This window comes from Rhinichthys klamathensis, unplaced genomic scaffold (assembly GCF_029890125.1).
Source record: "Rhinichthys klamathensis goyatoka isolate OS25496 unplaced genomic scaffold, OSU_Roscu_1.1 h1tg000197l_1, whole genome shotgun sequence".
NCBI classification, from domain to species: Eukaryota; Metazoa; Chordata; class Actinopteri; order Cypriniformes; family Leuciscidae; genus Rhinichthys; species Rhinichthys klamathensis.
The window spans coordinates 251,159-317,521 of record NW_026606723.1 but is presented as its reverse complement, the minus strand read 5'-3'; the positions used below and the strand labels follow the sequence as shown (position 1 = coordinate 317,521).

Below are 66,363 nucleotides of genomic sequence, written 5' to 3'. Positions count from 1 at the left end.
AGCTTTGGCATTTTTCAGACCTGCAGGGGACAGTCTTGCAAACTTCATGCTGGGTGCATGCTTAACTGACCGAGATTACTAACGTCCTGTTGACAACGTCTAATTAAAGATACAGATTCGTAACATAACACAATGGTTATATATGGTAATATATACTGTAGTAAAAACATAAAAACAATATTCACAAAAATATTACTGGTTATTGTTTAACACAATGTAAGGTCAAGACAAATGGATATGTACAGTATATGGTACAAATACAGCCAGGATCACTAGAGTGGCAGCATAAAAAAGTATTATACAAATAGAAAAGCACAATATAACATGTGAAGAAAAACCTAAAGCAAAATCTTTCTAGAATCACTGCAGTATGCTATGACTTTGCTGTATATGAATCAATACAAAATGTTGCGCTTTACTGTAATACCACTGTGCTATGTCTTGCTTTCCCACACACCCTTGTGACTTCCCTGCACTACCCTTATTGGATTGAAACTGTGAGACTGTTTCACCCAACTTCTCTTCCTTTCTAATCATTATTTATGAGTTTTTTTCTTGGTTCCGTTCTGGCCGCTGGAAGAGAGAGGCTTTCTTTATTCTTTTCTTTTTTTTTTATAGGAGCCCAAAAATAGCCTACATTTTTCTTTGTTAGTGGATGTCTAGGCAATTCAGGCTCGGACACAGAGGTTGTGGAGAATACATCTGGTGTTATAAGGGAGAATATGTGTATGCAAGTGTTTTGTTAACACCAAGGGGATCAAGGTGCCCTACAGAGGGGGATGGTCACGTGAACAATTGATTCTGCTCAATGTCTCAATACGTCATCACCCGCTCACCCCCCCCCCCCCCCCCCCCCCCTCTCTCTCTCTCTCTCTCTCTCTCTCTCGCTTAATTTTCCTGCTATTTCTCCATTTGTCCATCCATTCCCAGAAGGTTGCCACTGCACAGGCCTCTATAGCTGTTTTACTCTAAAACTATTTTCACAGCTTCCTCAGTGATCTGGATTGCATATCTGTGATAGTGCTTCATTTGACCTTCAGTGCAAAGAAAAGGATATCAAACCCAAAGAAAATGATATATAGATATAGACACTCTGAATGATACAGCCGCAGTGTGATTAAAACATTAGTGAACCTAACCTATCCATGTTGGTTGTATCACTGTGTTTCCCTTCTCCCGACCTCTTCCTCTTGTCCAGATACCCAACCCATCCAGACTCACTCGCAGAAGTTTCCTTGAATAATTTCCCTCTCTCAGGAACAAAGGGATTCTCTCTTAGTCTGTCCCTGTGATTATCTGGGGCCATTGTGGCATTTCGCCTCATTGAATGAGATCATTCAAGTGGCTTTCACAAAGGCAAAAAAAGACTGAGAGAAAGAGTTTAACTCTTAATTGAAATGGCTCGCTATAAAATTACAAGTCAAAAGGGTCAGTAGTTTGCGAACTTTATGAAAACCTCTATTTGTGTTTCACGTGTGTGTCAGTGAGGCGGGTAAATGTACAAGAGCTCTCAGCAGATAGTGCACATCAATACAGAGAGAAAAAAAACATGGAGTGTATGATCAATGAACAGACATTTGTAGCGAGGATCCATTTAGACAATCAATAATATTAAACCAGCAATGAATGATTGTTCTTTTTATGAAATCAATTAGTAAAGCTATGTCATTCACTTCATTCCAGCCACTGTGGTAAAAATGTGTCCAATTCTAACTTTTCTGACCTATAAAGAGATTTCTGTGACTCACCTTGCAATGATCTCTCCATGACGCAGTTCTTGCTGTGAAAGCACTTTCTCTAAAACTCAATTACCGCGTCTTTGCCAGACAGCCTCATGTACGACTAGTGAGAATGACCTGCACTCAACTGTAGTGCACTACTTCTGCTTCTTTCCCATAATGCCACTGGGCAAATCCTGCTGTGGGATCATGTTCTATCACTTGAGAATACGAATACACAACTTAGTATTCTTTAATTGGCTCAAGGTGCATTATCCGTGTCTGATGCAGCTGGAATCTTGTGTTGTTTGTGTCTGACTGCTGCTGATGAATTGCATGGTCAATTTGATTCTTCATTTGATGTCACTTTAAGGCATTTTGGGATATTTTCTCTTTAGTTATTTATTTCATTTCATTGCAGATGTTTCTGCTCAAAAGCGAGAAGTCGAGCTCATTCGTGTTGACGTACTCGAGATAGTATTTCCCTTTGCCGCTTTTATACAACCACAATCTCAAAACGTGTTGGCAGAATCATCTGTGAGGATGTCATTACGGACAAAATTACAGCTTATTATCTTTCTTATTTCTTTGCTTTATGATCGGGGGGGGGGGGGGGGGGCATTTTAATCTCAACACACACAAGATTGTATATGAACATTGCTTGCCAAATGCTGTGTTAAATTACAAACTTCAGATTGTGTGTTTTCCCTATTGTTCCATTTATTATACATCACTTATCTGAGCCAAAAGTTTAGTTAGAAGAAGAGAAAAAAAAATAAAAAGACTGACACATGGCTCAACAATAAGAATGGCTTGATGATGTGAAAAAGTTTCGTGGGTCCTCTGCGTTGTCACTACATCGTATGTTTGTTGATCATATGCATGTGCTTTTATAGAACAATGAACATTACTGTTATGAAAACTGCTTATTTACATATGTCACCATCTAGCTGCAGATGAAAGGTTATTGTAATTATAGTCATTTCATCATATTTCATTTTTTTTCCAGTAAAAGGATGTTTGTGAATCTGTCATGGAGCAATAATTCCCAGCTATTTATTGAAAATTAAGAGCCAAAACAATTATTTATTGTAACTTTTTTTGTGCGTAAAAACATTTAAAGAGAAATGTGTGTGTGTAAATATAATTATTTCCATCTAAAATAATCTAAAATAAACTAAATCTAAAATGTTTTTTTTTTAAACGCAAAAAGTTGTTGCTAAAAATAGAATATTTCTCTATTGTGATGGCACCAGTAAATATCAAGAGGTCAAGTACTAATCAAAGTACAAGTACAAAACTTCAAAGCCTGTCGAAAAAAACTTAGCCTATGGTCCTTATAAATTGAGTCAGTAGATTCAGACAATTCAGCCATCATTTAGTCAGACAGGGCATTTAATTACATAGCCTATCAATATTTAGAAAAGCTTAATAAAGTGAATAACGTCTAAATGTCAATTTTCTTCATATCCTCATATAGAGATTTCCCACTACTACCATTTAACAAAAAATGACACACAGGGGCAATTTAAAGTAAAGTCAGTCTGAAGTAGGTTATATAAAACGGCAATGAATACAAAATGTTCCTTTGAGTGCAATTGTTCTTGACAGAATGACCTTCCTTACATTGAGTGTCATCTTCTCGTAGTGTGCGAAATGTTCTTCTCGTGCTTTCTAAACAGTCCCCTCCATAAATGTTGTCATTTTACGGATGGTACAGATATTTCTTAAAAGTCTGTGAAGACAATAACCATATTTTGTTTATGGAAATCCTAGCATGGAAGTATTTGATCATCAAAAGACATCCTATATTTGTTTCTGTTCAGCATCAGAATGTCATCTGCAACCAGTATATAATTGAATGTTTTGAAATCGCTGTTCCTTTGGACTCTCCGTAGTCATCTCAAATCAGCTGCATCCTCAGCAGCTGCTTATTCCCGTGCAAGGTCCAAAATATATGATGAGATGTTTTGTATGTTGTCAGATGCAAAAACGGGCAAATAACATTGAAAACACATGTTTACTGGGGGTCGTGTTGCACAAAAGACGTACAAAGACATGGAAGCAAAACAACTTGTTTCATAATGACTTATAAATTAGTTTTGAATTGCCATGTAACATTCGGTTTTAAATATTAAAAACCAAATGAGAACAATCCCAGTGTGAATTGTAAACTCCAAAAATGTTAAACAAATTTACATGACAGAATTTCTGTAACATGCTGTTCCGACTGAGAACTGCTGTGATTCTGTGGTCACATTGTACCCTCTAGTGGAGAAAAACATACTTCAACTGTCACTAGGTTCAGCTGTTTCTATGAAAATCAGTAGAAAAGCCTTGTCAGGCAAAATGAACCAAGAATTATAAATATTACACAGCTTTATACAGTTACTAGTTATAAAAGACAGTTTGAATGAAATAAATGAATACAATAGGTGTACATCTAGACTTCTCTTGACTGACGTGTGCTTCTTGAAGAAGCTTTTTGCTTTATTCTTTTGAGAAGACCTGGTGAAGAGTCTCCTAGCACCATAAGAAAAGTACTGTAAAACATAGCGCTCGTTCATAACCCCCAAACCCCAACCCTGCCTAACACGCAGGGCTGCAGTTGCAACGTAAGACTTTCTTTGTTCAGTGTACTCCACATTTCTCTCTCCCTCCTCTTCATTTAGTCTTCTGCTTATTTTTTGGTGTGGGGGTAGGGGAAGGTGCTTGGGCTGGTGAAGGTTTGGCCAGGGAAACCACAAGATCAACTCTAGAAAAGAAACGTGTAAAAGAAGTGGCACAGAGAACGTCTCGGTTACGTCGGATGACGACAAATGGGGTTTCGCTTAGAAAGCCTATCAACTTCGAGTATTACAAAACGAGCCAATGTCAAAGGAATGCCATGGGTCTGCGGAATTTGCATGGCGCAACTCCGCCCCACCTTAGAGAATACACATATGACCCAGAGGGATGCATATGGAGAACACTGGGGTGTCCAGCCACAGGTGCAATATTTCAACCCCAGGGGTGGCAAGGTGGCTTGCCAAGGGAGGCTTACAGTGGAAATACACATGTGGGGGTCGCCCAGAGGGGGGACCATGCACACGGATGCACCTAGCCAACGCGCAGGCAATAGACACTGACGTCGACGTCAGGAGTGCTGGAGGAACTCAGGGCTTGAGGAGGAAGCTCACCTGAGGAAAATATTGCACGTATCCAGTCCGTGGAGTGGAATGGCGAGCAAGCGAAGACATCCGAGCGGGTCCGGTACTAGCTGGTTGAAGCGAGTACATGAGAGGACACAGGCTCCACTCGGAGATTGTAGAATCTGGCAAATGTGTTGGGTGTCACCCAGCCTGCAGCTCTGCAGATGTCTGTTAGCGAGGCGCCATGCGCTAGAGCCCAAGAGGACGCCACACTCCGGGTGGAGTGGGCAGTCACACCAAGGGGGCACGATCAACCTTGCTGCTGGTAAGCCAAAGCAATGGCGTCCACTATCCAGTGAGACAGCCTTTGCTTGGAGAGAGCCTTTCCCTTCAGCTTCCCACCATAACAGACAAAGAGCTGGTCTGTGGTCCTTAAACACTGCGTTCTGTCTACATAGGTGCGGAGAGCACGTACTGGACAGAGCAGTGCCAAGGCTGGGTCTGCCTCCTCAAGGGGCAGCGCTTGCAGGTTTACCACCTGGTCCCGGAAGGGAGTGGTGGGAACCTTGGGCACATATCCAAGCCGGGGTCTCAGGATCACGTGAGAGTTAGCCGGCCCGAACTCCAGGCACGCTTCGTCAACGGAGAATGCGTGCAGGTCCCCTACCCTCTTGATGGAGGCCAGTGCAACCAGCAGAACTGTCTTTATAGACAGGAAATTAATCTCCACTGATTGCAAAGGCTGAAAGGGAGCACTCTGCAGGGCAGTTAGAACCACTGAGAGGTCCCAAGAAGGAACGAGAGGAGGGCGAGGAGGATTCAGTCTCATCGCTCCTCTCAGGAACCTGACGAACCCCGTGTTCCCGAAGGGGGACAAGGGCTGCCTTGACGACCTTCGTAAAGACGCGATAAGACAGGGCTAGCCCGAAAGGGAGAACCGCGTACTGGTATGCCTTTCCCTCAAAAGTAAACTGTATGAACGTGTCGAGGGAGAATGGAGACATGGAACTAGGCATCCTTCAGGTCGATTGCTGCAAACCAATCCTGGGGCCGCACACATTCGAAAATGCATTTGGCTGTGAGCATCTTGAACGGCAGGTCCAGGATTGGCCGTAACCCACCGGATTTCTTTGGGACAATGAAGTAGGGGCTGTAGGGGCTGTAGAAGCCGGACCTCATTTCGGCTGGAGAGACAGTCTCAATCGCACCCTTCACCAGTAGGGTAGCAACCTCCACTCTCATGACAGGGGCATTGCCTCCGACCATAGTGAAGCGGACTTCCCTGAAGCGGGGAGGAGACCGCGCGAACTGAATCGCGTAGCCGAGCCTGATAGTTCGTGCGACCCAGCGGGACAGATGGGGAGGCTCTAGCCAGGCTCCCGAGTACTGCACCAGCGGGGTCATGTGAACCACAGACGTCGCCTCGGTGGAGCAGCGAAGCGGAGTGACCGGCCCGGACGTGGATGGCATAGCGGCCCGGTGTGGGGGCACAGTCCCACCCGGACCAGAGCAGGCAAACGGCATTTCCTGGTTACACCTAGGACACGGCTTAAGAATATGGGCGACAGGGCTTTTAAAGCATCCGCCCCTCGTCTATGGAATGCCCTTCCAGAACATCTCAGAGCTCCCATGACTACGGATGTTTTTAAAAAAGAGCTTAAAACTTATCTTTTTAGAAGAGCGTATTTTTAAGTATTTTAATGTATTTTTAAGTGTCTGGGTATTGTTTTGTCTATTTTTTTTTTTTTTTTTGTAAGCACTATGAGATTTGATGTCAAATGTATAGTGCATTATAAATAAAATTCATCATCATCATCATCACAGTCATCAACCGCACCCTGACAGAGGAGGCCAGGGAAGGACCCGCGTTCCGCTGAGGCCTGCTCTGCCAGGGGTCTGGCGACAGAGGCGGATGAGAGCGGTACGGTTCGGGTGACGGCACGCACTGTCATCCGACTCTGAGACAGTGGAGGACGAGGGGTGCACGACCCGAGGGCGGCGCACTGTGTCGTCCGAGAACTCTGTGTGCTCAGGGGTGAGGGTGTCACTTCTTTCTTTAACCACATTAGGGTGCTGCCCACCCGAGGGTGAGCAGCGGGGAGTGGAGAACAAAAGATTCTACCCCAGCCCTGCACTGGGGGAAGGAGTGGTCCTGCTACCATCTCCTGAGAAGTGACAGTCATCTCTGAGCAGCCCGTCTCAGGAGCGCCACTTGGCCCGGGGTTTAGCGGGGGCGGGGCTGGAGAGGGCTGGGGCGCCTTCCTGCGGCTTCCTCCACGACCTGGCCCGGGTGAAGGCTGCTGCTTGGGCCGGGCGGTAGGGGCGGGAGCCGCAAGAGGGCGCCCTTGGCGGCGAACAGACTGAGGAGTCTGCCCGGTCGGCTGGGTGGAGGCAGCAGCGGGCCGACGGGGCAGAATGTGTTTAATGGCCTCAGTCTGTTTCTGAGCCGTCGAGAACCGCCGAAAAGGCCGGCCTGGGACATGGGGGTGTCGAGCAGACGGGACGGCCCGGCATCCTGCATGTCAGCCAGGTTCAGCCAGAGATGTCTCTCCTGGACCACGGCTGTGGACATCACCAAACCCAGGGAGCGCGTGGTCACCTTCGTCGCCCCCGGAGAGCGAGGTCGGTGGTGGCGCGCAGCTCATCAAAGAGCCCTGGGTCTGTCCTACCCTCGTGCATGTCTCTGAGCATCTGGGCCTGGTAGACCTGCAGAGTGGCCATAGCATGCAGAGAAGCAGCCGCCTGTCCCGCCGCTCTTTAAAACTTTGCCACTAACGTAGACGAAAATCTACAGGCTTTGGATGGGTGCTTAGGCTCGCCACGAGAAGAAGCACTCTGAGGACACATTTGCATCGCAACAGAGCGTTCAACCAGGGGGAGCCCAGTGTACCCACGGGCAGCTACCCCATCTAGGGGAGGAAAGGCGGATGAGATCAGCGAGCGGTCCCGGGAAGACATGGGGGTCTTCCAGGACTTTGAGATCTCATCATGCACGTCCGGGAAGAAAGGTATTGGGGTTGGCCACGGACGAGAGTCGGCGGCCGCACCCAAAAACCAATCGTCCAGCCGGGAGCGTTCGGAACAGGGTGGAGGGGTCCACTCTAACCCGATGCTCGCGGCCCGGGAAAGCATGGCCGTGATCTCAGGATCAGGCATGGCGAACGACTGCACGCCCGAAGGCGGCAGCGCTGCTGAGTCTTCACTCGATGAATCTTGCCCACCTTGTGATGCAGCGATAGACATTGCATCCTCCTCTGTAGCGCCAAAGGAAACTCGCGGGGCATCCGAAGATGGTCCCGCGGGAATCCCCTGAACACTAACGGGCACCGTCACTGGAGGGGGAGGTGCGGGGCACGGACAAATAGTCTGCGCCTTGTTCCACACCGTCACCCTCAGGTCACCCTGGCCACCAGCCGAAGTACTAGCTCTAGGTTTAGAGGAAGTAGATCGGGGTGTGGATGAGGGGACTCTCACTCTTGCGAGATCATTGAGGCTCGATCGTAGTGACGCGATGGTCATGTTCCCACAGAGAGAGCATGAGTCATCCACGAGCGCTGCTCTTGCGTGATCAATGCCCAAACACACTAGACAGCGCTCGTGCCCATCAGAGTCAGACACGAGTCTACCGCAACCAGAAGTGCACGGACGAGGCATCTTTAAAAAGACGTGCCGCGCGCAAGCTCTTTTGTGAGAGGAAACTCAAGCGTTGAAGCGTCCAGGGAGAAACACACTCACTGGCAAACCACTGCACAGATAAGCAGGAAGTGTGCACTTGCTGGGAATAGCCGTCACACCAACACCAGAGAATCTCGTCTTGTAAAGCTGACAGTTCAGAGATGGCTGTGGAGCGAAGGATTACCTTGGCTCCGAAGCGAAAAACATATCTGCATCATGTTGCTGGCATCCTCCTTTATACTCACGAGGTGGGGCGGAGTTGCGCCATGCAAATTCCGCAGACCCATGGCATTTCTTTGCCATTGGCTCGTTTTGTAATACTCGTAGTTGATAGGCTTTCTAAGCGAAACCCCATTCGTCGTCATCCGACATAACTCGGAGTGACAACGAAAGGGAACATGATAAATTCAAGAAAATAAACCACGGTTGTTTTTAGTTCATTAAAGTCATATATTGAATATATAGTGTTTTGAGCATCATTTGTTTCTTTGCAAGGAGAAATTAAATATTTGGAATGATGTAAATTTAAATTGCTTGATTTTTTTTCCTTCTTACTTACATTTCTGTGATTTTATCCACAAGTTTTTTGATTGCTTTAACAATCTTGTCAATCCTCCCCTGTTAAAAAGGAAAATAAAATTTAAGAGTCAAGTTTGAAATAGCCTATGGTGTGTGAGACAATGTGCATAAATTAGTGAGATCTAATAAAAAGTGAATTTCTGGTTAGGAAAATGAGGGAAATGGTAAATTCCTGCTGTTACCTAACACATTCAGTTTCTAAACTCTTTTTTTTACCTACACTCTTAAAAATAAGGGTTCCAAAAGGGTGTTTTTGCATAATGCCATAGAAGAACCCTTTGGATTCTCCGAAAAACCTTTCGGTGAACAGCTCTTATGGATAGAAGAACTTTTTTTTTCTTAAGGCCCGTGCGTGCACACCAAGAACAAACTATAAAGCACTGTAAAAAAAAAAGTTGCTGCCTTACAGTTTTAAGTACAGTTAACTTAGATGTTTAAGTCATTTCAATTGCATTAAACTGACTTAAAAAATTAGTTAAATCTTCTAACTTGTAAAAAAAGTTGAAAATTGCTTAACTTATTTTGATGATTTATGCAATGTAAAAACATATGTTGTTGTAACTTATTAATCATATTTTTTTTACAGTGTATAATATGGCTGCACATTTAATCGCAATGAAACCGCACGAGATTTGGCAAAGGCTGCGATTATTTTATGCGCAGCTTGTCAGTGCACCACGGCTGATCGGTAGTAAATGCTGCTCCATCTGAACACCAGGGGGCGTCTCACGCAGACACTCCAAATATGCCCCATCGCAGAAGTAAATAACGCGCATCATTCCAGGAAATCCCTATGGGCATCATCGCTGCAGCTGAATAAACAGAAGATTAAAACGCTTTGATTGATTAAACATGACTAATAAACACGGCCTTATTCTGTGTAAGAAGCCACATAATCTTACAGAAGGATGCTCAACGGCCATTATGAAGTGATTTTGGAGTAAAAGCATGTTATTAAATGTTGTCTTTTGTTGGACAAGAGGTTCATAAATGCTTCTCATATTTGGAAAGATGTTTGACGCGTGTTGCTTTTGCAAATGCATGTTATAAGTGACTCAAGCTCACAGTGCTTTCAGATTAAGCAGCATTTACAGAGCCGTACATCAATGACAAGCTGCGCATAAACAATAATCGCAGCCTTTGTGATTTCAAAATCGCGATAAGCCAAATCGGTTTAAGTGCGATTATATGTAAATTGCGATTATTCGTGCAGCCCTAGCGTCCACACTAGTGGACAATATCTTTCTGTTTATTCGCACGTGCTTGTCTGTCACTTTAAATGCTCAAGCTCGTTATAGTAGGATGGATTCTGATTGGCTGTCAATGTTTTTATTGTTCATCAGTTGAATAAAATCGTTCTGAAAGTGATTCCAATGATATTGTTTCTCTGTGCCGTTATCATTATAGCTGTGGCGTGAACTCTGCTATTCTTTAATATTGAGAATGATTTTTAGAACTATATCTTTATAGTTATCGTCCTTGGTGTGAACGGGCCATTGGTGTGAAGAACATTTTTAAAATCTAAAGAACTTTTTGTGGAATGGAAAGTTTCTATGGATGTTAAAGGTTCTTCGTGGAACCATTGATGCCACAAAGAGCCTTTATTTTGAGTGTATGCATATTAAGGCTTTTTTTCAAGACTTTGAATATAGGTCTCTAAAATCCAACTGATGCACTTACCTTTTGAAGTCTGTATAACAGTGGCAGAGAGAAGGCACATATCACACCTGTTCAGAAGTGAAAGGATTACATTAACGCCATGTAACATCTACACAGTTGTTTAGAACTCAGCGGTTTTGAATAATATTAGTTAAATTGTTTCAGTCATGATTTGCTTTACATTACAAATTTCAGCAGGATATCCTTACCGGTCATCACCAGCGTGAGACCATTAGCTTGGACCCCCACATATGTCAACAAATACAGGAACACAACAAACTACACAAACAAATAAAATACAGTCATTCAGATAAAAGCAATATATTTCATTTTGAATGGTTATACTTAAGATTTACATTTTATTCATTTGCAAGATGCTTTTATCTGAAGAGATTAAAAGTGCAATGAAGGTAGCCTACGGTATATATTTTATATTTTGCTGAACCAGGGGAGCTACAGGAACCTTTTGTTCTTATAATAATAAAGTTCAGCTTTTTTCCAAATATGAATTTCTTCACTTTCACATGCTTATTCTCCCAGCACCTTTGCCTTTGGGAATGAAAGTGCATGGTAATATTTAATATCAGGACTAATTACGTAAGTCAGCAGTATCCCCTGATGTAGTGAAAGTAGGTCATAAATTGCAGTAAAAGCGTAAAAACTGCTCAGCTGAGGTGAGATATTTAAGATGTGTGCGAGACCTTCACTGAGTCCATGATGCTATCGATGAAGAACAGCCTCTTTATCTCGGTGACAGCCGTAGCAATCAGCAGAACGGTTTGTTCCGCCATGCGGACTGTGTCCTCATCTGTCAGCGTGCGGTCCTCATCCAAATATGACCTTTTTAATAAAGAAAAGTGGACCAGCTGAGAAAGATTACATGCATTAATCCCAACTTATTTGTGTTGCTTTTCCCTCCGTCAAGCTCCTGCCAATTCACTCAATTTTTGTTTTAAATCTGCTCAACTGTTATTATGCATCTCAAGAATGAACATTTTAACCCATGAACAACTTGATATGGACTGTATCAGAGTGAACTCGTCCATTCAAAACAGCTTGCAAATAGGGCAGACTGGGGTTGTTGTCTGTAATTTTATAAGCAATATCACATAAACAAGAGTGTTTTTTCCATAACACACCACTATTGCGATTTGTTATTTTATACAGTTTAATAAAAAAAAAAGTTTATATTCTAATATACTAAAGAAGTAATATTGAGTAGTTTACATTTAAGAGCTACAGTAAACAGCAGTGTCAGATACATATTTGAGGTTATTGCTTTTTAAACTGTTATTGTTTTACAGCATACTCACTGGAAGGGATGAGATCCATCGCTGAGGCGGACAAGTGTCGAAGCTTTGTAAAGGAAGCGTACAGGGAGGGTGAAGGCCATAATGCCCAAACCGAGGTTAGACAGGACCGTGATGGCACTGAGCTGGAACAAACAAGCCAAACCCACAACCAAACCAGTAAACACCAGCCCGGTGGTCCCCACATCTCGCCAGTATAACAGATCCAACACTAGAGAGGGCAAGAAAAATTAATGTGTGGAACGTCAGGGAAATAAACACATAAAGAGGCATAGCCAGGCTGAAAGATGGAAAGCGACTGAGGGAAAAATGCAAAGATCATGCAGTACTGCTTTGAAGTCGGCCCCAAAAAGGCATGCAGATGTGCATGTTTACACAGTGTCTGGTAATGTGTGTGGTAAAACAGACTATCATATTACAGATTTTCATCCATTCTTATGGAGTGATTCCATAAACTTTAGTTGAGTGAATTCACTTTAGAATGAATAATTGATAAAATGTTAAAGAAATTCTCTGTTTTCGGAACTGTCTTTTCTCTTTTAAATTTAAACCAAATTACTAGTATTATTTTTGGAGAATTAAGACATTTTTTGCAGAGAAGAGAGTAAGCAAATTGGCCTATATTTCACTCTGGGCTTTTTACATTTAGTGGGACTTTTAATTTGACAAAAGACTAAAATTCACATTTGCATATTGTTTGAACTGTAATCTTATTCCCCAAATATATGTTAAAAAATTATAGATTAATTAAATAAAGCACTAATTTTCTTATGTCCCTTAATTTTAAAGTCAGTCAAATAATGGAAGTGACATCATACATAGGAAGCTGAATCATCTCTGTCAAGAAGGGTTCTCTCTCTCTCTCTTTCTCCCTAATGTGTAATGTATGATAATTTAGGTTTGACAGAGGGAAGAAAATATAAAATGCAAAAACTGACGGCATATGTGAACACATAAACATCTGTAACCTTTTTTTAATTAGCTAGCAGGAAGCTTTAGCAGTGAGTGATCATCTGTATGACTGTCAACACAACATTTGTTGAGAGTAAAATAGTTGTGATCTGGATGTATTTAATGTACTGAAATTGCAGTCATTGTAGTGATAATGTCATTCAGCCACCAAACTATCTAACTTTGTTTGTGTAAAACAAGTGATCTACCAGGAATGGGATGGGTAGAGTACATTTTGAGTAAATACCCTGTCAGGCTAAACATTCTCAGTCTTCTTTGTGGTAAATTTCAGGCAACGTGAAGCAGTGTAAAAGCTCTCAAATAGCACAATAAAAGGATAAACAAGACTCAGTGGAATATGAAAACAACACAAAAGGACAGAAAAGAACAAGTGGAATTAAAAAGTTCACAGAAACATAAAGTAGTGGCCTTAATGCTGTCAAGGACTTTACTGAGTTTTTTTACTTTTAAAAAGGCTTTTAAAATGAAGATTTTCATTTAGCATTGATTATTGATTATTATGAAAAGCAGACATGTGTTCAAGGCCGACTCCACCAGAAACACTTGAGGAAACCACGTCATTGTCCAGCCAAGCTTGATCACATTATACACCCCAGGCTGTGCCAAACACGCCAAGTCTATAAACGCATATGCATTTTGTCTGTATATGAACAGACTAATCTGAATCGTCCACTGTCCAGGTGTCCACGAGCTCATCTATCAATTATTTGCACAGTTTTTTGTACAACTGCAATAAATTATAGCAAATGCTCTTTGAGGCAAACATATGAGATAAATGGACAATAAGGCCTTGTGTCAGAGAGAGTGCATGGACACAACCCAAGTGGAACAGCTAATGGCAGTGTGCATTTTCACGCCCTTTCCGCTGTAAAGCCAATAGACCCCAACAGCTGTTGATTCCGATTATCTTTCAAACGCAGGTGCAAATCTGTGCTGTGGCGCACACTGGTGCAAAGCTGAAGGAGCCATTATCAGATCAATCCAAACCCTACTAAAAAAGTCTTCCACGAGGCATTCACTCCTCTTTATTGCTGCCTAACATGGCCGGGTCAGATTGAATCTCTCCGGGGAGACGTATATGCCAGCGCTGCCAAAATAAGACTGAGAGAAGATCTCACCTCATTCTTTCAGACATCAATGCTTCCTTTTCTCCCTCTGCCTCAAAATCCTAGAGTCATGCATCAGTCCACTCCTGAAAGCAGTCCATCCATCAGATTCCCATTGAGAAGTCCTGTGTGATGTGCTGACTAGTCAGTATTACTACACCTCTAGTGTAAACCACTCAGCTTCAATCTGATCCTCCCCCCGCCCACACACAAACACACACACACACACACTTTCCTCAGTTACAACCTGCTCTTCGCATACCAGCGCATTACACATGTAAACAAAATAGCTCAGGTGACCTCAGTCCCAGTGCTGTTCGGTTTTTGCGGAAGACTCTCACCTTTGCTGGCCATTTCTGCTGCTTCCACACCAAACCCCCTCTCCTCCCAGAACTCCACGAACCCTCTGGGCTTTTTTTGGCCATCCTAGCGTTGTCAGCAGGAAGGGGTTGGTCTGACCTAATAATATCTCAACCACTTGGACACATCTTTACAAACACACACATACACAGCTATGATCCCTCATGGGCAGTTCTGAGCTTAAGGAACCTGAGACGTCAGCATATGTCTGTGTGTAGACAAGTCTTCGTCTCATGGATAACCTTAGATACGGGCAAATTACTCAGGGATTGTTCATGGAATCCTGTGCTTTTTTTTTATTCTGAAAATTATTCTGTGAATAGTGTGTGTGTGCAGTTTTATATATTAATATTATATATTCATTTATTTTAAATCTATCTATAAACTACAGGAACGTCTGTCTGTGTGTCTGTCTGTCTGTCTGTCTGTCTGTTAATCGAATATCTCTCGAACCGTTAGTCCAATGGATTTCAAACTTGACAGGTGTCTTGCTACTGGCACAAGTAAGTGCAGTGCCGAGTTTGACATTGTTTGGATTAGAAATGCAAAAGATATCGTTAAATATATTTGTAAAAGAAGCACACATTGAAGTTGTGGTTTAAAAATAAACATTCTGACATTAGAGAGGGTTGTGGCTTAAAAATTTTGGTTTAAAAATAAACAATCTGTCAGCTAAACATTAAGTCAGCTACACTGTTTACTTCTGAAGTAAAAAAGTAGCGATTCTTTTCGAGAAATGTAGCGATTCTTTTCAAGGTTGTTATTATACATTACAATGTAATTATACGTTTATTACAATCGAATTTACATTGGATTAATAATACATTGTTATCAGTGTTATTATACATTTATTACAATGTAATTATACGTTTATTACAATGTAATTATACATTACAGTGTTATAATACGTTTATTACAATGTAATTATACATTTATTACAGTGTTATTATACATTTGTTACATTATTAATATTATTATACATTTGTTACATTATTATTTTGTTAGATTCTTTTTTTTAAAGTAGCGATTATTTTTTAAAAAGTAGCGATTATTTTTTGATAAAAGTTGCGATTCTTTTTGAAAAAAGTTGCGATTCTTCTTGAAAAAGTAGCGATGCTTTTTGGAAAAAGTAGCGTAAAAAATTTAATTATACATTTGTTAGTCTTATTATACATTTATTACAATGTAATTATACATTTAATACAATGTAATTATACGTTTGTTACAATGTAATTATACATTTATTACAGTGTTATTATACGTTTATTACAATGTAATTATACGTTTATTACAATGTCATTATACATCACAGTGTTATTATATGTTTATTACAATCGAATTTACATTGGATTAATAATACATTGTTTACAGTGTTATTATACATTTATTACAATGTAATTATACATTTATTACAGTGTTATTATACATTTGTTACATTATTATTATTATTATAATACATTTGTTACATTATTATTTTGTTACATTATTATTTTTGAAAAAAGTAGCGATTCTTTTTGAAAAAGTAGCGATTCTTTTTGAAAAAAGTAGCAATTCATTTTGAAAAAAGTAGCGAATCTTTTTGAGAAACTAGCGATTCTTTTTGAAAAAAGTAGCTTACAATTTTTTTATTATACATTTGGTACAGTCTTATTATACATTTATTACAATGCAATTATACGTTTATTACAATGTAACGTTTTGTAGTTTTGTACAATGTAGTTTTTGCGTGCAAATGATACGCACTGTAAACCCATTGGGCAGGATTAGGGGTGTGGAGTGCGTGTGTATTCCACGCCATAAAGTGCGTATCATATGCACACGTAATATACAATTTTAATTGTTGTTGTAATTGTAACGTTTTTAATAAAATACCAAAGAATATATTTACAAGGTAGATGTAAACAAAATCTTAAAAGCTTAATATAAGCCTTCCCTTTAAATTATTTTTCTGTTTTATTAGTGACAAATTTGGGGAGAGGATATATTCCAAAACTTTCTGAAAATACAGTATGTGAATTAACTACACAATTACTAGAAATGTTTACCTTGTATATTATACAATTTGCAAGCAAAAATACAAATGGAAAAATACAGATTTTTTTTCGAGATGTTTCCAACTGTGAACCAATTTTGTAGTATATATTTTTTGTCCTTGCATTCTTTCTTGTGGCTCAGTGACACACCTGTGAGAAAGGCTCATTATGCGGGTCATTATGCAGGTCATTGTCTTCTCAGGTGTGAATCAGAGCATTATTCAGAGCATTATTCCCGCATATTGGCTTTCCAAAAAAAAAGTGTGTTACAAAATTTAAAGCAATGTATTGTTTTATGTGAATGATTAGGCAGGATGATTTTCAGATCATTTTGAAGAAAAAACTCTAGGCGAGAACATCCATTAGTCAAAAGTCTTGTGGACACATATTTAGTATGTGTTTTGTGGCCTTATTTCAGAAACTTTACGTTTTAGTTTTTTCAATAACCATGCATAAACAATATTTATTCTTTTTTGAAAAAGTATCGATTCTTTTTTGAAAAAGTCAAGTCAAGTCACCTTTATTTATATAGCGCTTTTTACAATACAGATTGTATCAAAGCGCTTCACAGTGATAACATGAAAACAATATAACAAAGTTTGTTTCTAAAAGAAATTGCGTCAACGTCCACCTTAAGTAAGGCAGATCAATAATATTAAATGTTAAATGTCCCCAACTAAGCAAGCCAAAAGCCAAGGCAACAGTGGCAAGGAACCAAAACTCCATCAGGTGACAGAATGGAGAAAAAAACCTTGGGAGAAACCAGACTCAGTCGGGGGGCCAGTTCTCCTCTGGCCAACGAAGGAACAGTGCATGATTCGGGCAGCATTACAAGTCAGATTGGATCGGAACATTTAGAGTATTTTTTGGAAGTCCAAGTATGCACGCCGGTCTTAAGACGAGTTGTTGAGGATCAGTGCCGTCCACCATAGAGAGTCCATATCGCCCGTGCTGAGTCGTCACTTCACAGGCTTTGTGATTGGAGCATCTGAAGTCTCCGTGAGAGGCTGGATACAAACTGGAGCTGATGAACGCCATTTTCTCGGGACTCGCGTCCCGAGATAACAGCAGAAAAGCAAAGGGAAAATAATTAGCGTAGCTGCTGTTCATAATGATGATTTCCATAACACAGGCGTAAATGACAAAACATGAAGACAGTGACTCTTGCATCCCAAAATCACCCCCCTCCGTCCCCCACTCAACTCAGCCCAGCTTACTGACCTCTACGTCCCTCCTGCTGCTGAGACCTAACCACAATCTCACAATCTCTCCGCAGCCCAACCATACGCGCCAACCCGTTGACTAAGGCTGTCGAGCCCCACTGGTGCGTGAATAGGCAGTTCTACCAGAAAGACTCGGGAGAATAAATACTGTAACAATAAATACATTTATTGATAGCCCAGCAAGCAATAAAGTTCTTTGGCGTAGGCCCCGTCCATAGCTCGCAATCCGAGGGTCCGGACTCTGCATTTCCTGCCTGAAGACGAAGGCAGGGGCGCAGCCGACCCCCCGTGAGGTATAGGAAGGGGCCATCCTGGTGGTGGTGGGGAGGATGGAGGATGGAGGGGAAGGGACCATCCTGGTGGTGGTGGGGAGGATGGAGGTGCATGAAAGCGTCAGCATCTGCGAACTCAGACATGTGTAAGTACTGGTCTTTTATACCACAAGTCTTAGACACGATTGGATAGATGAGAAGGTAATAAGTGACGCAGCAATTGAGTCTTCCTGGCAGAACTTAACGCTAGAGCTTCCATTTCTACCAGAAAGACTCGGGAGAATAAATACTGTAACAATAAATACATTTATTGATAGCCCAGCAAGCAATAAAGTTCTTTGGCGTAGGCCCCGTCCATAGCTCGCAATCCGAGGGTCCGGACTCTGCATTTCCTGCCTGAAGACGAAGGCAGGGGCGCAGCCGACCCCCAAAAGTAGGTGGAATAATAATCCACCGGGACGGAGCCCACCCCCAAAGAACGGTAGAGGAAGTAAACCCACCGGTCGTGAATCCTGGAGATCCTAAAATAGAAAAGAAATTAGAATTAGTGTGGGTTTTTTTTTTTCTTTTTTTTTTTTATATATTTTATATAGCCATCTTTGAAGAGTCACGTGGCCACGGGCTATCTTTTGATAGGACACATGGGCCACAGGCCATCTTTTGATAGAACACATGGGCCACAGGCCATCTTTTGATAAGACGCATGGGCCACAGGCCATCTTTTGATAGGACACATGGGCCACAGGCCATCTTTTGATAGAACACATGGGCCACAGGCCATCTTTTGATAAGACACATGGGCCACAGACCATCTTTTGATAGGACACATGGGCCACAGGCCATCTTTTGATAGGACACATGGGCCACAGGCCATCTTTTGATAGGACACATGGGCCACAGGCCATCTTTTGATAGGACACATGGGCCACAGGCCATCTTTTGATAGGACACATGGCCACAGGCCATCTTTGATAGGACACATGGGCCGCAGGCCAATCTTTTGGAAGAACACGTGGGCCACAAGCCATCTAGATGGGACACATGGCCGCGGGCCGTCTAGAACAATAGTGTGAAACGCCGTTAAAGCAGACACTTAGCCCGCAGGCCATCTTGGTTTAGTAGCTAAACCATGCTATCATAAAAAGTGCCAGCCGCTTTGGCAAAAACACCACCACCAGTAGATAAATAGGAATTTACCTAGATCATGACTGGAGAGCTTGCTGAGCTTCGAGAATAGATTTTGAATCTGGTCTTATGTAGGATTCAAATGCCGAGGAGGACCACCTGCCCAGGATTTTAATAGCAGCTGGAGAGATGCCACGCTCGGCTGCTGTAGTAGCGGCTCCAATCCTGAAGGAATGTCCAGTGAACTGAGAGGGGGATAAGCTGCAGCTTTTGAGGACAGAAACTGATGAGTCCTGAACTAGGCTTAGAGAAGTGCTCCGTTAGTTAGGATAAATGGAGGGGAATTTAAAGAAATTAATCAGATGAGAAGGGACAGAATTTATAACTAATTAATAAATTGATAAGTGAAACAGAGCCTTGAGAGTCATTCTTAGAGTTCTTAAGAAAGAGAGTAAAAAAATTAGGTGAGAAACGCAAATTAGAAAAGACCATGGGGAAATCGGAGTATTTAGCTCCTGGAGTGAATTTGTAAATGCGAGCTGGATGCATGAGCCATGACGCTGTAACAGACAGCTACAATCTGAATACCAATAGAAAAGAGACCATTGCGGACAGGAAGTAATAAAAAGGGGGTTGGATGGATTTTGCTTTTCTAACTTACTTAGTGTGAAATGTTACCGTATAAGCATGACCAACATCTTCAAGGTTACGACACTCAAAGTTCAAGCAATGGGAGAAATTCATTTAAGAATTGCTTTTTAAAGACTACAACAGCGCTGAGAGGAGCTAACGAAATTCCTCCTGGGTTAGTGCATCACAACCTAAATTGCATGAATCCTGCCCACGGGACATGGTTTAAAGAAAATCGAGACAGAATAAGCTAATTAGTGACTAGAGATAGCTACGCTGAGCTACGTAATTCATCAACGACCATCCGGAATGTTGTCTATATGTTGACACTTGAGTCTCTCCATCTTGAATGATCCCGGTTGAACAAAGCGAAAAGTTTTAAATTGTTGGTGAGAGGTAATCGGAGCTGCAAAACGAGCTGTTGAAACTCCGACCCCTGTGCCGGGAGTAGCAGCCCTGCCACATCCAAAGGGATAGACAAAACGATATGCTTAATCACTTTCGAAATGACTATTCCGACATGCTATTCAAAATTATCTGTGGGCATTCCGAGCCAAACCCCACATACACACCGGAGACCCACCACATATTTTGCTGTTTTACTTTTATTTGTGTGTTCTGTAAAGCACTTTGGTCTGTCTAAGCGGCTGTTTAAATGTGCTATATGAACTTGAACACATATCCTGCGAAAAGGGCACAATTATACGCATTTTTATCTTTGTGATACAAAGTGATTGGCAGGCGTTTATCGGAGGTTTACTACAGGTCTTGGCTATGCCTTAAGTAGCAAACAAAGAGAAGGAACGGTAAACAGACTTGGATAATTAGTATTAAAATACTTGCGTGAATTTGAATGCCTGCGAGCAAACTATGGATGGAAGAAATATTAAATTACGATTCGTAATTGTAGACGAGGAAGGAACAATCGGCCGTGATCAGGATGTGAAAACAGGAATCTGAAAGAAAAGCAAACATTACTAATTTAACAAACTCTGTAGAGGAGGGCAGGGTGATGGATCCGGGTTGCTGAAGGCCAAAAGCCGTCTGAAAGCCTGTAACGAAGAGTGAAAGCGCGTAGCTATGGCTTTGCATTGGAAGGAATAAGCGCAACCTTAATTATGAAATTGAAGACGATTGATAGCCAAATTAACGTCTCAGGAATGGCATGATCGCCTAACAATAAGATCTGCCTTGATGACAACCATGCTTTGTAGCACAACGATATAACATATTTTGCGACCACGTCAAATCCCTAAGGACCCTAACGACCGCTATAGGATGATTTTGTGAAGAGCGGACGAACCTTGAGTGAGCTTAGAAGATTCATCTAGCCTTTACTGACCTAGATATCCGAATCTGAGATTGGACATGCACCCTTTGTCTAGTATGGGTTTTTTTTTTTTTTTTTTTTTTTTTTTTTTTTTTTTTATCGGCTAAATCTGACTTCATAATACGGTACTTACCTGAAGTAAGGTGACGGCGTCCTGTCAAGAAGCTACTATCATTACCTAAATGATACTTGATCTGTTTTTTTTTTTTTTTTTTTTTTTTGAGCGTAGAATCCTTTTCTCAGATGCGCAGCATATGCCTGACATGGCTCCCAAGTTGCTCTTGCAGACATAGCCCCATTCATGGCTGGGAGATCGCTGGCCACAACAACAGTTGAGACTCTTGAATAGAAAGATACATGAGCATGTAAATCAAACAGTTGAGCAAAGACGATGCCACTCGAATCTCCTTCACAGATTAGTTCTGTTGATTGGTTTGACTTGATACAACTAATATGACTGTTAATTCTACTGAGTTAGCAGTTTTTGCTAAGGATATGTGGCCTTTGACAGGAGCATCCTTAGTCGGGTATTTCCACATTAATGTACAGGAAAATGCAATCACATAAAATATTTCTATCACACATATCAGTGGATTAAGTAGACAGCAGGAAGGTTAAATATTACAGCAATTGTACACATTTCCAATATTGTAGATTAATTTTCATTAAGGGACTTATAATATGATTTTAAAGTAGGCCTAAATATGTTGAAAATAGTTGTTTGTGAAATTACAACACTTATGTAAGTATGTAATTAACTGCCATTGTAGAGATATCCACTACAGAATGCATGACAGCCAAATGAACAACTTGCCCTCTTTAGGTCAGGTTTTTTTTTTTTTTTTTTTTTTAAATCAGTTACTCAGTTGTTAGTGGGTATTTGCAAACTGCCCACGAGAGCGTGGTATCGACAACGCTGATATATATATTATATATATATATATTTTTTTTTTTTCTCAACAATTGCACAGTTTACAGGAACGTTCATCTCCATTGTAAAAATAATACATTGTGCAGTTTCCAACATTGCGGGTGTTTTGACAACGCTGATATTATTAGATCACTGTACAGTGGCGGTGACGCGAAACTTGCTTACACTTGCTATGAACATTTCCCCTTTAAGGCGAGCTAACCGGCCCCATTGCAGTCTGCAGATCAGTAACGTTAGTAATTATGAACACGAACGCCACGTCACCGTGGACACCAATTTGAACTCTGCCGCTGGTGTAGGAAGCAACGGAGAAATACTTACCTGGATGAAGTTTAATCATGATAGAGGGGACATATTAACGGTGGCTGGTGGAAGCGCCTACCAAACTTGAAAAACCGACTTGAAAGCCTTGGAAGTGGAGCTTGAACTTGAACCAGCGAGAGAAGATCGCCTCTCGTGATTTGCAGAGTTGTTGATTCATGTCGGTGGATCGGTGATCTGCTGGATAATGCACCCGTGCAGACAGCGAGGTTCTTTTGCTGGACAAGTTGTTGAGAATGACATAGTTCTCTTCCTGCCGGATTATCCTGACTGAGCTGACGCTGTTGAGGCGTTTGATGACGTGAAAATGGAAACTGATTGGTTACCCAGGGTGTTTTAGGCCTAGAGAGCAGAACTTCTCATGAGAGGCCTTGGCTGATCATCAAAAACTCTCCGAAGACCACTGTGCATACGGGGAGATGCGGCACTGAACGCGGGAACCTCGACGTGTAGCAGGAGATACGGCGGGACATATCCATCGTCGGAACTCAATAATAGAACAATATGCGTGTCCTGAAACATGTTGGCTGGCGACTGAACGAGAGCTGCATGAAAGCGTCAGCATCTGCGAACTCAGACATGTGTAAGTACTGGTCTTTTATACCACAAGTCTTAGACACGATTGGATAGATGAGAAGGTAATAAGTGACGCAGCAATTGAGTCTTCCTGGCAGAACTTAACGCTAGAGCTTCCATTTTCAGTGGACAACGGTTCCGTATGGCATACTACCTACCGCAACACAATATCTGCCCAACCACCCGTCATTCACGCAATATACAGGAACGTAATGACTGCAAATACTATGCAACCTATACAGATAACCTACAGTCTCTTCAAGTTTTATAGTATTAAATGCAAAAAAGTATCGATTCATTTATGAAAAAGTATCGATTCTTTTTTGAAAAAGTATCATTAATTTTTGAAAAAGTAGCTATTCATTTTTGAAAAAGTAGTGATTCACTTTCGAAAAGTAGCGATTCTTTTTTGAAAAAGTAGCAATTCACTTTTGAAAAAGTAGCGATTAACTTTCGAAAAGTAGCGATTCTTTTTTGAAAAAGTAGCGATTCTTTTTTAAAAAGTAGCGATTCATTTTTGAAAAAGTAGTGATTCGCTTTCAAAAAGTATCGATTCATTTTTGGAAACGTAGCGATTCTTTTTTTTGAAAAAGTATCGATTCACTTGAAAAAGTATTGATTCTTTTTTGAAAAAGTATCGATTCACTTTTTAAAAAGTAGCGATTCAATTTTGAAAAAGTAGCGATTCATTTTTGAAAAAGTAGCGATTCATTTTTGAAAAAGTAGCGATTCACTTTCGAAAAAGTATCGATTCACTTTTGAAAAAGTAGCGATTCACTTTCGAAAAAGTAGCAATTCTTTTTTTGAAAAAGTAGCGATTCTTTTTTGAAAAAGTAGCGATTCATTTTCGAAAAAGTAGCGATTCTTTTTTGAAAAGTAGCGTAAAAATGTAATTATACATTTAATACAATGTAATTATATGTTTATTACAATGTAATTATACATTTATTACAGTGTTATTATATATTTATTACAATGTAATTATTAATTTATTACAATGTAATTATACATTAATTACAAGATAATTATACGTTTATTACAATGTAATTATACATTTTTATAATGTAATTATAGGTTTATTACAATGTAAATATGTTTATTACAATGTAACTATACATAGTTTAAAAAGTATACTGTTTTTTGAAAAAGTATCGATTCACTTGAAAAAGTACCGATTCTTTTTTGAAAAAGTATCGATTCTTTTTTGAAAAAGTATCGATTCTTTTTTGAAAAAGTAGCGATTCTTTTTTGAAAAAGTAGCGATTCACTTTCGAAAAAGTATCGATTCACTTTTGAAAAAGTATCGATTCACTTTTGAAAAAGTAGCGATTCTTTTTTTGAAAAAGTATTGATTCTTTTTGAAAAAGTATCGATTCACTTTTGAAAAAGTAGCAATTCATTTTTGATAAAGTATCGATTCATTTTTGAAAAAGTTGCAATTCACTTTCGAAAAAGTAGCTATTCTTTTTTGAAAAAGTAGCGATTCACTTTTGAAAAAGTAGCGATTCATTTTTGAAAAAGTAGCGATTCATTTTTGTAAAAGTATCGATTCACTTTCAAAAAAGTAGCAATTCACTTTCGAAAAAAGTAGCGATTCTTTTTTGAAAAAGTAGCGATTCATTTTTGAAAAAAGTATCGATTCATTTTTGAAAAAAGTAGCAATTTAAGTCAGCTACACTGTTTAATTCTGAATATTATATTTTATTCTGGTGCGCTTAACGTTATCGTTTTCTCAGAGTTTAGGCTCCTGTGTAATAGTAGCTTAGGCTATTCAGCAACTCAAACATACCAAACCAACAATTACTAAAAACACACAAAAACTGATTTTGCACGGGCATTGCACTAGTTATATTCAATTTTATATTAATAATAGTATTATGATAAAGATTTAATAAATTATAATATAAATAATAATAAAATAATATATATATATATATAATTTAATTTAATTATTACTTTATAATCAATAGGGGTGTAACGATAACCTCATGTCACGATTCAATACATATCACGATACTGAACTCACATAATACAGTATTATTGCGATACTCCAATACCTGCTAAATTTGGTTTGGGTGGAAATGAATAGGCTTGGACTTGGTGCTGGTAACCCAAAGTACAGGTGACACCAGAATAAAAATATTCATGATTCTGAAGCTGAAAATACAGAATTATTTTAGATGAAAATTCCTGCACTCTGTCACTGGCTAGATATATTTAAAATAATGTAGGCTACTTATTACTGGTAACATAAGACATTTGGCATAATCAGGACCCACAAATATTCCCCCATTGAATTATACATTATATTCAACATTATATAGCCTATTGTAGTTTAATGTAGTACTGACACTGAAACTCTTTAAACTTTAATTTATTTCTCACAGAAATTTTAATTTTGGGTGAATCATACACATGCGCAATACATTTTGTCATTTTTGTATTGCGATATATTGTGACACAATTGTTACACCCCTAATAATCAATACTACTGCCACTACTACTATTATATTTATTTTTATTAGTTCTTCATTGTGCCATTACTGCTTTCTGTTTAAAAGTGTTAAAAATCCTAAAAAATCCCTCTCATATTACTTGACCCAGCAGATGACTCAGTACTACCAGCATCTGATGCAGCAGTGATCGTTCTGCTGTCAAACACATTTATTCGTGACATCTGTTTATTTGCGTCATTCCATGGACACACAAGAAGAGTTACAAAGACAAAAATAGCCTGTTATGTAATATTGTGTTTGAATGCATTTTTAAATTAACATAATCCACTAATCTGTCCAAATCATCCCTTGTAAGAGTCTCCTAAATTCATGTTTGAATATGCCGTTCATGAATTCTGCTCAAGGCAAACCATGTTCTTTAATATGAATCACTGAATCTACCCCACATAACATTTTTAAAAAGAGGCTACTGTGTGCTCTCTTTTTATCTCTCTCCCTCTCTCGCTCTCTGTCTTTCTCTCTAACTGGGCTACTGTGAAAATCTGTTATTCACATTAATCTGTGCATGTTAGATAATCCACAATTATCAAATGTTCAGCACAGATGATTAACAGAGGGAGGGAGAGAGGAGAGGCGGAGGGAGGGAGGGAGAGAGGCACTGAACATGTGAAAAAGAGAGCCACTCTGCAAAAGGATTGCATGTTGGTGTGTACAACAAGAGGGAGGACACTGCGAGATGATTGGTACACAGAAATAGCTCAGCCAATCAGAGTGATGACAGGAAAATAACAGGCTCAGAGAGAAAGAAAGCTTAGAGAGAGAGAATATCACTGACATACAGAGGAGGAAGGCAACAAAAGTGGATCAAATTGGGAAGAGCAACTATGCCTACAGATAGATTAGATCATAGTGAGAATGTCTAGTAATGGGTAGAGTGACAGAAGGGGAAATCAGCCGTTCTACAGTGGATCATTCAAGGATGCTTGAAGGTGCAGAATCAGCCTCTTGGGAGATAATGCTGTGAAGGCCCTGAGAAGAAAGGCTGCACACAGCCAAACCAAAGCCAGTGAGCAACAGCACTGGGTGGAGGCCGTGAACGGATTCAAACGAGTGTAGAAAAAAAAGACAACATGAGGACATCCAGGAAAGGAAGCGTGGAAATGCCTGCTTTTGTAAGGCAGCTGGTGAAGGAAACCGAGAAAAGGGTCACCTCCTTTTTTAAAGGGGGGCGAGGGGGAGGTGCGGGGGAGCTGTCCGAAGGCGAAGAGGGAGGAGAGGAGGAAGGGGTCATCCCTAGCCCCTACTTAGATCGACCGGTTCTGGACAAGCACATGCAAGAGGGATGTGCCTCCTGGGGACTTACCTACGCCCTGGCCAGCATGCAGGGTTGGAGGGCCCACATGGAGGATTTCCACAACTGCTTCCCTCAGCTAGGAGGGGAACTGTCCCATTGGGGGTTCTTCGCCGTGTTCGATGGACACGCAGGGAGCGCGGTGGCCCAACACTGCTCCCGGAACCTGCTGGACCACATCTTGGGCACAGGTGAGCGACAAGCTGTTCTAAAAAAAGGGAAGGACTTCTTGTACCTCTTTGGCTTCTACTGATGACAGTACATCATCAGTTATTTGAGAGCACAGCAAACGTAACGACTGGGAGGATTTTGTTGAGAAACAGAATTCCCATTTGATCATCACATCACATTGGTTGTTGTTGATCTCTTTAGAATAGATCTGAGAGGATCTCCTCCGATTGGATTAATTTTTAAACATACTGTACATCCAAAGCCACATCAATATTATTACTTAATTAAGCCATGATCTGATCAGTTAATTTTAGTGGACAACATGTTCCTAATGTAGGAAAAGCAATTAGAAGTCACTTAATGGCTGCTTGTTGCAATGTTTACTAATGAAGCCTTTAGATTCGTCTTTGTGATTTAGTGACACAAGCTTTTTCTTTTCAGGCAAGATCCGAGCAGATGAGGATGTGGAAAGGGTCACTGAGGGTATCAAGGAGGGCTTTTTTCTCATGGACAAGCACCTTCATGCCATGGCCTGCCGTGAGGGTTGGGAACGTGGAGGGACCACTGTCGTTTCCACTGCTATCACCCCGCACCACATCTACTTTGTGAACTGCGGAGACTCTCGGGCCGTCTTGTGCCGTGCTGGGCGGGTTGCCTTCTCTACAGAGGACCACAAGCCCTTCAGCCCTGGTGAGAGGGAGAGGATAGAGAGCGCTGGAGGATCTGTGACTTTGCAGCGAGTGAATGGCTCGCTGGCAGTCTCTCGGGCATTGGGCGACTTCAGTTACAAGACAACCGAGTGGCGGCCGGTCACAGAACAGATGGTCTCGCCCGAGCCGGAAGTGTCGGCTGTGGAGCGCTCGCCAGCAGATGAGTTTCTGGTTCTGGCCTGCGATGGTGTGTGGGACACTGTCAGTAATGAAGAGCTCTGTGCCTTCGTACACAGCCGACTGCGTGTCTGCACAGACCTGAGAGAGGTCTGCTCCCAGGTCATCGACCTCTGCCTCTATAAGGTTAGTATGAATGGAAGAGTTTTTGGCAGTTCTCACTGATTTCGATTGTGGGGTCCAAAACGGAGTTTGATTTCTCCTCACACTCATGCAGGAGAACTAGTGGGTGAGAAAATGGCAGCTTCACTTCTTTGTTCATGTTTTGCATTGGATTTACCACCAAAACTTTACATGCATAGACCAACTCTCGCAAAAGATGCAATTCCACATGCAAACTGCTCTCCAAAGTTTCAGAGACAAGCAGCTTTCAGAAATGTGTCTGAAAATGTATTTTCAGATATATTTTGTTATACAAATTTATCATTTATATAGAAGTTATTTATATACATTATATACAAGTTTTAGTTGCTTATATTTCCTCAAATGTTTGGACATGTTTAATATTTAAATGTATATTCTGTACATATATTTTCCAAAATCAATTACCCAAAATGTATTTTAGGATTGTACACATGAAGTATATTTTATAATATGAAGTCTGTTGGCTATGGCATCTCAAGCTGACTTCAGCCAGGCTGTTGTATTACATAAGAGAAACACAGAATGGTCTTTAGGCTGCAGAAAAGGATGTGTGCCGACCTGAAAATGTCAGCATCTTTCTCTCCGCAGTGAGCCAGATCTCTGCTTTGTCAGGTCTGCGCTTTCATCCACCATTTCAAAGTGAGGCCGCTGTATTCCGCTGCTAAGCTGCAATAGGATAAACTACTTTTAGCCTTGGTGTTAGGAGATTACAGCATTCTGCCCAGCGTTGTGCCATGTAGGGATAGACAACCGACATCATCCCTAAGAAATGAAGGATAAGGTCTGCATTAGCATCACCAATTCCAATCTACTTAATCATCAAATGTGAGGAAGTTGTCCTTGAAACAAAAGCCTCAAGACTGGCGAGCGTCATGCTAGTGCCTGCCTTATCTAAAGAAACATCAGAGGAAAACAATGCTGCTCAGTTTAGCAATGAAATCGAATGGCGGACACATTAAATGCACATCTTACATTTCCTTTGTTTTCTTTTTTTTTGATGTCTCTTCATGTGTTTGCTAACAGGGGAGTCTTGATAACATCAGCATCATTCTAGTCTGTTTCCCTGGCGCCCCCCAGCTGTCACCTGAAGCACTGCACCAGGAGGCCGAGCTGGAGGACTTTCTGGAGTCCAAAGTAGCTGGTAAATCATCTGGCTTCTTTTGATGTTGCTTTTATGATTTATATGATTTTCATCACATATGAAAATCCTTTCAAATCTTGGATTCATGTAATGATTAGAATAAATGGTCCTCTAGTGGTCTGCTTACGTAATTTAACCATTGTCATGCATGTTTCTTTGGCAGAGATATTTGAAGAGCTGAGTGCAAGAGGCGATGAGCCTGATCTGCTGTCAGTTCTGACAGTTCTGGCTTCAGCAGTGATACCTGGACTTCCACCAGGGGGCGGCCTTCAGAGCAAGTGAGTTTGTGTTTTATATAATGCTTTACTGCTGCTTAAAACTGCAGTCAGCACAGCAGTGATGAGTGAGAAGTGTAAAAACCTATTTCACAGACTGCAACATTCACTTCTTTAAGAACCTTTAAATGGTTTCTATTCGAGATCTATAAGCTAAGCTTTCGATTAGCATTCTTTTTAATCTTTCTTCCATTTTTAAATTGCTTTTGTTTATAATATTATAATTAAAGTTATTATAATAACTGATATTTATTTATTTATTTATTTATTATGATTTACACTCACCAGTCACTTTATTAGCTACACATTGCTAGTACCCGGTTGGACCCACTTTTGCGCTCAGAACGGACTCAAATCTTTCAACAATTTGCTGAAAACATTCCTCAGAGATGTTGGTCCATATTGACATGATATCATCACGCAGTTGCTGCAGATTTGTCGACGTCATATCCATGATGCGAATCTCCCGTTTTCGCCCATAGACCTGCCAATCACCAGATATTTTTTTCTTTTTTGAACAATTCTCTGTAAACCCTAGAGATTGTTGTGTATGAAAATCCCAGTACATCAGCAGTTTCTAAAATACTCAGACCAGCCCTTCTGGCACCAAAAACCATGTCATGGTCAAAGTCCCTTAAATCATCTTTCTTCCCCATTTTGATGCTCAGTTTGAACTTCAGCAGATCGTATCGACCATGCCTAAATAAATTGAGTTGCTCCCATGTGACTGGCTGATTCGACATTTGCGTTAATGTGCAATTGAATGGGTGTACTTAAAGCTGCAGTCCATAGCTTTCTTGTAATAATGTTTTTAATTCCAGTGGTACTGGTGGATTTCCGCGGGAGATTTGAGCACATCTTTGCATCATTACGTCACATCTGTACATAAAGGAGTCTCGGCTAGTCGGCTATATTGCGAGTGAGGATGTTGGAGGTGGAGATTTATTGCCTTTTCTCACAGCACTTGATATAATTAAACTTATCAATTTGATGGCGGATCCAGAAAGGTTCAAACGACAATCACCAGTGACAACTGGAGATTCACCCGCTGTAAAATGCAAAAGACTTCGTTCGGACTTCGGAGTGGCTACAGAAAAAAAGAGACTGCAACTGGACTCTAGCGAAAACTACATATCGGAAGGACATTACATGTAGTCACGCAATGCTGAAGTTGTTAACATCAACAATTTGAGAACAAAGTATAATTTGCCCGGTTTTGCGTGATATGATAACTTATAAGCGATTGTTAGATTTAATCAGCGCGATTGTCAGAACCAGAACAAAAGTGGATGTTACTTGTTCAGATGACATTTTCCAGTGAAAATTCTTATGTTGGTCATACTTCCAAAAAGAATAATCTGTGATTCTGAATGCCAGTATCCACATCGGTGCGGTGACTGACAGCTTCACAGTCTCCTCAAACATTGTGTTCTTCCGTGCTGTGCCGTGTCGAGGGTGTTGAAGTACAACTCACGTAAAGTTGATAATTCCGCGAATGACTGCAATTGCAGATTTCGAACAGAGATGGCGACAAAGAGGAAAAACTGCGGACTGCAGCTTTAATAAAGTGGCCGGCGAGTGTATATTTAATATAATAATTGAATAATTTATTTTAATAGTTTTTTATTATTATTAATAATAATAATTTATATAAAAGTGTTGGATCAAGTGAATGAGAGAACCATTTCACAAAATTAATAAAGTTAATAAAAATCTATTCTTTCAAAATGCTTAACTGTTTTAGTAGGGGGGACAAGTTTATTGCACTTCATCAAATGTTACTATTTCATGTAAGTGACACATGGTACAGTATATAATTATGAGATTAAAGCTGCAAGGATGACATATATACCCTTGTGCTGCAGAGCAATGTCCATGTTCTCAGATTCAAATGTCTACTCAGTACAGGCACCAGAGCACCAATCAACTCCACAAGTAGAGCTCAAATGATGTGTAGGTGGGATGACTGACAAAAGAACAGAGGACTGAACTTTGAAATAACATACTTTTTTGGACATTTGCAGGCGGAACTGTATAATTTCGGCCTACTATTATCAGAAAGAGGCACGGCGATCAAGATTAGCCCAGGTAAGCTTCTGTGGAGATACTAAATCTATTTGATATGTAACAATAACATGTTAAAATGACTAATGTATTTGTCATTCCTGTATGCTAAATTTAATATCTAAGCATTTTTAATCTGAAATCCATATCTTTTCAGGAATTCCATCCTACAGATGCCAATTAGAGTCTGTGTTTTATAAATGCTTAATGGGTGTGCTAGATTGAGGAAGAAGTAAAGCTGATCCGTTTTCTGTCTTTTAAACTCATGAAAAATGGAAAGGATCTTCTTTTTGGACAGCAACACAAATTTTACTTCCTTCTTTTTGTATGTTTCTTGAATGACAAACTTACAAAAAGTAATGCTGTTCCACAATGCAGGACAATGATGACTGTATATAACTTTGACTCTTTAGATTGTGATACGTTCAGTATTTTCCTTACCAAATGTATTCAATGAGTCTTACAATCAACAATACTCAGGTAATGTGTTTAAGCAGTGATGACAAACGTTTAAGATTCTCTTCAGTCTGCATACAGCATACAGGTTCGGAGTAACATGATCTTGAGTAAATAATGGCAATATTTTCATTTTTGTGTAAACTATTCCTTTAAGAATTCAAATAAGGCAAACGTGAAATGATGAGATTTTAAGAAACAAATTCTATCAAATAAAATTCAAACAACCACTTTTACATTTTGGAGTATATACAAGCCCATAATATAGTCATAGAGTGCAATTTTTCTGTTTTTGAATAGTTGTTTCCTGTAAAACTCTCTACTCTGTTTGCATGATCTGTACTGTGTTGCCTTACTGACCTCTTTGAAATTATGCCAACGTGTTCATATTACTGAGATTTTCCTAATGACTAGCAAATGAACTGATGCAGTGCTGTATCATGTTGTGTGATCATTTTTGTGCACATTTTACAGATCTTGTGCAATATTTGTGCTAGCATAAAGGTTGAGAGAAAAAAAGATAATAAACAGATCAAGTCATTCATGGTATTTCTGTTTATTAATGTCTGTCCTGCTACATAACCAGATGGCTTTATGGTAATTAGTCATACATTTTGTGAGTGTGTGTGTGGTTGATCTCAGATTTCAGCACAGGAGTTACAATATCAGTAAGCAGTCTTAGAAGAAAAGGTTCTATATAGAAACTTAAAGGGTTTGGTCAGGCACTTCATATATAAACCCTTTTAGGGGTTCCCATCGTGGGATCATTTTACGGATTTCGTTTTAATGAATTCATTTTTAATTTGAATAACATTTTATGAACTAAAAAGCTTGTCAGAAAAAAAATGATTGCATAATACTTTCATGTTTAACAGGTTAAGACATTTCTCCATAATATTACTTGGCATAAAGTGTTCTTTAAAATTGAGTTAAAACCCCTATAGGGTTCTATGTAAAACAAAACTGCATTGAACCTTTTTTTCTAATAGTACACCACTGTCATCCTCAGGGGAGCAGTAGAGACTCGCTCCTCATTTAACACACTCGGACTGTGAGACGGCAAACCCAGCATGGCAAGCCGTTTTGACTTTTATTCATTCCCAGGATATGAAATCTTGATATCAACAATTCAGTTTTCAGTAATTAAAATGCTAATTCTTGATATCAGGAATTAGATTTCTACTAGTAACAATGGATATTTTTTATGGCAAGCTTGCATTTTTACTAGTAAGAATTAAATTAGAGAGCTCTATAATTAAATTCTTACTAGTAGCAATACCCATTTAGAGAGCTCTCTAATTCAATTATTACTAGTAAGAATTACAATTACAGAGCTCTCTAATTCAATTCTTAGTAACAATTCCAATTAGAGAGCTCTACAAATTAATTTTTACTAGTCATATGTCTCCATTGACTTCCATTCATTTTTAATTATGGAGCTCTACAATTTAATTTTTACTAGTAAGAATAACTAGTAAAAATTCAATTGTAGAGCTCCATAAATTGAATATTGAATATTAAACTACAATTGAATTTTTACTAGTAAGAATTACAATTAGAAAGCTCTACAATTGAATTGTTACTAGTAAGAATGCAATTACAGAGCTCTCTAATTTAATTTTTACTAGTAAAAAAACAAATTAAAGATATGTATAATTGCAGAGCTCTGTAATTGAATTAAAGAGCTCTGCAATTGCATTCTTACTAGTAACAACTGAATTAGAGAGCTCTCTAATTGTAATTGCTACTAGTAAGAATTGAATTGTAGAGCTTTCTAAATGAATTCTTACTAAAGATGCAATTACGACGAGTATCGCTGGGTACAATTTAAGCTAAAACGGCTTGCCATAATTTTTGATATCAGGAATTACATTTCCACTAGTAAAAATGTTCATTCTTGATATCAACAATGACATCATCAACTGATATCTGCAATTGTATTTTCACTACTTAAATGTCACCACAGGAAACGCTACTAGTAAAAAAATAAATAAAATTAAATCAATCATTTTATTGTCACTAGTGACAATGTTAATTTCTGATATCATAAATGTGGTTGTTACTAGTAGAAAGCCATTTTAGATAGGCTATCTGAAATTACTCTCCTGATTATTGATATCAGAAATATATTTTCAGATATCAGAAATAACAAATGTAACAACATGTTGAGTTCTTGATATTAGGAATTTATATTCACATTCACACTAGTAACTACGTAATTATTGATATAAAAAACTATGATTTTAACTAGTAAGAATTGTATTTCTGATATGTGAAATTGGAATTTCAACTCATAAAAACAATTTTTGATATCAACCATTGAATTTGAATGACAGCCTATATGGTGACATTTAACTAGTGAATATGCAATTACAGATATCAAGAATTACAGGTCCTTCTCAAAAAATTAGCATATTGTGATAAAGTTCATTATTTTCATGTAATGAAAAAAATTAAACTTTCATATATTTTAGATTCATTGCACACCAACTGAAATATTTCAGGTCTTTTATTGTTTTAATACTGATGATTTTGGCATACAGCTCATGAAAACCCCAAATTCCTATCTCAAAAAATTAGCATATCATGAAAAGGGTCTCTAAACGAGCTATTAAGCTAATCATCTGAATCAACTAATTAACTCTAAACACCTGCAAAAGATTCCTGAGGCTTTTAAAAACTCCCAGCCTGTTTCATTACTCAAAACCGCAATCATGGGTAAGACTGCCGACCTGACTGCTGTCCAGAAGGCCATCATTGACACCCTCAAGCAAGAGGGTAAGACAGAAAGAAATTTCTGAACAAATAGGCTGTTCCCAGAGTGCTGTATCAAGGCACCTCAGTGGGAAGTCTGTGGGAAGGAAAAAGTGTGGCAAAAAACGCTGCACAACGAGAAGAGGTGACCGGACCCTGGGGAAGATTGTGGAGAAGGACCGATTGCAGACCTTGGGGGACCTGCAGAAGCAGTGGACTGAGTCTGGAGTAGAAACATCCAGAGCCACCGTGCACAGGCGTGTGCAGGAAATGGGCTACAGGTGCCGCATTCCCCAGGTCAAGCCACTTTTGAACCAGAAACAGCGGCAGAAGCGCCTGACCTGGGCTACAGAGAAGCAGCACTGGACTGTTGCTCAGTTTTGCATGTCATTCGGAAATCAAGGTGCCAGAGTCTGGAGGAAGACTGGGGAGAAGGAAATGCCAAAATGCCTGAAGTCCAGTGTCAAGTACCCACAGTCAGTGATGGTCTGGGGTGCCATGTCAGCTGCTGGTGTTGGTCCAATGTATTTTATCAAGGGCAGGGTCAATGCAGCTATCAGGAGATTTTGGAGCACTTCATGCTTCCATCTGATTTCATTTTTCAGCACGACCTGGCACCTGCTCACAGTGCCAAAACCACTGGTAAATGGTTTACTGACCATGGTATTACTGTGCTCAATTGGCCTGCCAGCTCTCCAGACCTGAACCCCATAGAGAATCTGTGGGATATTGTGAAGAGAAAGTTGAGAGACGCAAGACCCAACACTCTGGATGAGCTTAAGGGCGCTATCGAAGCATCCTGGGCCTCCATAACACCTCAGCAGTGCCACAGGCTGATTGCCTCCATGCCACACCGCATTGAAGCAGTCATTTCTGCAAAAGGATTCCCGACCAAGTATTGAGTGCATAACTGAACATAATTATTTGAAGGTTAACTTTTTTTGTATTAAAAACACTTTTATTGGTCGGATGAAATATGCTAATTTTTTTAGATAGGAATTTTGGGTTTTCATGAGCTGTATGCCAAAATCATCAGTATTAAAACAATAAAAGACCTGAAATATTTCAGTTGGTGTGCAATGAATCTAAAATATATGAAAGTTTAATTTGTATCATTACATTATGGAAAATAATGAACTTTATCACAATATGCTAATTTTTTAAGAAGGACCTGTATAGTGTTTTACTAGTTGAAATGTAATTCCTGATATCAAAAATTGCCATTGTTAGGCTACTAGTAATCCAATTTCTGATGTCAAGAATTAGCATTTTAACTACTGAAAACTGAATTGTTGATATCATGAATTCATATCCTGAGAAAGAATAAAAGTCGAAACGGCTTGCCATACCAACAGTTGCTGTCTGTCACTCAGAAAGAGATATTTTTTTAATAAATAAACCTCTATGAATGACAAGAGGCTGCTGTAACACAGATGTAAAAAGTGTGAGTAGTTATTTCTTTTGAAACACAAATGTTGATACCAAAATAAATATTCAACAAAGCAGTAAAAATTGCCTTTACAATATACAATATCTACAGAATCTATACAGTCTATCTACAACCAAAAAATTATTGAGATGACTTTGTCTTTTAAAATACTGACGATACATTCGCATTATATCCATTTTGCTAAAAGTCTATTTGCACATAATTGTATTCATTTTAGATCATTTATTTCTTAGGACACGGCGGCTTGATAGAAACGATCAAACAATGAATAATACTGACCATCTCCCTTTGATTTGACACTTGTATTTCTTCCTCCGGGGACTGTCTCTCTGTAAGTGCCGTGGCTTCATCTGCCTGGCTCTTGAAAATCAGTCTGTTTTCGTGAAGAGCCGTTAAAGTATCTCTCCAGAAGCACAGTGTGATTGCTCACCACACCGGCCAATCACTTCAGCATCAAAGTGACTCTGAGAAGTGATGTTAACCATTAAAATCACATTTGTTTATAATGATTTTTTTTTTTAAATTGAAAGCCGTCTCCTCTTAAGAACTAAGCCATTCATGAATGCTTACATTCACCGTCCTTGTGATACATTGGTAATTGGCTATTTTAATTTGATGTAATTTTCTCTGTACTTTATATTACAATAGTAGGCTAAATGTACAATTTACGTCTTTAATTGCATGCAATAAATGCTTAAACCTCTGAGAAATTATTTCCCAGCGAACAGTAGGCTACGAGATCAGGGTTGGGAAAAATTCAGAACTGAAAAATTGTCTGTCCTTTAGTCAGTGTGTGAATTATAATTGAATTATCCAAAATTCCATAGGAAGTTGAACTGGAATTTGGTTTGGAATTCAAATCAAAGAAATTCAACAGCAAATTAATTTTGGGAAATTAAGTGTCTTTCAATATTTCCTCAATAGTCCTCAATGGTTTACTAAATATGTTAAAATATATAAATTAAATACTATTTAGATTACAATTTCTATAGGTGGCATTCAAATATCTATCTATCTATCTATCTATCTATCTATCTATCTATCTATCTATCTATCTATCTATCTATCTATCTATCTATCTATGTTTCTGTCTGTCTATCTAGTCAATGTTTGTCAAGAGTTAGTTCACCAAAAAAAAGAAAGAATATTTTGTCATTACTCACTCTTGTGTCATTCCAACCCAAAAGGACGTCCATTCATCTTTGAAACACAAATGAAGATGTGTTTAATGAAACCTGAGAGATGTATGTTCCTCCATTGAAAGTCACCAAAACTTTGATGAATTAAAAAGTTCATAAAAATCATGGTAAACATAATCCTTATGAATCGAGTGGTTTAACCAAAGTCTTCTGAAGAGACACGATCGCATTATATGATGAACAGATTTAATTTAGGCTTTTTTGTTCACATTGGAATAATATTCATTAAAAACATTTTTATTTGTGTTTCAAAGATGAACGATAGTCTTATGTGGTTGAAACAAACGAGGATGAGTAAATAACAGAATTTAAATTTTTGGGTGTACTAATAACCCTTTAAGAAACTACGGTATGCTTTTGTAGTTAAAAAATGAGTCATATATATATATATATATAAATTAGCATTATAAACTTCTTTGAATCTCAAATAATTTTACAATTTTGAATTTTAAAGCCAGTCTTAATTCAGTTCTAAATGGTACACAACCCTGAACTGAAAGTCATGATTAAATCCTGTATATCTTTATATGCAATTGATGTGCAATATCCAACGTCATCTTTGTCTAACCGAGCTACCTGTCGACACTTGTCTCCTGAAGGCGGTTATTCATGATAGCAAAGGCGCCCACTCCACCAGAGAAGCCGTTCTGGCGAACATGGCTCTGTCTTGGGTTACCGTGAGCGGTCTCTGAGAGTTGCTTCTGTAAAATTGCCAAAGAAACCTTGTTGGTCATAAAGTCATTGACTGAGATCATTTCTCCAGACAGTCTGCGCCCTGTCAGATAACCTCCATCTGGTCCTAAGCCAGCGTCAGTCTCACTATCACAAACTGTTTCCACTGATGCATTAGTGAAACGCTTTCCCGACGCTTCGTTGGTCGGGGCAGGGTGCACGGCATTGCGTTTTTGAGCCCTCTGCCGGGAATTTCGCGGTGGAGGGTGGTGGTTGTGCCGTTGGTTGGCAATGCGCGGGAAGCAGCAGCAACAGCAGGCCCGACCTCGACGCCTGTACGGACGGCAACGGCAGGGACACTGAGGCCTGTTGCAGTCCAGTTTGCCGAGGATCCAGTTGAGCGTCTGCTTGATGATGATGGAAATGACATTGAACAGGGAATAAATGCAACACACACCCATGAGGATGAAGAGGCAGTTGCCGAGACGGTAGGCCTCCTGAGCTTTATAACTTTCCCGCTGGCTGCTCACTACATCCCCGAAGCCAATGGTGCTGAAGGCCACAAAGCAGAAGTAGAAGGACTCAAAGTAGTCCCAGTCCTCCATGGCAGAGTACAAGGCAGATGCGCAGCATGCAACCAGCAGGGCTGCGATGCCCAGAATGAGCATTACGTAGTAGACAGATGGTTTCCAGCCCTCCAGACTGTCATCCTCGCTCCTGGCCTCCTCTCCTCCCACGCCGGAGCGCCGCAGTTGCCGCTCGTGACACCAGCGCATGATGTAGGCCAACATCGTGATGATGCGCTCCAGGAACAGGTTGAAGAAGAGGATTGTTCCTGCACAGCCAAGGAGTCCATAGAATATCAAAAAGATCTTACCTGCAACCGTGACGGGAGTGGTCATGCCAAAGCCTGGAGGGAAATAGGAAACAGGAAGTATTTTGATTATGTATTTTTAATACATTTATTAGGAGAGAAAAAAATAACGCACACACACACACAAAAAGTTTCATCATTTAGTCCTCCTTGTGTCACTGTGTCAATCCGCTGTGGTTTTGTGTATTCTGTGGGACACAAAGTTTAAAAAAAACATTTGTTTGCTTTTTAATACAGTGAAAGTAGAGACTAGAGGCTGTTAAGCTTCAAAACTGACCAAAAAAATCCACCATATGGCACTATATTTTAAGCGTTGTGGACATTCAATTTAAGTACTTTTCAAGTGGTCATGAGAACAACAACAGCCAATAACATTTGACATAAATCACGTCAAACCAGGCAGGGCAAGACTGGGAAGTTTGAAGATTTCAGTTATGGCAAAGGGGATTTCAAGTTAGAGATGCAAAGGTGGTTGTGCATTGCTTTTTTACTTTTGTTTTATGTAAGGGAGCAGCTTGGATGTTTTGTAGCCACGTAGCTTGGGCCACGGAAAAAAGAAAATGACATGGGCTCAGAGCTACAAGTGCAAGTGATGACAGAATTTGCTTTTTTTTATTATTCCTTCAATGATAAGCATAGTAAAAAAAAATATATTGAAATTTCTTATTAAATAAGTGAACAAAGTTGATTTGGTCAGTGGAAATATTTATAATATACATTTTTGTATTCTAGTAGCCAGACTTATTTTAGTTCCATTGATTCATTATTATAATTTTTGTTAATATTTTGAATAAGATTGAATTGTTTTTAACTTTTGAATTATATTTAATTGTTTTTAACTTTAACTTAACTTTACAGTAGGGATGGCCCGATACCGATACTGGCATCGGGGATCGGGCCGATACTGTCCTCATATACTCGTACTCGTACTCATAAAAATTCGCCGATACCACGCACCGATACCACGTACATTTTGCAAAACGAAACTGGCCGCCGCGAGAGCTTTGTCGAGGTGAACTGAGGCATAGGAAAGTAGCCTATAATGTCGGCGGTTAGGGCTCATTTCAAGATAAGGGATGATGACAACAGCAAGGCAGACTGTGAGTTATGTTCAGCTAAGGTGTCGAGAGGAGGGAAAGAAAGTACATCGTTTAACACCAGCAATCTAATTAAACATCTGAAGACGCATCATAGATCTGATGGACGAGCGCGCGCGCGGGCGGTAATGCACTCACTCTGTGTGTGCGGGTGCGGGAGAATAAAACGATTCGCGGGACTCCCGCAAACTAGAAATATCTATGAATAAAACATAAAAACTAATAGATTTTTATTCATCTCTTGCAGAAAAGCAACAAGAACAACTACAACAAAATAGAAACGATTTACAGGCCAGAGTTTCTATTCATAACATGGTTACAGCGTTGAGCGATGTAGCCAATCACAGACATATGTGTTGATTTCTTGAACGCAATGGCCAATCAGAAGCATTTAAGATAGACTCCCCTCACTGCTCAAAACGGACTTTTTTGTTCAGTGCTGAATTCTGTATGCTGGCAAATCCTCTAATTATAACAAACAAAGTGTGGATATTATGAAAGATTGATTGTGCAGTCAGCTTCATTGATAATAACAGAGATGTGTGAGATCGCGATGAACTGTCAGCTTTTAGGATTTATTAAGGGTGCGCACTTTGCGCGCATTCAGTCATGCCCATGCACGCAGTAGCCTGCTTGCTTTTATGTTAAATTAACAGTGGTTTGTGTGTTAATACATTTATTATTTTACAATTATTATAATTTTTTTAGACTTGTTAAAACAAGCAGAGAAGAAAATAAAAACAGTCTTCTGACCTGTGTTCTAAAATAGTCGTCTTCTTTTCTGGGAGCCTATTACTCTTGCGGTAGAAATATCGGTATCGGTACTCGGTATCGGCAAGTACACAAATGTAAATACTCGTACTCGTATCGGTTTGAAAAAAAATGGTATCGGGCCATCCCTACTTTACAGTATATAGTTTATATTAAGTGTTAGGTTTTAATTTTCGTTTATATAGTTTTAGTTAGTTTAGTACTTCAACTTTAAACAAAAAATAAATAAATGTTGCCTTGGCAACTAGTTGAAAATAAGTTTAGGTTTTTAAAACTTTAATTGATTTCAGTTTGATTTTTTTTTTATGGTTTTAGTAAACAATTATAACCATGCCTGTAGCTCAAGCAGTAGAGCATGGTGCTAACAATGCCATGATTATGGGTTCAATTACCAGGGAATACGTGAACTAATTAAAAAGTAGCTCACCAATAGTGGAGATTACTGTACCAACAAAGTAGAAGGCCCCTGAGAAATCCCAGCGGGGCCTAAGTTTGTCCACACGGATCCCAACCACAAAGGCCTCCTCATATTGCCTTAGGAGGACCTGCAGTGATTTCAGGTTTATGCTGTTTTGCTCTGTGAAATTGGCCAACTGTTCATCCCAGCGCTTGTGAGCCTGCAGCTCAGAGGGATGCTCGAGAGCGGAGAACACCACCGCCCCACACAGCAGGTAGAGGACGATGAGGGCTGCCAACAAGCCAAAGCGGGCATTGTCTTCATTCAGGTGCAGTGGGAGGCAACAGCTGTTGCTGACATCTCTTCCACGTGGCATGACTTGATCATCAGCAGGAAATGACAAGAACAGGCAAACATGCACACAGACACTAGACACAAGAAAACACTTTCTCACACACTCACTTTCAAAACGCACACATAAACGTCACCACGATGGGCTTTAGAAGAGGTGTAATAGTCACATGAAAAACCATATGTTTGCAGATTCAGTTCAAAAAATGAAGGACAAGTGTGTACTGGACAAAGTTCTTCATGTCCATTAACATTCTGCTGGATTCATAACCGCATCACTTTCTCCAGTGGCACTGAGACAGAGACCATCGTAAAAAGCAGGGTTATCAGGTAAAATGACACATGGTTCAGGAAATAAAACCTCAAGATACACCTTTTGGGTTAGCAGGTAACAGTAGGCAGGCAAGCGCAAGATTGTTATCTTTCCCCATCTCGCTATCCAAGTATAGCTGGTGCCACACCAGTCAGTAATAATGCTGTGGTCTTCATGTGAAATCATCCTTAAAAAGCAGGCTGAAAAAAAGAAAAACATTTATTGCCACTTCAGTGAAAGGTATTAGAAGGAAATTCCCTTAAACTGTAAGTGCAGGCTATTTACAAGATTACTAGATCCTGACCATTTAAAAATGTAAATAAAAAAATGATCAAGCACACACTACAGAATAGAACATTATGTTTTATTATACACATATTCTAAATGTTTTAATTGTATATTTGGTTTTTAAAGGCCATTATTAAGACAACAGCTATTTAAATGAATTGGATCCCTGATAATCAACAACAAACATGGCTGCAATTATTAGGAAATGTCAGTCTCATTTTCCTTATTTAAGTGATCAGGAATAACTTGGTTATCGCAAAGACACTTTTAAAGTGGTGAAATTAAAGGTTACCTACCTGATTTTATATGTATTTTTTGATTAAGAGCACGTTGTTGTCACCAAAAGTCCTTCAAACATCACTGTGTTAATGGAGCGATTTGAAAGAATCAAAAGAGGTGGAAACGTTAAGTTTAAAACTTAAAAGGCGCCGTCTATTCGTGGCAAGTGTGAATCCTTGGCAGTGCGTGATTGAATGATGCAGCCGAGGAGTAGTGACAAAAGAGAGAGAGAGAGAGAGAGAGAGAGAGAGAGAGAGAGAGAGAGAGAGAGAGAGAGAGAGAGAGAGAGAGAGAGAGAGAGAGAGAGAGAGAGAGAGAGCTGAGCTTTTATCTAGGTATCAGTTGTAGGGATTTTTATTCATTCCACTGAGAATCCTTTAAATCATAAAAAGGTTCTTTCACTGATTCCTTCTGTGGTCTTTTCTACATTAGCCTACGCAATAGTCTTTTGGTGTATTAAGAATCACTAACTCGTTCACTCAACCAATTCTTGACTGAATCAAGTCTTATCTTTTATTCACGTGCATGTCTACTAAAATATATCCTACTGAGGTTGTTTAAAACCCTTTCACACGTAAGTTTAAAATATTCTAACTGACCCCCCAGCGTGAGTTTTTCAAGGCGACCGTTATTTAGAACCTGTCACTTTAATGTTTCCATAGTGACGCGTCATTTCTTGTCACGTGACACAGCGCAACCACAATACAGAGCTGAATGAATGATGATCTGCTTTTATGTCTTTTTTCCTTTTGTATTCAAAATATTCACAAATGTATTAGCTATACCATGAAACACTGATATTCCGATTGTCAAATATGTGCAAGTGGATGTGTTTTGTTGTTTAAACATCTTTATAACGATAGCGCTAGTTGAGCTGTATGCGCGATGGGCGGCGCCATGTTAGTTTGTTTCACAGTTCAGAGAATCGGATCTGTTGTTTCTCACGAAATACATGAAAGTAAGTGGCCGGTGAACTAGGAGAAGAATAGGGTAAAATGTAAAGCTACTTACACAATGTGTATCTGATATGAATAAAACGTTTCTCCTTATTATAATGGAAATGATTATTGTTGCCGTTTCTATAGACATCAGTGTCTATTTTACTAATTCCAAATCACTGTTTTGCTAGTACTTATGTGTATTTAAATGTCTGAAACCTAAAATAAACATTATGTGGTTTAAAATACTCAATAGTTGTGATATATGACAGCACTGAGTGCGTCCGTCTCTGGCTCAGCGCCAGCCAACGCGCGAAAGCACGTTTGAATTTAGCAGTTGATCACGTGATGCACTGACGTTCTAATCACACCGGTGTGATCAGTGTTGCCAACTTAGCGCCTTTGTCGCTATTTTTAGCGACTTTTCAGACCCCTTTAGCGACATTTTTACAAAAAAGCGACTAGCGACAATTTTAGCGACTTTTTGGACAAACCTCAGTAACCTCCAAATGTTGCCAGTCCTGTCCTGCGAGCGCGAGGTCTTGCTTTCTCCCTGTCGTCACTCTCTCTAGCTGCGTCTCCTCTGTTTAGAATGGCTGAGAGGAGCGCACGGCCGCTGACAGACGCGAATGAGCAGTGTTTTTCCATGGACTTATCACTAATCTGCTTTTCTTTTGTTTTATATTTAAAGAATTTAGTTTGACCATTTTAATTTTATTTATTTTCTTGTGCTTATTACTTGTAACACTCACTATCAGAGCTTAGTTCATGCGGTTCCCTAACTACACATAGGCCTATAAAAAATTTAATCACTCACTATATTATAGCTACTCGTTCAATTGTCTGACAACAAAAAAATAGGAAATGAGAACAGCTTTATTTGACATTCGGCTATATTATATTGAATAGAGCATTCATTTAGAGAGAAAACGCACTAGGCTGACAGAACGCAAGTACGACGCGATGACGTCATTAATATGCTAATTGACGTATGACGTCATCTAGCGACATTTAGGGAAGGCCTTAGCTACTTTCCTTTGAAAAAAGTTGGCAACACTGGGTGTGATCGTACGCTCCAGGGACCAGCCAAGACTGATCACACCGGTGTGATCGTACCTATGGATCGTACGCGTCAAAGGGTTAAGAAATATAGGTCTAGCACTCTGCAGAGAATTTCATCAGTTGGACCTACTGAACGAATAGCCTACTAACGTAGGCTGCTATTGTTGTTGTTTTTTCCATATCTTGAAAAAAACTTTATAAGCTGTTATAAAAAAAACGTTTAAAGTCAGTCATGAAAGTGTGACGTGATTCAAATGGAAGAGACTAAGTGAATCTTCATTTCAAAGATTTGTCAATTCACACAAAAAAAAAACCCTAATAGCAATTTTGGGCACTGTCTGTAGACACAAAAACATTTAGGGTAGGTAGGGGGTAAGATGACCTTTTTCACCCGACCAAAGATGAAACAAAACCTCATCTCAGCACTTTTGATGAATGGCTACGCTATTTTTAATTTCGTCATTTCATCTGAATATTAACATTTGTGAAATTTAGTCAGAAACAGTTTTGAAGTGATCTAAATTGTGATCTATGACACATCGTATTATATTAAATATAATAGTTTGTGTGTGTCTATTTTCTCATGAGAGATTTGTGGACACATTAATGTTTTCAGAATTGTGGAGTAAAAGTTATAGTCTTTATTTTGAAGTAAAAAGTTAAAATTAGACTCTTGAGGTAAGATGACCTTTCTGGCGCCATCTTACCACTCTTTTGATTTTTGACATGTTGTGCTATAACCACTAAATTAGCAAATGTTTCTATTTATTTCCTATAAAAACACATTGGCGGATGCATCATCATCCTGCACATGCTAAACATAGCCTATATCTAAATATGTTACAATTTAAAAGTAAATCCACATTGTTCACATTTGGGGCATCTTCCCCCATCCTACCCTAAGATCTTAGGCATCGAGCCCTCAATCATATAATCTTCAGAGAGGCAGCAACATAGACATTGGAAGGCGGACTTAATTTACATTTATTTCCATTGTAAATCGAAAATGATCTTATAGCAATCAACAGTTGCTGACAGAGAGGTTAATTGTAAATCTTCGACATACAAATGTAGTCTACATGGATTTTTTTTTTTAATCACCTTACTTTGCATTTTATCTGTTATTCCCTTATGTAAGGCCATAAGTCGTAGTAAATTTACTACAATAATATTTAACATAAACGCCATAAAAAAAATAGGAAACAACAGTAGTGGAATGTTGATGCAAATTATGCTTACCATGGTAATTTGTTTTTAAGGACTGATGTTATGATAAATACCTAAACGCTCACAAATCACCCCTACGCCATTACAATCTCTCTGAAAATGCAACTTCAAGGACATCCAAGTACAATTTAAAAGCTGACAGACCACCATATGCTTGTTGCGTTACTGTCATTAAAATATTGTTTTGTTTGATGTTGACAGACAAAAATATAGCCGTGGTACTCTGTTTCTATTGTGAGATGTGCTTAGATGGCTGAGACGACATTGCTTTGTTCTCTCTGACCAGCCCACCCTTGCCTTTCATCTTGGTTGCCAGCTCACAAGACTGTATTCCTCCATCATTAGAGTACTGGTCATTGCTTGTAAGTGCCCAGGTGCAGTGGAGACCGACAAGCGCTATATCAAAAGAGTGTGTGGTATTTTATTCATAAACTTTATCCTTATTGGAAGACAAGTGTTTTGGCAACTGTCGTCGCAAAACCGAAAAGACAGCAAAAGCCACGTCTTGCGTTTGTATTATTCCAAAAGCAGCAGCGCTAATCATCGGTTTGGGCTCCGAGTGCTACACTGTCTTTAAAGTCATCAAGAGATCTGAGAAGTGTGATCTGCATAATGTAATTCATCACAGGTGCTGCGTGATGAATATAGTGATAGCTCATTATTGAGTCTGTCCTCTTATTTTTCCTCTCTCTTTTCGCTTCATCCACCTGACTGTTCTCTTTGTCTTTCTTTGTCGTCCATGTGTTAAAATCAGTGCTCTCAAAACTGGCCTTCACACTGCTGTAAATGAATAAGTCATTTGTTTGATTATATATGTATTATACATCCTTTAATGACACACAATACATGATCAGATATGAGCACTTTATTTCAGATTTGAACTAGAAGATTAAAATCACATCTTTTAAATATAAAAACTCAAGTTTGCGGTAATTATTGACTTTCTGTATAGTGAATATCACAGTAATAGTAAATATAATTACCAGTAAAAATCAGCATTATATATCATAAAAAAAACGATACAAGCCCTCATAAATAATTATTCAAGATTATGAAAAAACAAGCATACTCAACACATGACAGTTTAGATAAAGTCAACTAGATAGATTTGTTAGAATAGATAGAGGGAGAAAGACAAAAGGGGGAGAGATATTTTGACCAGTAAAGAACAGTGAAGGTCCCGGCTGCAGTGACGCGTATATCTATAGGGACTGCACTCTAGAGGCAAACACCAGCACGTTCTTCTCAACCTCAGCATTGAGCTCGCGCTGGGAAGCCCTGGGATTCTTCTTCACAAAGTCAGCAATACTCAGGATGCATTCCCTCTGAGGAAGTAGAACATCACGTTACAAACGTTTGTCAGCTTTATAATGGATTGTGTTCTGTAATACATTCTGTTATGAATTTATTATAAATTTATGTTAGACTTTAATGGATTAGATTGGTTGGACTATGTTAGAATTCATTAGGAATACAGTACAAAACAACACAATTTACAGTACAACTGTGAAGTGCCTAGGCCTAAAATCATACAGATAAAAACATATAAAGATATTTGTAAATTATTTAATCATTAACAATTTATATTAATTTGAATAATTTCACAACCAATTTCATAATTTCATTTCTTTACTCAACATATACACATATTATATATATATATACACATACAGTGGGGAAAATAAGTATTTGAACACCCTGCTATTTTGCAAGTTCTCCCACTTAGAAATCATGGAGGGTTCTGAAATTTTCATCGTAGACTGTGAGACATAATCTAAAAAAAAATATCCAGAAATCACAATATATGATTTTTTTAACTATTTATTTGTATGATACAGCTGCAAATAAGTATTTGAACACCTGTCTATCAGCTAGAATTCTGACCCTCAAAGACCTGTTAATCTGCCTTTAAAATGTCCACCTCCACTCCATTTATTATCCTAAATTAGATGCACCTGTTTGAGGTCGTTAGCTTCATAAAGACACCTGTCCACCCCATACAATCAGTAAGAATCCAACTACTAACATGGCCAAGACCAAAGAGCTGTCCAAAGACACTAGAGACAAAATTGTACACCTCCACAAGGCTGGAAAGGGCTATGGGGAAATTGCCAAGCAGCTTGGTGAAAAAAGGTCCATTGTTGGAGCAATCATTAGAAAATGGAAGAAGCTAAACATGACTGTCAATCTCCCTCGGACTGGGGCTTCATGCAAGATCTCACCTCGTGGGGTCTCAATGATACTAAGAAAGGTGAGAAATCAGCCCAGAACTACACGGGAGGAGCTGGTCAATGACCTGAAAAGAGCTGGGACCACCGTTTCCAAGGTTACTGTTGGTAATACACTAAGACGTCATGGTTTGAAATCATGCATGGCTCGGAAGGTTCCCCTGCTTAAACCAGCACATGTCAAGTCCTGTCTTAAGTTTGCCAATGACCATTTGGATGATCCAGAGGAGTCATGGGAGAAAGTCATGTGGTCAGATGAGACCAAAATAGAACTTTTTGGTCATAATTCCACTCGCCGTGTTTGGAGGAAGAAGAATGATGAGTACCATCCCAAGAACACCATCCGTACTGTGAAGCATGGGGGTGGTAGCATCATGCCCTGTTCTGCACATGGGACAGGGCGACTGCACTGTATGACTGCACTGTATTAAGGAGAGGATGACCAGGGCCATGTATTGCGAGATTTCGGGGAACAACCTCCTACCCTCAGTTAGAGCATTGAAGATGGGTCGAGGCTGGGTCTTCCAACATGACAATGACCCGAAGCACACAGCCAGGATAACCAAGGAGTGGCTCTGTAAGAAGCATATCAAGGTTCTGGCGTGGCCTAGCCAGTCTCCAGACCTAAACCCAATAGAGAATCTTTGGAGGGAGCTCAAACTCCGTGTTTCTCAGCGACAGCCCAGAAACCTGACTGATCTAGAAAAGATCTGTGTGGATGAGTGGGCCAAAATCCCTCCTGCAGTGTGTGCAAACCTGGTGAAAAACTACAGGAAACGTTTGACCTCTGTAATTGCAAACAAAGGCTACTGTACCAAATATTAACATTGATTTTTCTCAGGTGTTCAAATACTTATTTGCAGCTGTATCATACAAATAAATAGTTAAAAAATCATACATTGTGATTTCTGGATTTTTTTTTTAGATTATGTCTCTCACAGTGGACATGCACCTACGATGACAATTTCAGACCCCTCCATTATTTCTAAGTGGGAGAACTTGCAAAATAGCAGGGTGTTCAAATACTTATTTTCCTCACTGTATATATATATAATAATAATAATAATGTATTTTATTTATAGGCGCCTTTCTCAACACTCAAGGTCACCTTAAAAAATCAACAATAAAACACTCAATCCAATAAAAATTTTAACAGTGAAAGCAGGCAATATAATAACATAAAATACAATTAGAAAGAACAGGAGAAAGGATAAGATCCTTACAGTCAAAACAATATTAAAGTTAAAGAGAGTATGCCTGTCTAAAAAGAAAAGTTGGTAACGCTTCCTTTTACAGTACAGTACTTACAGTGTACTTACCGGTACCTAGAAAGTACTGGCTAATATAAGGTAAGTACATGGGTTAGGGGTAGGTTTAGGGGTAGGTTCAGGGTTAGTACCTAGTTATTACCCAGTAATTATAATTACTATAATAAGTACATAGTAAGTACATGGGTAACAGGACTGTAAAATGAAGCGTTACCGAAAAGTTTTTAAGTGAGTTTAAAAAGTTATTATGGATGTGGAGTGTTGAATGTAGTGGGGCAGAGAGTTCCAAAGATATGGGGCTGAATGACTGAAAGCTCTAAACCCCATGGTAACCAGACGAGCATGTGGAAGGATGAGCTGAATGGAAGAAGAGGACCTGAGAGAACGGGTGGGTATCTTGATATGAAGTAGCTCAGTGAGATACTTAGGAGCAAGATTATTGATAGCTTTAAATGTAAGGAGAAGAATTTGATAAATTATGCGATATTTAAAGGGAAGCCAATGAAGTTGCTGCAGGACAGGTGTTATGTGACTGGGGGTTCTGGTAATGATACGGGCAGCAGAGTTTTGGACTAGTTGTAATTTATGAATGGATTTGTCATGTAGTCCATAGAGGAGAGAGTTGCAATCTAAGCGGGAGGTAACCAGGGTGTGAACCAGAATTTCAGCACTGTTGGCGGAGATAGTTGGACGTAAGCTAGAGATTTTACGTAAATGGAAATATGCTGACCGAGTGATATTATTAATGTGGGACTGAAATGACAGAGTGCTATCTAGGATGACACCCAGACTCTTAACATGAGGGGAGGGAAACACAGAAGAATTATCGATGGAGATGGAGAAGTCGTTTATTTTAGAGAAGATGGATTTGGTGCCAATAAGGAGGAGTTCAGTTTTGTCAGTATTAAGCTTGAGAAAGTTTAGCGAGAACCAGGATCTGATTTCCTGAAGGCAGTTTGATAGGGAAGTGGGAGGGAGGGATGTAGTGGGTTTGGTGGATAAGTATATATATATATATATATATATATATATATATATATATATATATATATAGGCTAAGGCTTTGCAGACTCTGCTGTGTGCGTTCATGTGTTTTTAAGGAGGTGGGATCATATGCTTTCAAAGATAGCTTGTCTCTCCGAAAAAATGCCTGCCCTACCTTTAACTAACACACTGCCTCGACACTTTAGACAGCAGAAGAAAAACATTGAGCATTAAAAAAAAATATAGGCTTATATATCACTACTTGTGCTCATGCAGAGAGAAAACTACTGGGCATGGAAAAAAGTGTCATCATTCTGGCTTGTTTGTGACTGAAGAAATTTTGTTACAATTGCCCTAGGCCTATATAGTACAAATGCATTAGTTTTTTGTAAAGACGCCAAAGAAAAAGAAAATATTCTTACCCTGTATGCATCTATCTGGCTTTGCCCAGAGAGTCTGTCCAGAAGCTCACGGCCCACCTGAATCCCAGTGACAGCAGTGAGCAGATCTTTACACTGTACACTGTCGGTCTTCAGCCAGCCCAGCAGAGCCAGCTGCAACCCGAACACAAATCATCTCATCATTGTGGTTAGAATGCAATATATTATTTGAGTTTATACCACAGTAAAACATGGTTGTGGATCTCTGTAGTGCTAATTATTAATTTATATTTGGCAGAAAACCTGCATGTGACCGAATTGACGTTTGACACACCTGCTGAATCAACTGAGCATCTGTCATCCCGTTTGACTCCGCCATACTTTTGTTGTTGTTGTTGTTGAGAAGTTCAATATGTTATAAATGCATGCGATAATTAATTAGTAAACTATGAACTACAGCTAAAATTCCGTTCCTTGCTTTTGTGACACAACTAACATGATCTTCCTGTTTACACCGCAGCGTGTTCTTCTTCCTCCAATGAAATCAGATTTATTTTAGCACTTGCGCCCACTTATGGACGGGCAAGTCATTACTTGAGTATTTTTACCTAATGCTTTTAAAATACAAAACATGACAAACATAATTTCAAAATAAAACAAATGTTCCAATTACCCTGTCCGACTTTACAAAATGCGCACTCATTACAATCCAAATTAAAGCTGTCTCAGGAACTCATTACATGGATAAATGTCATTAGTCATTTTAATCTGAACCTCTTTAGCCTTCGATAGATAAGGAAAAGAAAAAAATATTGTGTCATAACTTAAAGATAAAAGAACAAGTATGTGTTGTTCATTGTTTAAAGAGCAACCTATCCTCTGGATATAGCCTATAGTTCATCCAAAAGTTGAAATTCTGTCTTCATTTACCCATCCTCATGTGTTTCAAGACTTGTCCGGAGAAAACATATAGAGGAATGTTAGGGACAGACAGCCTCAGTATCCATTCAGGGTCAAAGCAATTCTGTCCAGGCGAACGGTGACTGGCTGCCATTCTACCCAAAATCTTCTTTAGAATTAAATTGTAATTCTTAATTTAGAAAAAAAAAGTTATATAAGTAAATCTTTTGAGTGAATGTATCTTTTACTATAGGATATAAATAGATTCAGACCAAAACCATAAATATTTTTTTATGAATGTAACATACAACCACTTAAAGGGATTGTTCACCCCAAAATAAAAGATTTTGTAATCATTTACTCACCCTTATGTTGTTTCAAACCTGTATGAATCTCTTTCTGTTGCTGAAAACAAAAGATATTTTGAAGAATGTCGGAAATCAAACAGTTGATGGACACCATTGAATTCCATAGTATTTTTTTTCCATACTATGGAAGTCAATGTGGTCCATCAACTTTTTGGTTACCCATATTCTTCAAAATATCTTCTTTTGTGTTCATTTTCTACGTTTATAATGTGAACCCAAAGACATTAATATAACTGGTAACACATCTAACAGGACAGAGGATTTATAGCAGCATTTAGCAATGTGACCAGTAAGCAAAAGACAAAATAAGCGTATTTGTGGTGAATCATTTAAGAATCAGATATGATCTTAAACACTCCGTTACATTGAGTCTAACAGTACATAATACGTCCAGTAGACACGAAATGTTGTATGCAGAAGTAACTATAAGAAATTGAAGTCAGAGGAAGTAATGGAAAAAAGTAGAATACTGACATAACACCAAATAATATGGGTTTAATCTGCAAATTAATGTACATAAATAACACCATAAAAATAAAACAGCAATGGGTTAATCTTGTCCAGCCTGAGAAAAGTGAAAGTCATTTGGATATTCCATTTAAATAAGGGAGGTGATTTCCCCAAAACAACTATTTTGTTCTTTTCGAGTCATATTTTGTAAAATATTTGAATACAGTACTGATTATATGACCGACTATAGGTTGTTAGGCTATATGAGTGGTCAGCTGTCCTCTTTAGACTTGCTGAATGATCCAAGCTGTTTAGTGTTTACATCTTTAAGCAGTTCAAGTTGGCGTTGGCCTCGCCGATAAAGATATTCTATGTGCATGACGTCAGTCTTCTTGATCGCAGAGTTGGCACGGAATTCATCACGTATTCTCGGTAAGAAGCCCGGCTTGTCCTGTGCCGAGCGCAGAAACTGCCGATACAGAGATAAGACCTGTTTCTGTAGCTTGCTGTGGCGCACCATAGTGTGCTAGACAATAAACTGACAGCGTTGTTGACGGGATTGACAGTGGTGACTTCAACCTGCGAAGGGTAGTAATGTTGTCAATGAAATATTGCATTATGATTGTCAAATGATTGCATTTTGCATTGCAAAATGAAAAGCATTATGTTTCAAAACATCAGATGTGTGTGGCTGCTTAGTTTGTTCTGTACAACAGGGGTTTTCAAACAGGGGTCCGGGTACCTCCAGGGGACCGCTAGAGAGTGCGAGAGCAAAACTATGTAAAACATGTAATAATTAACCCTTTTGGGTAAAAAAAAAGAAAGAAAGAAAAGAGAGTCATAACAAAATGGGTTTAAATAAATAAAATGTTGATTTAAATAACTTTTTTTTCCTTAAAAAGTTACCTGGTAGCCTTAAAATCTTTAGTTTACTGAAATTATTATTATTTTAATTTATACAATGGAGGTTGGTTTAATAAATAGAAACTCAAAATATTATGTTATCTGAAACACATTAATTATCTAAGTTGATATGACAAAAGAAAAAAAGTTGCAATAACAAATCATGAAAATATTTTTAGTATATAAAGTTTTTTTTTTTTTTTTTACTTAAACATTTTCCCAAAAATATTTTACACGATAATAAATAAAAATTTAAGTCTTTAAACATGACGAGTATGTAGCTTTCTTTTAAAATTTAGAATTGGGGTCCCTCGCACGAGGATGGTCTTATTTTGGGGTCCATGGTATCTAAAAGATTGAATGAAAACCCCTATACCAAACGTTGTACAGCAAATGGGTAGTTGACGTGACATCTATGTGACATTTCAAGCAGTGCCCTGTAGACAGAGTTCTTCTAAAGCTTATTTTAACAAGACTGTTTAATGTTTAAGTTTGTAAACATGTGGTAAGATAGTATGATCTTATATATTAATTGACAACATGGACTATTTTTGTCATGTCAAAAATGTATTTGTATTAAAATATGTAGGCCTATTATTCTAAAATAAACTTTTAATTATAACACAATAATTGAAAAAATGTGATGTTTACATCGTTTTAGATTTATTGCATGTCACACATGTTAGGACATTGCTAAAACTGCTTGAGATCTGACGTTAAGTAACGTTACATTTATACTCTTTTCAGGACATTTCAAAGTAACAGGAAGGAAATAATAACAGCAACACTCTACCTTGTCAGTGACAGCGCAAGATTTCGCCCAGACTCATCACAGCTTTAAGTTATAAAACGTTTACACGACACTGTAACTGAATTTGCCGAAATGACCTATGTTGTTTCCTAACTGATGCAGAGACGACAAGACACGCTGCAAGTGCCCGATACACTGCCATCTAGTGGCCAGGATGTATTGCAACCTGATTGCAACACACTGCACAAATACAAGGACGAGACGTGTCGAGACCGAGACTCACTTCCTCCTTTATATCTTATATATACAGTAGTCTATAGATATAAACTATACGATCAGACTATATCAAGTTATGCAAGTCCATGTTGAAACTTTGCAACTGCAAAATACATATATTTATTCATTATTATAAAACAGACATAATCACATATTCAATTCATTAATGCAAGTCTCAAGTCTTTCAAGGTCAAGTTTAAATGAAGACTCAAGTCTGTCCTAAGTCTTAAATTATTTGTTTTAATAGATTTGTATATGCTACAGGGTAGTTTTTAGCAGGACAATTCATTTAAAAATAAATAAATGTATTTTTTAGGGATTTTCTTGGACAATAATGCCTATCTAAAATAAAGTAAGTTGGTCTTTTATACCATTTACTGTACTTTATTGATCATAAGAGATTGGATATGTTTTCCTTACTGTAAATGCCCACTAAATTAAATATTCCCTTTTATTATTTTTTTTTTGCATTATTCCAAGAAAAAAGTTGTAGATCTGAAGTGTCTCTAATTTAGAGTACAAGTCAAGTCTCAAGTCAATTGCTTGCCATCTCAAGCCTCAAGTCAATATTTGAGTTTCAATCTCTGTTATAAAATTAAATAATCTAGACTAACATGTATTGAAAATTGAGAGATTATAGACTGCTCATCTGAGAAAATTATTGCAAGACTAAATATATATAGTTCACCAGAATTTTTGTAGCATTATCAAGCTTCATTGTAGTGCATAGTGTAATACTTTCTCATATAGCATCAGGTTCACATCCATTCCTGAGCTTGAAGTATCTACTTTGCAGTCTATTGATTTTATTGCACAGTTATTGAACATATAAATCAAATTTTGTAAACCGCATTTTTTTGGCACAGATAATAATATAATTGTGTCTATACAGTGCATTACTAGATAGCAAAACTATCTGAAGGCACAATACCGATTGATTAACTTGGCAGAAACTTCAATGGTAAGCATATGTCAGAATATAGGACGGCAGCCTGAGAATATACAGTATGTTATGCATCTCTGAGTACAGTGATATCAGATATCCTAAAGCAGTGCAGCTGAGGTATAGACTGATTCACGACGGATGTGGTTGGATGTAATATTATAGCATCCTAGAGCCGCAGATATTCCGCCAGAAAGACCACGAGGACTTTGGTGAGATTGTCCACGGTGGGACTGTGAACCTTTTCTGCGGTGTCCTCCATCGTGTGCAGGAAGGAAGGGAACGGCGTAGCAATCATGTGCAGCACTGGAACTCCTGCATTCAAAAAAGCACGGTCCATACAGTATAGTCAATCTTACAGCAATATTTTGGCCATATTTTAATTTTTTTTGCTATGACGGACGCTTTGTCCTACCTCTCTGAAGGAAAGGAAGATGATCATCTTCAACCGGCCCCATGTTCAAATCCTTAATGAAATAGCTCTGCTCTTTGGCATGAGAAGTAAGGAGCCCTAAATTATGAAGTCTTTTCTCTACAAAAATGCAGAAATATAATTAGAGGGATTAAAGGACAAGGCCATATAGATGGTGTAAATAAACAACCTATCATAGGGTCTATGACCAAATTTCATAATTATAATTTTCATAACAATCAAGACATGATCATTGTTTTATCTTGTTCAATATTGTACATTCTTCACTGAACTTCACTGATAATGTTTTTTTTATATCTTCACATATAGACATAGACATGTCAATAAATGGTATTTCCTTTTGAAGTAAGTGGCTGGTAGTTTTTACTCTAATTTAAGCCATTGCGGATCAAACATTAGTTTCAAGTGTCTTTATGGACATTAATGATTAACCGGGATTACTTTAGCATTAATGGAAAGTCAAATCAGTCTTACCAGCAGCGATAAGGCGGTCAAACCAGCGAGCTGTGTTCTCAAAGTGATTCACAAACATGGGATCAGGGGAACCGATAAGGTCCAAAAGAACAAGGAGATCCTGCAAATATCAGCAATAACTCAATATATTTATATACTTCTTATACAATAGACACTTAAAGAGACAAACAAGAAAGAAAATTTGTCCTTATTTATTCACCCTCATGTTGTTCCAAACCTGTATGAATTTATTTCTTCTTCTGCATTTTGGACCCCATTGACTTGTTTCAAAACAGTTTCTTTGTGTTCCACAAACAGAAAGTTATACAGGTTTGGAAAGACATAAAGTTAGTGAATGAAGAACAATTTTCATACCCCTTTAAAAACAAATGCACACACACATACACAAGCATCTTGTCTCACCACAGCGTTCAGCAGTGTGGTTTGTTGAGAACCCGGCGGGTGAGGAGTGCGGGACATGTAGTCTGCGAGGTGCCGTGAACCATATAGGGAGTCTGTCTGAGACCACTGATCGAAAGCCTCTCCTCCATCAAAGAAGACCAACTGCAGGGTTACCCTGGACATCTACACACACACACACACTTCAAAAAAACTTGAAAAGTAATCAATCAATCAAATGTCCCAAATTTTCAATCATGGTTCAATCATTTGTTGCAGTGGGATTCTGTTTGCTAAGGATTTAGATTAAATTAAAATAATTTCTTCCACCTGGCCTGTAGAGGAAGATGCTTCTTTATTATACTAAGCTGTGCAAAAAAATCAATAGCGAGTCCCCATGGACGAGTAACCATGTATTCTACAGCTGCTATGTAGGTTCCCTGTTAATGTATATTGAAAATATACAGAACAGTATGTCTTAATATATTGAATAATACATAAGGAATTGCCGCTATTCATAATACTGACAAATGTTTGACATTATATTTACTACAATATATTTGTTGTAATGTATGTCATTTTATATTCAGTAATACACTTCATAACATATACATGCACTGTACATGTGATAAAATATGGTACTATGTGTGTATAAATATATTTGAGCATATATGTACTATATATTCACATTTATATGGGAACATGTATGTGCAATATATGTACAAGATCATGAGTAAAATATACATAGTTAATATATATATATATATACATATTTTTTATTTATATATTTGTAAAATCTTATTCACCCACAATGTTGCCATGACTTTAACAAGACATCCATTGTCCTAACATCCTCTCAATATTTGTTTGCAGTAAACATTTTTCTTATATTTCCATATATGAAATATGTAACAATGCAAACAATAAAGTGAGATAAAAGTTTATGAATATGTGTTTAGCTTTATGTAAACCAATACGTTAACTCATGAAAGAGAAATTAATCAATAAAGCTATTACATGTAAAACTGTAGTGCAGTTTTTGTCTCTTTTGTCAATTTTTTATATGTATCAAAATAAAGCCATACATGGTCAATGCATATACTGCAATATATTGAAAAATAAAAATAAAAGCCTTCGTTTCCCATTTATGGAAGGTATATTGCTTTATATGTATATTTCCATATATTTCTGTTTTGTAAGGGTTTGTGAGGATCTTCTCTATCAAAACCCTTTCCAGTTATGCAGTGTTTTGAAGCTCTTGGCTCTGTTACAAGTTAAACAACAGAACTGACTCTGATTTCTACCGCACTGTGGCTATTCACAAGTCTGGAAAAAGCTTAAGTGACCTCCTCAGAGACATGTATCGCTCTCTTTATCTCAGGACAGCAAGAACTTATGACCTAGTAATGCTATATATATATATACACTGTATACAAATTTAGTTTTAAATGAATGACCTCTAAAAGCGGGTTTCTTGAAAATGAGATAAAAGAGTAACACTTTGTCTCACCATCTGCTTGTGCTTTTTGAGGTGTGGATCCAAAGCTGTGACCAGTTCCAGCATCATAGCACAGGGAACAGCTGAATCACTAGCACCCACAAACACCTTCTGTGGGTCACTTGGATTTGTTGGTATAAATTTGGAGTCATAATGACAAGCAAAAAGCAATCGTCGAGGAGCCGTCGGGTCTAAAACAGCCAGGACATTAGAGAAGCTAACAGGACCACGAGGGGTTTCAGATATGAAGGAGTCCACATCTATAGACCAGCCCGCTGAAAGAGAATCCAGTTGAGAAAAGATGTGCTACGATCACAGAAAATGGAAGACATCAGATTATAGCATATTTGGTTAGATCTGAGATTCAATTCAATTCACATTTAATTTGTATAGTGCTTTTCACAATACATATCGTTTCAAAGCAGCTGTACAGAAAATGTATGCATTTACAGACTCTGAAATCAGAGGTGACTGTGTCCAAGATTTAAATCGAACTAAAAACAAAACTGATATTCCTAAATTGATCGTGTCTTACTTTTCGAACAGCCCGACTCCCACGACTTCCTGGCTGTCGCTCAATGAGAATGGGTCGCAGATGGGAATACCGCAGTCTTCCCCAATTCACCTGAGAGACGAGCCGCTTCACCTGGCCAACTGTGGGGTTACCTGGCTGGTGATTCTGCTATGAAAGGTTAAAGATGGTAAACATGTGAAAGGTGATCGGATGCACAGAATGAAGAGCAACATAGTCATTTGGATGCATGGAAAATTGCAGAGAAATTAGATTGGAAAAAAACTGGGTTTTGGATTGTGATATCCATTTTCTATGGCTGGTCTACCCCTTTGAAAATATAGGTTCCAAAAGGGGGGTTTTGCAGCGATGCAACAGAATAACCATTCTGGGTTCCCCAAAGAACATTTTAATTAACAGTTCTTAAAATAAAATAAATTTCTTAGTGAGAAGAACATTTTGATAATGTAAAGAACCTTTTTCCACAATAGAGAATCTTTTGTGCAATGGGTCACGAGAGAACTCCTTGAACTAAGCACTGACTGCATTTCTTTATATAAGTTCAAACTCTATGAACCGCTCCATTGGTAATGTACGGACTGGGGCTGTCTGAAACACTGCCAGCGGGACATTAAACAGGAAGTGTTTGTCCGAGCTCACAACAAGGTTTTAAGAGTGAACGCAAGTATCTTTTCGAGAGAACACAAAAGTTTTGCGAGGGAACGCAAAGTTTTGCAAGAGAACTCTGTTATACAGTAGGGGGCGCTATTACGCATCTTCTGAAATAGTACAGGATCTCTCCGGATCAAAACACAGGTGAAGAAGAAGCAGAAACAAGTGAAGATTGCTTACACAAATGTAAAACAATACGATAAAAAGACATTCAACAGCATAAGTTCAAAACTGCCTAACGTTACAGAATGAAATGTCGACCAAGGAAGGGTTAATAACTGTGAAGCTTTGGGGATGTTGATGGACTCAATCTACTCCATTTATGTTTTGATCATCGTTCTGAATCCGGTCCGGACGTAGTTTTTGACAAAAATGCAATAGTCTCAGCTTTTTGTTTAAAATGTTGCTTTTTTTTTTTTAGAAAACGTTTAATTCAAAGTTGTTAATAAAAAGGGTTGCAGGAAACTAGAATACAATGTTTTTAAAATGTAAAGCATTCAAATACAGTTAAAGGTATATTTCAAGAATAAAAAATTAATGCCTAAATAGGAACAGAGTATTAACATGCAAAAATAATATATAAATAGTAAACTAAGTTTGATGTTATGTTCACTTAAAGCTTACAAGTATACTTGTAGTATAAACTAAACTAGTAGTTTACTTAGAAAGTATACTTCAAAGTGTACTTGCATAAACTAAAAAATAAAAAAAAGTGCTACAAGTATTTGACTAGTAAACTATCACTGCAGGCCAGGGTGGGCCGTCGGGGCCAGCAAGGCCTTCTCTGCTGGCCTAAACACTATCAGAATCACTGACTTGCACTTTAATATTTTTTTTCCATGAATGAATATTAAATTATTCCCAATAGTCCATTCTCTTAATTTCATAGCTTTTCTCTTGGTTGTGCTGCTAGTAGTGTATATTTATTTTAGAGCTTTTATACAATTATATTTCTGCCATCATGTGTTGCCATGGCCAAAGAAATCTGCCTTGAGGCCTTCAGAATCAATAGTGCGGGCGCCTGTAGCTTAAATGAATGGCGATGAAACTGTTGCTTTAACCAATCAGATAATCAGTCAGATTTAATCAGCCAATCAGATTTCGATTTGACTGCACCGGGGCCATCTAGCAGGCGTACAATAACGTCTGCATTTTCACGTCCTTTGATTGGATGGTCAGAGTGTGTACTATTACTATTCGTCAGAGCTAGCTCACCGCATCTGTAGCAAACTGAATAAACTCAAATATATCCTGTAGATTTAATAGTTTTCAACCCACAAATTAATGTTTCTTTAATGTTCATCCTCCTCGACACCCAGCAGGTTCAAACCTACCAGAAAAAAATCCCTTATTCAGCCTTATTCAGCTTAACCCAGAGTCACGGCACACTATTTGATCTGTCCGGGTAAAAACAGAACTGACTGTAATGTATGCCAGGTCTGATTTTGAAGGCAAAATTACTGATGATCACATTGATTTCGTTCAAAACTCTGTGTGAGAGCATGTCACACCGCTACGGGATGGAAAGCTAAAGCGACTCACCCGTCTAAAGCCTTGCCGCACAACTTCAGCTCTCGCTGGCCGAGCCTACGCCTCCGCTGGCCAGGCTGCTTCGCGCTTCACACCATGGCTGTCCTCCAGGTCTTTCAGGCCAAACTTCTCCGCTCTATGGACGAGTCTGGACCTGACCCGGCAGCTTTCAGAGACCTGTGCAGCGCCAGACTTGGCTCTGCACGCTACCAAAACAACCGCCCAGGCGATTGGTAGGACCATGGCGAACTTGACGGTGCTAGAGCGACACCTCTGGCTGAATTTAACAGGGATGAAGGATGCGGACAGGCCCGCCTTTCTCGACTCCCCTGTTTCCACCACCGGTTTGTTCTGCCCAGCGGTAAAAGGTTTCGCGGAGCGCTTCACAGAGGCACAGAAAGCGTCGCAAGCTATGCGCCATTTCCTCCCTAAGCGTTCCAGCTCTGCTTCCGGACGCCACAAGAAAGCGCCGCCCCCTCAGCCAGCAAGGCCAGCACTGCCGGTCTCTCAGCCCCGCCCAACGGCTGAAGTCCACCACCGCTCTCGTTCTATGAGACGACATCAGTTTCCTGAGCGTCAGGGACCCCGACCCCAGATTGTGTTGGACCCCGAGCCTCGAAAGCCTTCCTAGTCCTGTGACAGGAAGGAAAAGAGAGTGGTTGAGTCCCGCCGCAGCCGGACCACCCTCCAAAAAGCCTTTCACACGTCTCCCAATCCCCTCTTTAGTTCAGGCCCAGTTAGTTTAGTTTTTACGGCGACCCAAATAAAACACAGAGCGAGCACTTTTCTTTCTGTTCCCCCTCCGGCTCACGCTGGAGGTGTTCCAAATGTGGGTTGTGTGCCCACTGTAAAGTACGCACCCCTGCACATATTAAGCACTGTTCACACAGTATCACAAGCACAAAACAGCTGGGCTGCCAGGTCCCTATCACAAAGAGGCCCAGTTGGGTCTACTGTATATGCGTCCTCTCCAACGCTGGTTAAAACCTGTGTACCGGCTCACTCGTGGCGAACTGGCCACTTACGCATCAAATTGAACCACGGCTGTGTCAGAGCCCTGGCTCCTTGGAAAGCAGCCGGCTGGTACCAGTCCGGCGTGGATATGGGCGTGATTTCAAAAAGGAAAGTGTCAGTCAAGCGAGTAGGGGATTTGCAAGCACTCTCAGTGAGTGCTTCCTGCCTTGAATTCGGGCCCAATGACTCCAGAGTCGTCCTTAAGCCAAGGCATGGGTATGTTCCTAAAGTGCTCTCCACTCCGTTCAGAACGTAGGTTATTTCGCTGTCAGCTCTGCCCCAATCAGAGGACGAGAGAGACGCGAATCTGATCTGCCCTATCAGGGCTCTCAGAATATATTTAGAACATTCTGCCCCGTTCAGGCAGTCAGAACAGCTCTTCGTATGCTTCGGCGGCCGCTCCAAAGGGCTTGCGGTCACGAAGCAGAGATTATCACGATGGATAATAGATGCTATCGCTGGCTTATGAGACTAAGGGCCTCCGTTGTCCCATAGGCGTCGGAGCTCATTCCACCAGAGGCATGGCCTCGTCATGGGCATGGTTGCGTGGAATACCAATTGAAGATATCTAAGTGGCAGCCGGCTGGGCCTCATTTGGCCTCTATTAGGACTCTTAACTTTGCTCTTCTATGAGCCTTGGGCGCTTGCCCTAGGCGATAGTATGGGGCGAAGTTTATAAGCACGCACGGCGTTTTGAAAGGGGTTCCCATAGCGTAAGCTACTTACGTAACCTCGGTTCCCTGAGAGTAGGGAACGAGTATTGCGTAACCCGCCGAGCTACTGTGCTTAGATCAGGGGATCACTTAAGTCTATTAAACCTGATTTCGGCAAAATGGGTGCTTATATAGCTATAAGCCACGGCCATTCTGGCGGGTTCTGACGTGCCCGGGCGTGAAGCGACCTGATTGGTTCGCGCGTCCCGCTTCACCATGGGTTCGTGCAGTTGCTGCGGCACAGCCAATGTGCGTCTGTATGTCTGCTGTGCAGCTGCACTGCGTTTTAAAAATTTGGTTTCAGTAGGCCTATTCTCGAGAAAAGGAGTTTTCCCATAGCGTAAGCTACTTACGCAGTACTCGTTCCCTACTCTCAGGGAACCGAGGTTACGTTAGTAACCGAGACGTTTTCTTCTTAATTTTTCTTGTAAATGTATGATCGAATGTTTTTTTCAAACATTCATACTATTGTAACGTCAATGGACTCTTGTAAAGTATACTTAAAATATACTTGAACTTTGCTTAACTTTTAAGCTAAAAAAATAAACTTTTACCAGCTAAAAAAAAAAAAAGTCATGTTCCAAAACACAGCTACAAGTTAAAGATGGATTTCCCAACAGGGTTGTATTCTAGAGAAATGATTGAACAGTGCACAAGAAAAGAAATGAAAAAATGTCTGTAGTCCTCCTACCTTGTCTTTGAACAGGTCGGGAGGTCTGGGGAGGTCATACTCCATCGGTTGGTGGTTCGATAGTAATAATGCCAGTGTTAATGTCATTGCCACCAGCAGGCACAAACACAGCAGCAACAAACGCACGCGACAGATGCGTGGCTGCTGGTCACAGCGCGCGACAGAAAAGTTCCATCTGACAGTCGCTGCTTTGTACCGTAAGCGGCTCATCTTGTGTACGACAGATGCCAAAATAGGGATTAAACCTGCATGGAAGGGGAATATAGAAAAAGCAGTAAACAATGATATATTCAGCTCTAAACCAATTCCCAGCTCATTTTTATAATCTGGTGCACACTTATATAGAATAAGTAATAAAATAATTATATAGATAAACAATTAATAACACAGGCAAACATCATGGCTAATTAAATGACGAAGCACATCTTAAGTTGTTAGTGTCCACAAAAGATGCGGACCCGAAAGAGCAGATGCAAGGCAGACACACTTACTGTACCACTAGTCCGGGAATGGCACACCACTGCTCTATCAAATCCACTGCAGTCGCAGGAAATGAATAGCACATCGTGTTGAATGACGAAAGGATTTATTCTGTCTGAGGAACATTTCATTACCAACGTCGGGTTGATTCGTCCTTGATATCTTGACAATGCAGGCTGTAAATGATCGTATACTCAGTTCTGCAGTCGTGTTACTGAGGCATATGAAAGCTATCTGCGTAGCTCCTCGTCCCACTCTAGGGTGTCCTCGCTGTCCCCAGTTACTTTTGGCAGTGATGTTGGATAATAAATAGGCTGTAACATAGCCTATTCATATGGATTTGATTCGAGCATAACAATAGGAAAGTATAAGTTTTCAATATTCAATAATAGATTAAAATAGTTTAACCTCTCATTAAAACATTGCAAAATAAAAATAAAAAGGAAAATGCTTTTTTGTATTTTGATGTATTTTGCACATAATTTGCACGTGGTCGTAACCCGGGTTTGAAAATTAGTGAGGTCCGGGGTGAGGTGTTAAGATTTGTGCTATAACGCACAAATGCAACTCATTATACACTACATATAGCCTAAACTTTCAAATAGACAGACATGTAGATGTTTTGATCTATCCTCCTCTCTGTTGCTCTTTTGTGTCCTTCTGATCTCTCCTCTTCCTCTCTGTTGCTCTCCTCTTTGTCCTCATATTCGTCTTCCTGATCTTTCAGTTTAGGCCTTTTTTTAAATTACATCTTAAATTACATTAGATTACATCTTAAATTACATTACATTACATCTTAAATTACATTTTTTTAATTAAATTTACATCTAACGTATTTTGCCGGAACCTTTTTGCCATTCTACACTCTCTCCTTTCTGTTTTGGAGGATAAACATTGTTAAATGATACCTTCTTTATTGCATCACAATTTGTTATGTAACAATACTGATTAATAAATCAATAGATAAATAAAACTGTTTAATTTTATTAATAAACTGTAATAGATTTCCATAATAAACATTGCTTTATGGATAAGTAATAATAACTTTATGCTCTAATGCAGTGGTTCTCAACTGCTTAGGCTTAGGCCATTGGACCAACATTTTCCCATGGACGCATTAAGCTGCGACCTTTTTTTTTAGGAATTTGACCTATATGTATATAAGAATATAACACATACTGATGATGAATAAAGAGTATAATGTAAGACTATTAAATAGCAGTTCAAAAATAGCTTTTGCTAATACAAAGTTGGTATGTGAGACCAGTCATTTAGAGATATATAGTACAAAAACACAGTGAAAATAAAGTGGCATTTTGGGGTTAAGGAAACAACAGTTACCACGGTAAATAAACAAAACTAACATGAGCTGTTAATGAACATGACCACTGATCCTGATGAATTGAATGGACATACACCTGCATAAATCATTCCCAGATAACATTTGAAGTAAGTTGCGTAATTTATTGGCACTTTTTGGTAATTTAATGACTTACTAATTGACATTAACTACGATGTTGCATCATGCTTGTATTTCTTTTGCGCTTTATTTATAATGAAGTGAAATAGAGCGCGCTGCCGCATTGCGCGTGTAATTGAAGAGGGCGCGCAACCATGGCGCGCAACGAGCACAGTGACTGACAGGACAGAAAAGTTCACTTTTTTTCAGGTGAGAGACTTTTTATTTCGCAACAAGTAAAAAAAAATAACGTTAGAATAATGACACAAACCTTGACAACATCTCATCTGACCAGTGGCGGTTCTAGCCCATTTCAACTGGGGGGGCCAAGCTGGGGCCAGTTGTACTGTTAGAGGGGCCAGTTACATTTAGACCTTATTGTTGTCATATCATTTTCTGCACTGCTGCAGGCATTAACAGGGAAAATACCGTGTTTATAATCATTCAACAATGTATTTGCATTTCCATTATATTTTTACATTTGCATTACATATTCAGTATTAGTCACAGTAACTGTAATAGACATGATGTCCTTCTTTCTCTTCATTTTGAGAACTATAGAGCAAAAGCAATGGGGACCAAGAAGCTTATTAATTCATTTACTGAAAATAACTGACTTGATATGTCTAACCGTTTACAGGGTTCCTGCACACTTTTTAGAGTCCAATTTAAGGCTTTTTAAGACCTAAAGAAATCAAAATTAATACCGTACATTAGAGGTGTGCAATATTGACAAAAATATATTTCAACATTTTCAACATTTTGTTAATAATTAGATAATATTTTACTGATTGTGTTTTTGTGCTGGTGCCATGGCTGGTTTAGGCCTGTTGTTGACAGCTGACTCACGAAGATATTCCTATTTTTCATATTCTATGCAGTGGTCGATTCACAGCAGTGACAGAAATACATTTTTTAATTAAGGGGCAATATTTGCCACCTTAAATTGATTTCCAGGGGCATTTTCACCTATATATGGACATTTTTTCTAAACTTATTTAGAGTTATGCATCACCTTTTATGTCAAATACTAACATTCAAATTATACAGTAATTATACTTATTTATACAATAATACTTAATTATACAATAATTATACAGTACCACTGTTACCAGTCAAATTAATTAATTCAATCAAAATCCATCTTTGCAGTGCAGAGGTGACACAGAAGTGGCATTAATATATTTACACTCCATTTACAATTGCATAAATAAAGCTATGAGATTTTTTTCAAATCAATATTTAAATATGAAATTATTTCTAAGTTTAACGTTTTAATTAAAGGATACTTTAAATATGAAACTAAAACCGCCAGTAGGCGGCGGCAAGTCCCTGTAAGAGGGATTCATTCATTCAAACGATTTGTTCAAACGGCCGATTTATTCGGGAAAGAAGCAAGTGATTCGTTCAAAACGCGGATTTCAGTCAAGAAATCATCGCTGTGTTGCATTGAGACTCACTACGGTTTCATTATGAAATTCTAGTCGGCGA

General features: G+C 39.0%; 5 protein-coding genes across 7 annotated transcripts; 1 reads left to right on the top strand and 4 right to left on the bottom strand.

The window, feature by feature from the left end:
* Positions 1-4,309: 4,309 nt before the first annotated feature.
* rtn2b (reticulon 2b) lies at positions 4,310-14,591 on the bottom strand. Its single transcript, XM_056262944.1, has 7 exons — positions 14,492-14,591; positions 12,076-12,283; positions 11,464-11,602; positions 10,972-11,041; positions 10,784-10,830; positions 9,084-9,142; positions 4,310-4,473 (listed from the first exon to the last, which is right to left on the bottom strand). Exons 1-7 carry the CDS (start codon positions 14,502-14,504, stop codon positions 4,383-4,385), a joined length of 627 nt encoding a protein of 208 aa, XP_056118919.1. The 5' UTR covers positions 14,505-14,591; the 3' UTR covers positions 4,310-4,382.
* Positions 14,592-25,928: 11,337 nt separating this feature from the next.
* Positions 25,929-31,960, top strand: ppm1nb (protein phosphatase, Mg2+/Mn2+ dependent, 1Nb (putative)). The gene is made up of 6 exons (XM_056262940.1): positions 25,929-26,949; positions 27,371-27,942; positions 28,984-29,101; positions 29,265-29,379; positions 31,401-31,464; positions 31,598-31,960. The coding sequence occupies exons 1-6, from the start codon at positions 26,538-26,540 to the stop codon at positions 31,622-31,624; spliced, it is 1,308 nt and encodes a 435-aa protein (XP_056118915.1). The 5' UTR covers positions 25,929-26,537; the 3' UTR covers positions 31,625-31,960.
* Positions 31,961-37,758: 5,798 nt separating this feature from the next.
* On the bottom strand, positions 37,759-41,538 carry kcnk12l (potassium channel, subfamily K, member 12 like). The gene is made up of 2 exons (XM_056262939.1): positions 41,141-41,538; positions 37,759-38,881 (listed from the first exon to the last, which is right to left on the bottom strand). Exons 1-2 carry the CDS (start codon positions 41,484-41,486, stop codon positions 37,872-37,874), a joined length of 1,356 nt encoding a protein of 451 aa, XP_056118914.1. The 5' UTR covers positions 41,487-41,538; the 3' UTR covers positions 37,759-37,871.
* A 10,633-nt stretch (positions 41,539-52,171) lies between these two features.
* Positions 52,172-53,867, bottom strand: sdhaf1 (succinate dehydrogenase complex assembly factor 1). The gene is made up of 2 exons (XM_056262946.1): positions 53,843-53,867; positions 52,172-52,725 (listed from the first exon to the last, which is right to left on the bottom strand). The coding sequence occupies exon 2, from the start codon at positions 52,664-52,666 to the stop codon at positions 52,418-52,420; it is 249 nt and encodes an 82-aa protein (XP_056118921.1). The 5' UTR covers positions 52,667-52,725; positions 53,843-53,867; the 3' UTR covers positions 52,172-52,417.
* Positions 53,868-54,442: 575 nt separating this feature from the next.
* Positions 54,443-63,724, bottom strand: qpctlb (glutaminyl-peptide cyclotransferase-like b). Of its 3 annotated transcripts, none has more exons than XM_056262942.1 (8): positions 63,425-63,724; positions 62,934-63,178; positions 58,338-58,481; positions 57,815-58,108; positions 56,311-56,490; positions 55,927-56,026; positions 55,435-55,551; positions 54,443-55,334 (listed from the first exon to the last, which is right to left on the bottom strand). In XM_056262942.1, exons 2-8 carry the CDS (start codon positions 63,141-63,143, stop codon positions 55,189-55,191), a joined length of 1,191 nt encoding a protein of 396 aa, XP_056118917.1. In that variant the 5' UTR covers positions 63,144-63,178; positions 63,425-63,724; the 3' UTR covers positions 54,443-55,188. The 3 variants fall into 3 exon arrangements, with proteins under 3 accessions (XP_056118917.1, XP_056118916.1, XP_056118918.1); XM_056262941.1 differs by having other exon boundaries at positions 58,338-58,484; positions 63,425-63,723; XM_056262943.1 differs by having other exon boundaries at positions 56,329-56,490; positions 58,338-58,484; positions 63,425-63,721.
* Between the last annotated feature and the right edge of the window lie 2,639 nt (positions 63,725-66,363).

Excerpts from the sequence above, each read along its gene's own strand:
- rtn2b (XM_056262944.1), bottom strand. Across the intron at positions 11,603-12,075 it reads GATGGATCTCATCCCTTCCA|GTCATATTTGGATGAGGACC; the intron begins GTGAGTATGCTG and ends TTTATTAAAAAG. Across the intron at positions 10,831-10,971 it reads TCTCACGCTGGTGATGACCG|GTGTGATATGTGCCTTCTCT; the intron begins GTAAGGATATCC and ends ACTTCTGAACAG.
- ppm1nb (XM_056262940.1), top strand. The coding sequence starts at position 26,538 with ATGAGGACATCCAGGAAAGGAAGCGTGGAAATGCCTGCTTTTGTAAGG. Across the intron at positions 26,950-27,370 it reads GGACCACATCTTGGGCACAG|GCAAGATCCGAGCAGATGAG; the intron begins GTGAGCGACAAG and ends TTTTCTTTTCAG. Across the intron at positions 27,943-28,983 it reads TCGACCTCTGCCTCTATAAG|GGGAGTCTTGATAACATCAG; the intron begins GTTAGTATGAAT and ends GTTTGCTAACAG.
- kcnk12l (XM_056262939.1), bottom strand. The coding sequence starts at position 41,486 with ATGCCACGTGGAAGAGATGTCAGCAACAGCTGTTGCCTCCCACTGCAC. Across the intron at positions 38,882-41,140 it reads TACAGTAATCTCCACTATTG|GCTTTGGCATGACCACTCCC; the intron begins GTGAGCTACTTT and ends ATTTCCCTCCAG.
- sdhaf1 (XM_056262946.1), bottom strand. The coding sequence starts at position 52,666 with ATGGTGCGCCACAGCAAGCTACAGAAACAGGTCTTATCTCTGTATCGG.
- qpctlb (XM_056262941.1), bottom strand. The coding sequence starts at position 63,143 with ATGAGCCGCTTACGGTACAAAGCAGCGACTGTCAGATGGAACTTTTCT. Across the intron at positions 58,485-62,933 it reads CCGACCTGTTCAAAGACAAG|CAGAATCACCAGCCAGGTAA; the intron begins GTAGGAGGACTA and ends AACCTTTCATAG. Across the intron at positions 55,552-55,926 it reads TGACCGCCTTATCGCTGCTG|AGAAAAGACTTCATAATTTA; the intron begins GTAAGACTGATT and ends GCATTTTTGTAG.